The sequence below is a fragment of the Onychomys torridus genome, chromosome 3 (genome assembly GCF_903995425.1).
Source record: "Onychomys torridus chromosome 3, mOncTor1.1, whole genome shotgun sequence".
Taxonomy (NCBI): Eukaryota; Metazoa; Chordata; class Mammalia; order Rodentia; family Cricetidae; genus Onychomys; species Onychomys torridus.
Window position 1 is genome coordinate 122,218,947 of NC_050445.1, and position 72,089 is coordinate 122,291,035.

The 72,089-nt window shown below is 37.1% G+C and overlaps 1 non-coding gene across 1 annotated transcript; it reads left to right on the forward strand.

Moving 5' to 3' along the window:
- The first annotated feature begins 50,702 nt into the window (after window positions 1–50,702).
- On the forward strand, window positions 50,703–50,774 carry Trnaa-ugc. The gene has a single exon. It is a non-coding gene; the product is annotated as a tRNA-Ala (tRNA).
- Window positions 50,775–72,089: the final 21,315 nt, after the last annotated feature.

The window sequence follows — 72,089 nt, forward strand, 5'->3', positions numbered from 1 at the left end:
TCTGGTTATCAAGCAAATGAGGTGTAAGGCATAACAAAGGATAGAGCAAACCAACAATCATATGGCAATGAAATCACAAACTCACACACACACTCACACACACACCAATTTGAAACATGGCAAGCATCATAGTCAAACTCAAGAAAGACTCAAGGAATGTGAGGATTTTGAAATTACTAGACCAGGAATTTAGAGCAACTGATTAATATAATAAGGGCTCTGGTGGATAAGAAATACAAAGAAAGGCATTACATATTAGATCAATGAAAATAATGTGTCATTATGAAATATAAATGTTAAACATGGAACAAATAAATAGCAGTGACTGAACACCTACAAGTCAAGTCAAACACTGACATTAGAGTGATTATTAAAACTTATTAAATAAGATTTAAGACAGTCTAGGTTTGATAACTGAAATAAAACTCACACCCTGCTTTTGAAGAAAAAAATAAGACTTGAACAGTTCCAAAACAAACCAACCCAAGAGACACATAGGACACTTTATCCAAGGAAAGGGGATACACATTATTTGCAAGTGCACATGGGATTTCCTCTGAGATGGATCAAGGTCCCAAGCAAGGCTTCCTATCTGAATTCCTAGGCAGCTTCCAGAACAGTTTTATACTTTATATTTATGTCATTTATATCAAACTTTGCCCTTTCTCAGTATGATTTTCTCTTTACACTTGAGATAATGTTGAAATTGAAAATTACCAAGGAGGCAGACAAAGAGAACAACGTTCTATGTGTACAACCAAACCTTTATCTATGCGGAAAATACTTTGGATTTAAATACTGCATAACTACTAGGCACATTCTATATATTTTGAGATAAATGTAAGGACTTTTGCCTAGATGTATTAAAATTTTCCTATAGTGCTTGGCAATTTCAGCCACATCACTGTAGTATCAAGAAAGTATTTGATTGCAAGGGGCTATGTTTTGAAAAACTGGTGTGAGAGTGCACTAGAGAATGTCAGTGGTTAGAAATATTCTACTTGTTGTTTTCTAAGGAAATTTTTGATGCTTTATTTTTTATTTTAAAGACTAGTTTTGTTTTTAATCATGGTATGTGTTTGTTATGTGTCTGTGCAAGACCCTGAGGAAGCCAGAAGAGGGTGTTGGATGCTCTGAAGCTGAAATAACAGGCAGTTGTGAGACACCAGGTATGGAACCTGGGAACTTAACTGGAAAAGTAGAAGGAGCTTTGGGAAAGAGGAAGGAGCTCTTACAGAACCATCTCTCCAGTCGCAGCCCCTCTTGTTACTACAGCTCCAGATGACCTGGCACCCTCTTTTGGCCTTCATGGACACCAACTTGTCAAACACAAGGTTCCATAAGCCCCGCACTGATTCGTGATTGACAAGTTCTGATTTTTCAAAGGCTTTTTATAATTATTACCTAATTTGAGAGAAAAAAAAAAAGAGCTCTTAAAGACGTTTAGTGTGTAATTTTTGGATTAATTGGGGTAGAAGTTTAGAACACTAAAACCATCTACACCACAGCTCTTTGCATCTATGGCTCTGGGAACAATGTGTAAAATAGGGCATGACCTCTGTATGTGCCAGAATACCAGGAAGTCTGTGGCCCCACACTTACATAATGAACCACAGGCAAGTAAAGATTGCTGGGATAAGGATTGGCTTGACCCAGGGATTAGTCCCCTTATTAACTGTTCAATGCAGAATGGTCAGCCTTGAAATCATATACACAAATGTATTTATGCATACACATATTATGTAACAAATATAATTAAAGATAAGAGCTATTAATTTAAGGTGGAGCATTGGTGAGTTTGAGGGCAGATAACTGGGAGAATATAGAAGGAAGGACAAGAGCAAAGTGATATCATTCTATTTATATTAAAAACATTTTTCAAAGAGAACAAAATAGGTAAGTAAATGAAAAAATAAAACGTGAAAATTATTGACACCTTATTTTGAAAATTATATTCTAGGGGTCTTTGGAAATAAGAACAAAACCAAAATGTCAAGACAACAAATATAAGCTGGGCAACTACAATTTTAACTTTAATGTTAGAATGATGTCTTAAACTAAAATTGTTGAGAACTTGTCCCTGAAAGATATGTCTGTATCTCCCTCTCAAGGCCCAGGGACTACTGTGGAAAAGGGGACAGGAAGTTCCTAAGAGCTTGAGGATTCCGAGAAATAATATGGAATCCAGTGTTCTGGATACAACATGGCTGCTGCAACTCTCAACACATATCACACACTTGAACACACACACACTCACACACATACACACACACTATAAGGAAGCAGGGGCAGAGCCATATGAAAAGAAGGGGATCAGCAGGAGTGTGAGAGAGATAAGAGAAAGTAATGGGGTGAATATGATCACAGCACAAAGAAAACATTATTTTAATGTAGATGAATAAGATTATGATATTTAAAGACTTTTATAATTCAGTGAAACACAAAGCATTATACAATTTCAGAGACACATTAGCAAACTTGCAAAAAAAAGAAATGAATAGAAATATGTCTTCAGTAAAAATATAAAATGAGAGAACTGTATCAAAACAATCATTCTTGGAGACTAGTACAAATACATAACTGTCTTCTGTATTGCTCAGGGTGCTAAAAGACAGATGCCTTCTCACATACTCTGTAAAAATGTAAAATTTAACAGAGACTGAGGACAGACATAGGAGAAAACATTTGACAGTAACTATGCAAGCTTTAATTTACACATCATTTGATCCATCAATTGATGGTTATGATTTATTGTATGCAAGCACTGAGTAAGCTGTCATGAATATATTTGTGTGTATTAATGTGCACAGTCTGAGTTTGTGTACATATAGAAGCCACAGGTAGATATCAGGTATCTTGCTCAACCACTTCACCTTACTTTTGAGAAAAGGTGTCTCACTGTTTCTTGAGTTTGCCAATTCAGCTTGACTAGCCAGCCAGCAAGTTCCAGAGCCTCTCAGCTTCTGCATCTAAGCACTGGGAATGTATGAAGAGCCAGCTACATGTAACTTTTGAGGCTGCTGGGGATCAAAACTCAGATCCTCATGCTTATACAGTAAGTACTTTACCCACCCACCCATTTGCTATCTCTACGAAGATATTTTTGAGGAAGTTATTTGTTTGTTGCTATGAGTTAATTGCTGATTTTAATCCACATTTAAAAAAATTGTTGGGTGTGCTGTCGTATGTCTGAAATTCTAGTGCTGTGGATATAGACAAGGGAGGATCCCTGGGCTCATTGGTGAACCAGTCTATCTAATCATTGAGACTCAGGTTCACTGAGAGCCCAGTCTGAGAAAATAAAGAGAAAACTTAAGGTAGAGTGATGAAAGTATACCAGATATCAACAGGCATGCACACAAATGTGTATGTGCACCAGCACAAACACATGCACCCTACACACAAAAAGTACACAAAAATATTACATGACATTTTGAATATTATGAAATGATTACAACAAGCTGATATGGATTTGATGTGAAGTATATCCATAACATGATTAAAGCACAAAGTTTAAATCAAGCTGTCAAACATTGGCAAATAATTTGAGTATATTGAGCAAATTGATGATATTTTTATAAGTATTGTACATGCATAAAGTTGTATGCATTCAAAAAGAAGTAAAAAATCATGATACATAAATACATATACATTCACATAAGTTTTGGAATACAAAATATTATTATTGCCTGTTCTTTTTCCATGGAAAATAGGAGTTTCTACCCAGGTGTTTGATGGTATTTTAGAAAATATGTCATGGTAAATGAGCTATGCATAATTGAAGCTCCCGGTGGTGAAGGGTTAGTTTGGGTGGCCCTCTGTTTGGTAGAACACTTAAGGAATGATACACTTTAGTCTCTTACTTTGTATAAAAATGGCTGTGGGAAAAGCTGATGATAATTTGAAATGAATAAATAGCAGGTGTATCTTTAGAGTAACTTTATAAATTAATCAACTGTAAATGATTGTTTCCACTGTTTTTATCCTCTTTAAAGATGAACTTTCCATGAAAATGATCCATGCAATGTGGAGGTCCACATGCAGTGTGGGGCCCACAAAGATTCCAACTTGTGGTTTGTTTCTATTTTGACTCAAGGTCAAAGAGTCAGAGTTTATGTTGCTCTCCAAAGTTGCATAATAGGATGTTTGGACCAAATGCAAGGTTACCAGGTGTCTAATGCTTCAAGGCCTAATTTCAGGAAGGTGTGGTTACCAGCTATTTAGAGAATTAAGAAATGGTCTACACTTGTTTGTACCTTAATCTTGAAAGGGGGAGGTCTTTTGCCTTGCCCCTTGCTGGTATATAAAAAGCCCATTAGCATTAAACCCATATGAAAAAATGAAATGAAAAAAAATGAAATCATGTCTTTTGCAGGAAAATGGATGAATAGGAAACAATCATGTTAAGCAAGATAAGCCATACTCATTCCAGCTCATATATTTCTTAGCTCTACCATCCTACTTGAATTAGTTCCAAGAATTTGTTTCCTGACCCCTGTGGCCATTGTTTGAGTCTGCTCTGGTGTTCAGTGCACAGTGGTTCTGGCTTTGTGGTGCTTAATACTCTGGAGTTCAGTTCAGTTACAGCTTTGTTTCTGGGCTCCAAGGCATCTTTGTGATCTGGCTTGCCAGCTCAGCTCTGCCAGGGAAAAAGGGCTACATTTACATTTCTGCTTTGTAGCAAGAGCTAATTTGTCAGATTGCAAAGCTCAGAAGTATCATTTACTGTGACTTCTCTTATAACAATTCCTTTTAATAATTTCAAGCATGTTTCAAAGCACTAACTCTCTGCTAGCATCCTATTCATATTTATTTGACAACTTTCTAAAACGTATGAAATACATGATGAAGAGTATATGAAATATATAAAAACAATTTAGAAAAATAAAAAAAAAAAAACACCAGGGCTGGGGATTTGACTAATATGTCAGGCCTTGGGCTTGATCCTCAGCATCTCTAAAAATATAAAAGAAAGATATTTCTGTAAATCTGTGCACCCATTATGGTATTTAATAAAAATGCTGCTTAGTCTCTCAGCAATCACTGCCTTGTCCAAACCCTCTCCATCTTCATGTTGCCACTCCATTGATTCTTCATATTTCTCTAATACTTTACCTCCAGTATTTTCATCTTAGCAATATACTGTTTCATGTTGCATGGGTTTTATCAATGTGGGTATTGTTTAGGTGTGGTCACTCTTGTTTAATACCAATGTATGTGCATTCAGGTTGATACATTGAAGCCTGACTGACAGATGATGGATATTAGCAACTATTCATCACTATGCCAGAATCCCTGTGATAAAGAACTTAGAGAAGAAAAGGTTTATTTTAGCTCATGAATTTAGAGATTTCAGGCCACAGTATGCTGACTCTGTTGCTTTCAGGTCTGTGGTAAGTTAGAACTATCATGGCAGAAGGGCATGGCAGACAGAAACTGATCAGTTCATGGTGGCAGGGAGTCATTAGTAGAGCTGAAAAGACATAATCGTCCTAAATGTGCCATTCCACCAATTCATTGATAAAGTTAACCTCCATAAGTTAGCTACCCTTCAATAGCACCATAACCTGGGGCCAAAGCCCTCAATACATGAGTCTTGATATATCTTATTATGTTGTATCGTTTTTTGATTAAAGTATATTCAGCCTGATTAAGTGTTAATTCTTTCGTGTGTGTGTGTGTGTGTGTGTGTGTGTGTGTGTGTGTGTGTGTATTACATACACATATGTAATTATAGATATCATAATATAAAATTTCCAAATTGATCTTTTGGTATTGTTTTTTGTAGATAATGAGATCTTTGAATGGAATAGCTGGGTCATGGGTCATATATCCTATTCGTGTTGTATGTTTTGTTTTGTTTCTGTTTTGTTCTCTATCTGCATGCTGTTGTGAATTGAATATATCTGCATCACTAAGCATGTGCTGGGCATTCATTCTCTAATAATGCTTTAAAGTTGGACTATCCTACCTCAACTTGATATGCCATACTTTGTTGACTTCAATGAGAGGCCTTACTCCTTTCCAAGGAATGGATGGGAGGGGAGAAAGGAGGTGCAAGAAGGGAATGGAAGGAGAGGAAGGAGGGGAAACAGTGGTTGGTATGTTAAATAAATTAATAAAAATAAAATAAAACAAAGTTGGACCATAAGGGGTTTTGTTTAGTTTATGAGAGCTCTCCACTCCTGAAACATCACTACTCTGATATTGCATTTCCCAGCTTCTAAAGCTGTGAAAAATGCATTTTGCATCTTTATAAATTACCCATGTTGTGATATTTAGGAATGGCAACAAGAAGGAGACAAATGTCCACATTTTTATTCTGTTTGGTTAAGTATATATTGTCCTTGATGGCAGATGTCTCATATATATTTTACGACATGCCCTTAAGCTACAGGGCTGCAAGTATCTTTTTTCAGAGTGTGATGTTTCTTCTCACTTTCCTTATAGCTTCTACAGAATAAACAAAAATCTCCTAAATTTAATCTAGTTGAGTTTATTTTCTATTGTAATCTGTGTTTGGGGAGATTTCCCTTTTAAATCATGAATTAAAGCTATAATGCCACTAATAAGTTATTAAATATTGCATTTACTTACTTGCTTAAATTCTCTTATTTAACATTTGTGTTGAAAATTTGACATCACCTCTCTGATTCAGAGCCACCTCCCTACTCTTGTTCTGTAAGACTTCACCCTCTAACGGAGATGACATTTTTATATGTGTTAATTAAAAGATGTCTTTGTCCCATTTTGTAATACTCTGCTGTTCTTCTCACTCCTTAGAATATTTCAGAACCATTTTCTTTTTACTCTTTGGAACTCATTTACTCCTCAAATAAGCCATTTTTGGGATTTCTTGGACTTACATCTCTGACTTTATGGACTTCCTGGCTGAGTCCTTTTACTACATATTCAATCTCCTTCTTTACGCCTTTCCTCATACACTGCCATTCTTCTTGAGTCTCTTCACCTCAAATGGAAGTCATTAATTGTTCTTGACAGACTTTCACTCAGAAAGGTCCCTTCGCAGCTATCAAAAATAGATCTAAAAGGAAGCTTACTGGTGTTTTTATGACATCAATGAGTACTATTATTTTCTACCCTATCTTGTCTGAACAAATTAACTAGGAAATAAAACCTTAACTTAGTCATAGAAAAATCACATGACAAAATTTGGTTTCAAAGAGAGAGTAAAATGAAGAAGTTGATGCTCCTTCCTGCATAAATTAAGGAGACAACCATTTCCAGTCATTGGTGCAGCTGAATAATCTGGTCTCCGCAATGGTCATTAAGGCTATTCCTATAAGCTAACTACTTGACAAATGAGTGAACTATAAGGCCATTTGGTGGAAGGCTGCTAGACTCTAGAATTAACTTTTTAAAAGTAGGTCATTTTCCTTTCTGATTCTTCAATTAGAAAACTCTGTAATAGAAATCAGTATAGAACTTCCCCAAATAACTAAAATTAAAACTGCCACTGGACCCAGTAGCTACATTACTCCTGGGATCTGTTAACTGACCACAAATATACCTGCACATATACTTTTATTGTGACACTATTCATAATGAAAATAATGAAGTCAAGATGTGGAAGCAGCCCACATACCCATCAACAGACAAGTTGATAAAGGAAATGTGATCCATGGGCACAGTGGAGTTTATTCAGCCACAAAGAAAAATGAAATCATGTCTTTTGCAGGAAAATGGATGAATAGGAAACAATCATGTTAAGCAAGATAAGCCATACTCAGAAAGATAAATATTGATAAATAATTAACACTTTCCCTTCAACTTTGACCTCCTTGTTTAATATGAAGAATCTAGGTTTACATATAGACATTTATAACTGAAAGAAGGGGGCTGGCTAACTATGTGGATGAAGTGAGGGATCTAAAGTGAGGGGTGAAACAAGGGAGAGAATATAAACATAGGGATAAGAATTATAATACAGTTTTCTGTCATATGAAAAATCTATATTTTTTTATTTTTTCTCTTTTTTATTTATTATATTTGTGTTTTAATTTTACACATCAGCCATGGGTTCCCCTGTCCCCCTCCTGACCCTGTCTTCACCTTCCCCCCCGCCCCTCCCCTCCATTCCCATCTCCTCCAGGGCCAAGACTCCCCTGGGGATTCATTTAACCTGGTGGATTCAGTACAGGCAGGTCCAGTCCCCTCCTTCTAGGCTGAGCATGTGTCCCTGTGTAAGCCCAAGGTTCCAAACAGCCAGCTCATGCACTAAGGACAGGTCCCAGTCCCACAGCCTGGATGCCTCCCAAACAGTGCAAGCTATTCAATTATCTCACTTATCCAGAGGGCCTGTTCCAGTTGGGGGCTCCACAGCTTTTGGTTCATAATTCATGTGTTTCCATTAGTTTGGCTATTTGTACCTGTGCTTTTCCAATCTTGGTCTCAACAATTCACACTCTTAGAATCCCTCCTCTTTCTCTACAATTGGACTCCTGGAGCTCCACCTGGGGCCTGGCCAAGGATCTTTGCATCCACTTCCGTCAGTTATTGGAGGAGAGTTCCAGCACGACTGTTAGGGTGTTTGGCCATCTGATCACCAGACTAGGTCAGATCAGGCTTTCTCTCGACCATTGCCAGCAGACTACAGAGGATATATCATTGTGGATTTCTGGGGACCTCTCCAGCACTTTGCTTCTTCCTGTTCTCATGTGGTCTTCATTTATCATGATCTGTTATTCCTTATTCTCCCTTTCTGTTCTTGATCCAGCTGGGATCTCCTGTTCCAACAAGCTTTCTTTCCCTCAAACCTTGCCTTTCATTGCTCCCATTGTCGTCCAGGTTGTTCATGTAGATCTCATCCATTTCTCTGTCATTGGGCAATCCCTGTGTCTTTCCTAGGGTCCCATTTTCTAGGTAGCCTCCCTGGAGTTGTGTAGCAGTCTAGTCATCTTTGTTTTACATCTAGTATCCTACTATGGGTGAGTACATACCATGTTTGTCTTTCTGAGTCTGGGTTACCTCACTCAGGATGAGAAAAATCTATATTTAAATATGCACTACAGAAAAGAAGAAAGTCTATTCAGGAGTAGAAAAAGCATGAGGGGAGAATGAGCAGAACAGAGAGAGAAGGTAAGCAAGGAGCAATGTGCATGTGCGTGTGTGTGTGTGTGTGTGTGTGTGTGTGTGTGTGTGTGTGTGTTACAAATTCTTTTAGCCTTTTTAAATTTTATGTGAATAATGTTCTATCTGCATGCATGTCTGTGTACCATGTGTATTACTGGTGCCCACAAAGACCAGAATAGGGTAATAGATCCTCTGGAACTGGAATCACAAAGGATTCTGAGCTGCCATGTGGATGCTGAGAATCAAACCTGTATTTACTGGAAGAACAGCAAGTGCTTTGAACAAATTCTCTGGGTCTCCAAACCAATGCCCTTCATGGTAACAAAATCTGTTTTAAAATCTGAAAACTATAAACACAAGAAAACAAAAGTACAAATCAAAAGAATATTAACTGGTAAGTAACAAGGTATGAATGGGGATGTAGGGAATCCTATTTCAAGGGAAACGATTTACTGAAAGTCTATACACACTTTTTGTTCTTATAATTCCAGAAAGTTATTACCTATTGTCTTCAACTTAGGAAGTACCTTCTTCCCTTGCCATATTATCTGTGTCCTCTGTACTTCAGTCTAATGGTATCACTTGCCGGTTACTCTAAGCATCATCTTGCTGTGTCTTAATTCTTTTGGATATTTTATCTTTTCTTCCAAGAGTATTCTCAAATCTATTAATTTTCTAAAAGATATGCATTATTACAGCCTCAGCTTGAGTTTTATTATTTCAGAAAACATTATTTCCTCTACTCGAACTTCCTACTTTGTCTTTATAATGCTATTTCCCATTTTCTACAATGATTTTTGTTATAATGATCCATATATGTGCACATTTCTCCCATTAAATTACAAAGCATTCAATTTAGATTCCTGCAGACACTAAGCACATCACAGATATTCACAATGTTTTATTTGTAAATCTCACTTTCCCTTCAACTTCGAACTACTTGTCTAATCCCAGTAATGTTTTCTCCTTGGATTTGGGCAGCAGGTTTATCTTCTTAGCTTTGATGTCTTGCAGTTTATAAAGACATCCTTAACCTATCTTGGCCTCAACCAATTCCAACCAATCATCAATGTCCTCCAGGGCTCTCTCCCAGGTCTCTGTGTACTTACCCTGAACTTAACATATGAGATATGAAACTCCCTTTTGCCTCCTCTGCATCTCCTCATGTAGAAATTTTATTTTTCAAATCTATATAGGATATAAAAATTGAAAACGCTCTCTGATTTCTGGGTTAAGGAAGGAAAGAGTATATTTCTTTCAGCAAATATTTATCAAATGTTACAGTCAATATCTTTTATTGAGTGGTTATATGATCACAGAAGCCTATCAGTGAAAAGCCAAATGCTGGAAGCAGAGTTTAGTATAGTGATCAAAGAAAAAAGTCTAAAATGTATTTGAACAAACCCACTTGCCATGTCAGAGTTGCTATATATAAGACATTACAGATCTGATGGTATAGAGTTCTTGTACATAACTGTCAGGAATGTTACTGCTTATGATGGAGGCCAATATTAGCATTTCTTCTTGTTTGTTCTCTAGTATCTAGAGGCATCTGTAAGAGGTGGTAGTTGTCCCAGAACATGTCCAATGCAAATTAATTCTTATTTCTTAAATACATTTATGCTGATTTGTAACAAAATCCTCAGTCTGACTTTTTTTTCTCTAAAACAATAGGCTTTTATGCTTCTACAGACTTCCCATTTTCTACAATGAATATGTTCTTTGTTATAGTGAAGAGTGCCTCACCTGACAACCCTTTAGTGGAGTAGGCAGAGACTCATATCTTATTCAGAAGCTCTAGAACAGGAGTCTTGGGATGGCAAGACTATCACATGGTCAAGTGGAAGTAAGAAAATTAATACCGTTTCAGCCATTGCTGATTTACATGGTAACCTTGATTAAAGATAATTGATTGAGAACAATAAAAAATCATTTCAGCTGTGGATTTATTTGGGTTGCAGAATCAGATGATTGATATAGCCTGAGCAGCTTTAGATAAATAAGTTAAGTAAAGCTTTCACATGCTGTATTTACTTTTATTTTTTTTTAAATGTACTCTGATGTCTTAACTACATGCACAAGTTTCTGCCAATCAACTTATTTCTTATTTTGTTTTTATGGGTAACTGTAAATTTGATATTTGACAAAGATGTCAAAAACAAATGTTGAAAAATGGTATTATTTTCAGCAGATAGTACAGGAAAAACAGGATGTCCATATGCATAAAAATAGAATAAGACCTGTATCTACCACCTTGAATAAAAATATCTTCCACTGAAAGGAACTTTTTCAAAATATGAATTTGTACTAATCTATATACTTTAGTATATGCACTATCCAATGCTCGGTTTTCTATCCTCCTCATTTTTTCTTTTATTGAAAATAGATTTTTTTCCATTCATTATATACTGATTGTATATTCCCCTCCCTTGACTCCTTCCAGCTCTTCCCTATCTCCCATCTGGATCCACAATCTTTTCTCTCTTTCCTTAGAAAACAAATGGTATCTAAGGGATAATAATAAAATAACCTATAATTTAATAAGCTAAAACAAAAACTAGTATAGCAGAATAGAGCAAAACAAACAATAAAAGGAAAAAAAAGCCCAATAAAAGGCACAAGAATCAGATACTGATGCAGATACCCACTCCTTCACACCCCCAGGAATCCCATTTAAACACAAACCCAGAGCTGGATGTGGTGGCTTACACCTTTATTGCCAGAATTTGGGAATAACTAGGCCAGCCTGATCTACAGAGAGAGTTCTAGGACAGCCAAGGCTACACAATGAAACCATATCTCAACAACAACAACAAAACAAAATAAAAAATAAAAAACAAAACAAAAAGCACCTCCCCCACACAAATTCAATGGGGATAATAAATAAATAAAGAGAGAAAGAAAGAAAGAAAGAAAGAAAGAAAGAAAGAAAGAAATAGAAGGAAAGAAAGAGAAGCCATGACATCATGTTATGATACAAAGGATGTCCAATGATGCCATTGAGTTCACTTTCTGTTGGCCATTTAGTGTTGGGCATGCAGCCTACCATTAAAAGTAGTTTAAGAGACTACCTTGGAGAAAACCAACATTTGCACTTGCAAGTGAATATCAGTTGGAGATTGCTTCTGGGTTAGGGATGATTGTGTATTTGTCTACTTCTCTGAGCTCTAGGATCCCATCTGATGCACACCTGTGCATGCCCTGTGCATGCTGCCTCAGTATCTTATTAGTTCATATATTCATTGGTCATGTTGTGTTTAGAAGCCCTAAATTTCTTAGTGCTCTCCATCCTTTCTGGATCTTACATTCTTTCTGCCTCCACTTCTTTGGAATTCCCTGAGCCCAGAAGTTAGGACTGTGATGGAGACACCCCATTTAAGGATGAGTATTCCAAGGTCTCTCACTCTCTGAACATTGTCTGGCTGTGGACCTCTATTTTTGTTTCAGTCTGCTGCAAGAAGTTTTTCTGATGATGGCTGAGCGAGGAATTCTGCCCTGGTTATTGTTATTGACTGTGTTTTTCTGCTGGTGCCTTGGCATCTGGGTTTGGAATAATTGTAATTTTAGTTGTTGATAACTGCTTTTATCCCTGTTGGGTAGGTGTTCCATTCCATGTTTTGTGGTGGCTGAGTGTTGCAAGGTAGGAAATGCTCTGCAATTCTGCTAGTTTTGACCATAAGAAGTTCTGGGTTAAATGTTTTGAGGTCCTGGGAACTTACACTTAGGAATGGGGATGGGCTGGAAGGAAGAGGTGCTTAGGGAGTCCACAGAAGGGAGAAAATGTTCCACTAAAATCTGCTTAGGTACTCTGCATGCTATCACATCATCAATATCACCCAGCAACAAACCCTTTGACCTACAACAGTGATCTGCCTGCAAGAGAAATTGGTGTAATAATGGCATGAATATAATGGGAATAACTAACCACTTTTTAAAATTGAATTTAAGTTTCACTCCATGAGATCAAACTGGTACTTGATACTGCTAAGTGGCCAAGAACTTGAGACTTCTAGTACTATGAATGCTAATCAGTAGGGGTGAAACTTCACCATGTCCAATGACAGAAGTAAGTATTGTCATCAGCAATAGATCCTAACCATCAAATTGTAGAGAACAACCAATAGCTTTAGCAATAGCCTATAATGTTTGGGGGGGTTTCCATGGTAGAATTCTTAAAGATGTCTCTGATCTATCTTTTATGATGACTTTTTAACAGCCTTTCAGGAAACCCACAGTGAATTTCTGCAATCATTTTTTTTTCTATTTGCATTCACATTTATGTAAAGATTGTATGTGTTGTTACCAAACTGGGAGAACATTCTGTACAGATAGGTAAAGCTTTCTTGTGGCAGCTTGCTTTAGAAGTTGGGTGGCTATGACAGAACATATCCTCTCTGCCTGACTGGAGAATCTTCTCATGTCTCTATGCTGGTCATCAATTGTAGTGCTGCTAAATAAAAAGTAAATTTAAAAGAAAAAAAAAAAGATCTGCTTAGTTCTCAGGGAATAGAAACAGAGAGTGAAAGGCCACAGCAGGTAGTCTGCTACAAAGCTGGGGATGAGAAGGAGACTGGATTTAGAGAGGAAGGAGAGTTAAGATCTGGAATTCATTTACCTGAGTCACTGGTCTATTTGCTTCACTTACAGGCTTGGCTAGAACTGGGTGTGTGTGGGGGGAGAGTGCATGCTGGGATTGGTGGCTGGGATAATGACATGAGTCTGGGAGAAGAGTATTAGAGAAGATCTGTTGATCCATAGGGGCAGACAGGCTGGGAGGCCACAGCAGGTAGTCTGGTACAGAGCTGGGCTGAGACATGAGGGTTGAATGGGAGAGAAAGGAGAGCTGACAATCTGCAGCTTAGTCTACCCGGTTCTCTGGTCCATGTGGCTGGTGGGGTCCTGGGGAATCATCAATGCTTTTCTTAAAAATGTATGTATAAGTCAAGGTTCTACAGTGGCTCAGAACTTATGGAATGAATCTGTCACTCTCTCTCTCTCTCTCTCTCTCTCTCTCTCTCTCTCTCTCTCTCCTATGTGTGTGTGCTTTTGTGTGTTTGTGTCCTTATGTGTGTGTCTGTGCGTGTGTGCGTGTGTGTGTGTGTGTGTGTGTATGTGTGTGTGTGTGTGTGTGTGTGTGTGCATGAGTGACTTACAGGCTGGAGTCCAACTATGGCTAATTGTGAATGGAAAGTCCAAGGATCTAGTAGCTGCTCAGTCCCACTAGACAAGGTATCTCATCTGGTCTTCTGTAGATACTGGGATCACAAAGAAGCCAGTAAAAGAATGAATGTGCTGAGGAGCTGAGAACAAACAGGCTTCTGACAAACCCTTCCTTCTTCCCTTGTTCTTACATAAACTTCCAGCAGAAGGTGTGGCCCAGAGTAAAGGTGTGCCTACCAGCCTCAAGGTCTGGATTAAAGGCATGTGTTTTCCAGCATCAGGATTCAGATAAAAAACATGTTGTCTTCTTGCCTCAAGATCCAGATCATCAGTGTGCCCTCCATTTCTGGATTATAGTTCATTCCAAATATAGTGAGGTTGACAACCAAGAATAGCCATCACTGTGATTATATCAGTTCTCAAGCACTATAATCACCCTTCAAAATGTCCCTATAATGATAATTAGGGATCTCTCTCCTTTTTAACACTTAATTCCTGTTACCCCACTTCATATCCTTACTGCTGTCACCTTCAGAAAGAAAATGCCTTATTTTACCTACACACACATTCCTACCAATAATCCTGGTCAACAGAAAAAAAAATGTTAATGACTTTTTTGAGACATGGTCTCACTGTGTAACTCCTGGATGGCCTGGCCATTTTCTACATAGACCAGCATAATCTTAAAATCACAGAGATCTGCCTGCCTCAGCCTACTGAATGCTAGGATTAAAGGCAAGAGCTACCATGCCCTGATATTTTAAATTATTTTTACATAATACTATTCTTGTGTCAATTTTTTCTAAAGGCAAAGTAAAGATGAACCCTCTGGAAACTGCAATATAGCATGGCAAAGGAGTCACGGGAAAGTACAAGCATAATACTCTCATTTTCCAAGCAGTTATGTATTTTTCTCTGTATTATTATTCCACAAAATTTTACCGGGGATCACAGATTATTTACTTAGGTCAACCATAAGTTGACCAATCTAGTCATTTGTTGAAAGGAAATTAAATATGTAAATAGCCATATTTAATGGTGAACACCTTATAAATTTATATACTATAGTTAATTGAACCTACCTCAAATCATATTCTTCTTTCATCAGTAAACAACTATAGCATCCATCTTCCATTATTTTTAATAATAAAATTAGTAAAATACTTCATTTTATTCTGGACATCTTTTTGACTCTGGTTTTTACTCTGTAGCCAATTTTGAATGAAACTCTTTGTTACCAAGTACATGGTAATGAAAGGAGGGTCATGACTTTCTCAAGCAAGGCAGCCCTGTGGTGAAAGCATTTCCAAGGTCCTCGGGGTCTCCTGAGGAATTCTGATTACAATTATGAGGTTATAACTTTCAAAACAAAAGCAGATCTCATCTTTCACCAAAAAGGTCTGACAATGTTCTACATTCAGTGAGAGTTGTAACTCATTAACCCTTGGAATGACTCAGTGACCTTGGCTTTCAGAAGAATCAGGCCTGCAGTTATGAGGAACAAAAAATTATTTCATCAATGTCATAGACTTTTCAAAATCTTGGTTCCTAATATGAGGGAAAGATTTTGATTTTAAAAGTTTGGTTATTGATACTCTGTTGTCTAATATCATTTAGAAACCATCATCATTTCTTGTTTATTAGGATTACAATTTTTTTATTAAATTTGTGCCATAGGAGTCTCTACCTTATCTCCTAGACTGGTGATCACAACATATGCAGTAAGCAAGTAGATTTGACATGTCTACAGCTGACAGTCTTAGGTAAATGCTCACACAGTACCTCAGATGTATTAATCTGTTGTCCTATGGTTCAAAACAATAGAAGACCAAAATCGTTAGACTTAAAAGATCACACAGGATTTACTGACCTTATTATTTAATTATTATTATTCCCTCTTGATTTCACAATGACTTCCTAGGTCAACTTTTTTTTTGACAACCTTCTCCATTTTACTCTTCTCACACTTCAAGGGGAAAAAAAAAAAACAAACACTGGGAGATATCTCCTCAATTTTCAATATTTTAGAGAATCATTTGATAATGTTTTCTACAATGTCATGCTTGGAAGATACAGATTTGATAGATAAAGTTCCAAAATAAAATTCCTAAAATTGGAACTACAATATCACCTAGATAAGCCTGTATGATCAGTATAAATAAGTCAGATCAACTGCAAAGAGACCTTTGCACAGCAATCACAGGGAATGTCAGGTAAAAATATGCTAGGGCAAGGGAGAATGGAAGTTTCCATCTAGTACTCAAACTGAAGATAATAATATTTGCATAAGTCTATACTCTAAATAATTAGTATAAATATCCATCCTCTTTACCATGGTTTTTATTCATGGTCCCATCTTTCTGACCTACTATTTTGTCGTATTCCTTTCTTCATCTTCACTATGTTATAGTTGCACTGGTCAAAGGGTGAGTTTTTGTTATTGTAGCGGTGGTTGAAATTTCAATATACCAATCCTTTATTGTTACCCTTTGTAGAGCTGTTTCATCTTCATGATGAAAGGTATGCACATACTGCATCACTTTGGTATCAGAATAGGGATCTTTTCAAAGATGCCCATCATGCACTCTGATTGCTTCCGTCTTATCCCCTTATCCAGTCTTCTTTTCTTTGTACTTTTATCTCTGTGAAGGATGATAGCTATTGTTCATTAATTGTATGTTTATATTCACATAGTATAATTTCCATATGAACCAGAATTGTGTCTTTTCAGTCAATATCACCAATACTGCAAAAGTTCTCTGTCCAAAAACTAGTAACTGTAGCTGGCAAGATGATTCAGAGGCTAAAAGCACTTGTTGCCTAACCCAGTGACCTTAGTTTAAGCCAAAAACCTACATGGTGTGCAGAGAGAAGCAAGTCCTACAAGTTTTGACCTTCACATGTGCACTGTGGTATGTATGTACATGTAAACACACACACACACACACACACACACACACACACACACACACACACACACACAAGATCTTTTTTAAAGTAACCATTCCAGGCTCCCAGATGCAGTAAGAATGAATAAGAAATTTGTACACTTATGATCAGACTCTAGAGATTTTTTTTAATGTGGGCAGAAATTTAACATTACTACAAGAATGATAAAAATTAGTCAATGATGAGTGAAGGAAAGTTGTTTTACAGCAGATTCACCTTTAACCAGCTTGCACAGCTGGCATTTCTCAAACTTCCTTCCCTGTTGTTTGACAGGAATGGAAGCTGTTCTTTTGACTGTCATTACTTGCTATGGTAGGAGTCCAGGCAGTAAAGAAAACAAGTGGCTAAAACACAGATTATGCTCAGAGTCTCCCAATGTGTATGGACTTTGGAATAAGAGTAGTTACTTGGGCTAAAGGACATGAAGAATAAATATTTTGTCTGGGCAAGTATTTAGAAATTATCCTTGCTGTGTGATTGTGGAACTCCAGGAAACATGGTTTCTGATGATTCCAATGTCTTAGGGCTGTGTGATAAGTAAATGAATTAACTGGAGGTGCGATAAATGAGAAGGTGTGAATAACATCTGTGTATGGATGTGTTAATCGAAACAGGGAGCCACAGAAATGGAGCCAGCAGCTTTTGCTGCTCGCAGGTGATTCTCTCAAAGAGGGTTGTGAGTCAGCGGGGTGTACTCTACACCTCCTTGACATTTGTGCTGGCAAAACCATGAATGCAAGATGCTCAAAGGTAAATGGGAAGCTGCTTTTATAAAGAAAAAAAAAAAACCCACAGCGTTTATAAAGAAAAAATGCTGCTGGCCAATTTTATCTCTCAGAAGTAAGGGCCTAAGGATCAAACTATCTCCTTAATTTCTTCAGAATCAGGAAAGAAAGTTGATTCACATCAAATGCTTTGGAAGAGTGAGAGTGTAATGCATTTTTAAAATTATTTATTTTTTAATTATATGTATGTGTGTATGTCCATATGTGAGAATATGTGCACATGCATTAATGTATCTATGCAAGTAAGAAGATGTCAGAATCCTCGAAATTGGACTACATATAGTTCTGAACCACCTATTATAGGTTATTGAACTGTACTTGAGTCCTCTGCAAGAGGAGTGAGTTTTCTGAACCATTGAACCATCTCTGCAGTGCCCAAAGTGTGTTTGAAGGTGAGTTGCTTCCAACTTAAGTTGCAAGAACACAGAAATAATATCCGCCAGTTATTATGGACTCTAATAACTATACTCATGGGAGTATAGATGTATACAAACATTTGTAGTGCTTTTTGGCAATATTATCACATTGAAATGTATCACCATTTTGACCAAGGATGTGACTGTTAGAAATTTGATCTGTGAATTATAGTAACACAAAATGGCCATTGTAGTATTATTTGTATTCAAAAGAACTGGAAAACAACCTAAATGCCAATTAATTAAAAATCTTGGCCAGATTGATCAACCATTGTAAGAGAAGCTTCCTTTTGCAGTAGATGAGTGCAAATACAGAGACTCATAGCCAGATGTTAGGTAGAGAATGAGAGATCTTAGAACATTCAGCTCTATGTGGGATATATCTATCAAATCTCTCTCTTCAGGGCTGAAGGAACACCATTGAATTGGAGGCAGAAAAAGTGTAAGAGCCAGAAGGAATGGAAGACACCAAGAAAATGAGGCCCTCTAAATCCACACACAAATGAACTCAGAGACTGAGGCAGCATCCACAGGGCCTGCATGTGTTTATACCATACAGAGTCCTAGAGCTGAGAGAAGTGGGTACATGTCATGCCCCCATCCCTATCCCAGAAGCTATCTACAATTCATATCCTCTTGCAAATGAAAATCTAGTTTTCTCCAAGGGAGTCTCACTTAGGAAATAAACTATTAGGGGTAGGATGCATGCCCAAGAGCAAATGGTCAATGGAAAATGCACTTAATGGAATCATAGGAGGTTGTTTATCTCATAATGTTGTATCACTATGTTTTAATTTTTTTTAAATTTCATATTTTTTTAAATTTCATATTTTTTTTAATTTTAATTTTATTTTACACACACACACACACACACACACACACACACACACACACAATGTATATATATTATGGGTTCCAGTTTAAGGTTTTTATAGTATTCCTGGGTGTGTGAATGAGTGGATCTCTGCATGTATAAATGTTTCTTGTGCCTTTTCTTGGGCTATTTTCTTCCTGATTGTTTTATTCTATTCCAATATATTAAATTTTGTTTTATCTTATTATATTCTATTTCATTGTTATCCTTTAGAAGTCTGAATGTTTTCTAATGAGAGATAGAAACAGGGTGGACTGGAGGGGAGGTAGAGAAGAACTGGAAGGAGTAGAGAGAGAGGGAAACAATAATTAGAATATAGTATGTGGGAGGAAAAAAAGCTACCTTCAATACAAAGAAAAAAGATCTTGGACAGGTCTGATGATGAATTCTTTAGTTCCCAGCACTCTTAAGGTAAAGGCAGGTAGATCTCTATGAGTTTAAGGCAAGTCTGGTTTACATAGTTTGTTCTAGGCAAGTCAAAGCTACACAGTAAATCCTTGTCTCAAAAGCAACAACAAAATCTTCATAACTTGTATGCAACCATTTGGTTTAGGCACATACAAATATGTGTATGCTGATAGAAGAAAATGTTAGAGGAGAAATATATTCTGCAACTTTCTAAGCATATGAAAATAAACTTGCTACTCAAACATGGACAGAACTTTTAATTTTGAAATCAACCAAAGTCTATAAAATCCTCAACGGTAATTAACAACAGATCAAAATAAATAAGTACTTTTTCTAAGAGTAGAGCAAAACAGAGTTGCCCTGGAAGAAGGTGCTGGCTTTCTCCAGAGAAGTCACACTTGACAGACTGTTTGAGGCTCATGTTTAAAATGCTGTCATCAACTTTCTCCCCAGCACACTACTTTTAATGACATGGGTCTCTATTGACATTTTCACCAGTCTCTTAGCAAGTAAGAATTATCTGAAACATATTTTTTCTCATTTTGATGAAAATTCATCAAGTTCCCTTTATGAGTTACCCTAAGAGAAAGGTATGGATGGAATTTTCCTTTTACCAATTAACAGTACAATCTTGGACATAACCTGTGAATGTGAAGCCCAAGATTTCCTTCTGCAGTGCTTTTGTGCCTCTACATTCATCACAAACTTGAAGTCCTAGTTGAGCCCAACTTGAGTCGTTGGGCTCACTGGGTCCAAAAACTAACTTAAATTGCTAATCCTCCAAGTAAATGACAAGGAGTTGATTTATTCACCACTATTCTACTGTCAGGCTAGACAACCAGGGAGTGACAGGGAAAGCTTGTCCATAGAAAACATGCATATATACTTGTCAAGGTGCTTCCCACAGCCCCAAGAATGGTCCATGCACACCAGTCACTCTTCTTGAGCTGTGAGAAGCAGCCCTTCCCCATGTTAATGTTAGTATTGCCTCATTTATTTGTTTTACATTTACAGGTCCTTTGTTATAAGCTGGACCCTATAAACATGTGCTGATTTAGGTTCCAAAGTGCTCAACCTCACAGACAGTGTTCTTCCATGATGCTAATATGGTGTGGTGGGACAGCTCCAATGTCAAGATGTCGCATTTTGTCCCATTTCCTTACACAATCTGCCTACTCCATGGGATTTCATGGTGATTATCTATTCATGCCTCTAAGGTGACATTCTGATATTCCTATGCCAAGTAAGAATAAAAAACAACAACAAATTTCCACTTTGGCATTCATTTCTCTTGGTAACAAACAGTGCTATATAAGTAAAGGAAAGAAGTATAAATTATGTATATATAACTATATATATAGTTATATATAATTATATATGTATATATATAATGTGTGTAGAAATGTAAATATTTGCATGTATTTTCGCACAGAAAGTTATAAGATGGATAAACCAGAAGTGGTTTACAGTGGGATTGCAAGAAGGTGGGAATACAGTTAGGAGCATGGTTCCTTTCCATTCTTAGTTCCTGCTATTTTAGTTGTAAATGCCATTATGTTATATAATTTTATTATCATAATTGAAGATATTTTTTTCTTTTAAATTGAAAATAGAGGGGAGAGAGAGAGAGAGAGAGAGAGAGAGAGAGAGAGAGAGAGAGAGAATGCTCCTTGTACAAGTTCCTACATACAGGGCTAGCAAATCAGCTTTCCTAGAATCAACAAGAGATCCCATGAATAGGATTTTGTGCCAAAATCAATCACAGTATGCTTTGTATTTTATAAGGAACTTTTAGGTTTCTAAAAGACATTTAAAGGTGTAACAGACAACAAAATACCACCATAGTGCTCACTATTGCCTCATCTTCTTTAGGTATGGCAGCAAATCTAGGGAATGTGATTTTTGTACACTGGGTAATCTTTAAGCTTCGATTTGTTATGAAGATGAAGTGAGATATCACTCTATCAGACAATGAGAAAATTCATTTAATAAACACAACACTGGTATCTCCTGAAGCCAAACATAATCTATCAGGATTTTCTGGGACTTAAAATATTGGGAGAGTTGCCTTTAAAGAAATCAATCAGAGATACTTTGAAGAAAGAAAAAAAAAAAAAAAACACTAACGTAAGTTAATGTTCTGTCTTTGGATTTGATGTTTGGTAATAGGTTCATCAGGTCAACCAAGCCTGTGTCTAGAAACTGGTCAATCATGGTAAGACAAAAGGAAAATTCAACCATAATATGTGTAAGCATGAATCACCTCTGTTCTTTCATGTTGGGCTGCATGATCATCACATTTGTAAAGTCCATGTGTGGAATTAAACATGCCAGCTTTAGTTTTCAGGTGTGGTGCTATGATATCCCTGCAGGAACACTGCAGGATGGGATGCTACTGAGGATAAGCAGCTGAGTGTCTCTTTCTGTACTCAGGCACCTGTGAGCGGCTAGTAGAGGAGAGCCCACTGCTTTTGATGCATAAATCAGGAAACTGCAAGAAATTTACATCACCAGAAACTTCCCAACCTGCAGTCAGAACTTCTCCTATCATTAAATTGATCCACTGATACATGTTTTGATTAAAGCACCAGCTAACTCATATGAGCATCTGCACTCAGCAATCTAACTCAAACAAGCATAATGAATGCTATCTTTTAATTTTTTATGAAAAGGCTTCATAATATATAATTAAGATGTTTTTTACATGTTCTACTGATGAACCATCTGCAGGTATGACATTTAGCATCTGTACTTAAAAGTAGCCACCTGTTACAGTCTGGCAATCCTAACTGAATCACTTTGGATAAATGGAACTAAAGATCATTTGGGTTCAGGGCTTTTCACAACTCCATCATCTTCTTGACTATTTTTTAAACTATAGACAATCTTTTAAGGTTTTTAAAGTCATCTTTAAAGGGTATCTATGGTCAAAGGAGCTTTTTTTTTTGCAGTAAATACCACAGATACCCATCAAGGTGGAGAGAATGAGAGACTATAGTAGTAGTGCTTGACCACAAATTGGACATCTATATTACACCCCTTCCTCCAAAAGTTCAGGGATCCTTGAGGAAGAGAGTAGAAAGTGTAAGAGCCAGAGGTGAACAATTTAAGGAGAAAGAAGGAATAGAAAATGGAAGGAAACAATGTTTTCTGGAAACAACAGGGAAACTACACATATGAACTTAGAGAGGTCATGACATCATGCATAAGGTCAGAGAAAGCTTAAGCCAGACAATACCTCAGTATAGAAAGCAGTAGTTGGCACAAAGTCCCATCCTCAGATGAGAAGTTATTAGTAACTGATAACTGTTGAGCAAGGAGGTGTCAATTTTCTATGAAGGTGAGGCCCATAGTAGGTTTGCCATGTTCCAATTGATGGCTATACACATTAGAGTATATTAGTATAACAAACTGAACTTGATGGGTATAAAATATAAAGAGAACACAAATTGAGTAGTTTTTGAGGGAGATGAATATGATAAAAATATACTTTATGAAGTTCTCAGAGGCCTAATAAAAAATGAAAAATGGGCTGGAGAGATGGCTCAGCTGTTAAAGGCTAGGCTCACAACCAAAAATATAAAAAATGAAAAAAATATTTTGTCATCTGCATTTGTTTTCAAACCAGGAAATTATGAATAAATGCATAGAAAGAGCAAAGATTTTAGAGGCTAGACATTCCCTCCTACGTTCTTCTTTGTTTACTAGAGTCAAATAATAAATCCATCCAAATACTCATAAGTTTCTAATTCTGTTCATGCCAGCAACTTCAAAATTATCCCTTCAAAGAGTGAACTAAACACAGCATGGTGATGGTGCCTGATCAGGAAAGGGATGGGGAATTTACATGAAAGGGAAATTTGTTAATTTTAGAGAATCTTTGATAATGAACTGAGGGATGATAGTTGAGTTGTTGAGATAGCATGACTCAGTGGGGGATTGCTGGCTGTGGGCAGGAAAGCTGTGTATGCTATTCTGCCCTAACCTTAGCTTAACCTCACTGTTCAGCCAAGAGGGACAAAGTGCATTTTACACAATCTAACCACTTCTTCACTTTCTGTGCCAAAGTACTAGAGAGAATAACAACAGTAATGTGTTCCTAGTGATAGATTTTTTTTTGTTGTCTACAAAGACACTAGACCAGCACATAATTCTTTAAAATATTTTAAGTAAATTGTGATCTAATAACCAAAATAAATACATTTCATTTCTGTGGGATGTTCTGTATGTTAAATGTGTTGCTCTGATTGGTTAATAAATAAAACACTGATTGGTCAGTAGCCAGGCAGGAAGTATAGGCAAGACAAGGAGAGAAGAGAATTCTGGGAAGTAGAAGGCTAAGGCAGAGAGATGCTGTCAGCCACCATGATGAGAAGCAGATGTTAAGATACTGGTAAGCCACAAGCTACATGGCAACTTATACACTAATAGAAATGGGTTAATTTAGGATATAAGAACAGTTAGCAAGAAGCCTGCCATAGCCATACAGTTTGTAAGTAATATAAGTCTCTGTGTATTTATTTGGTTGGGTCTGAGTGGCTTCAGGACTGGCAGGTGAGAGAGGTTTGTTCTGACCATGGGCTAGACAGGTCCAGAAAAACTCTAGCTACAAATGGCGCCCAATGTGGGGCAAGAGTTTCTACCTAAAACCTGAGGAAAAAATATTCTAAACCAGACCTAAAACCAGCTTCCTAGTTGTCTCTCTCAAGTTAGCAGCAGCCTTTGGGTTTGAGCTTCTATGGCGGGTTCCCGGCATGTGTGTTTGACTGGCAGTATGGCAGGAATGAGGCATCTACAAGCAGCACATTATGCTGCATGGTGGATATAGTTTTTGCGAGTTAAAAAAAAAATGAGGTTTCTGGGATACACGCTGCTTTCATAGAAGCATAGAACCACTGTTTCTAAGAGTTGATGGCTCTCAGAGCCGGCAGTAAACATACCACCACCATGTTGGGAAGCTGAGGTGGGTCTAGTCAGCAGCCACAATGCCATTTCAGTCTTAGAATGCTGCAGTTTAAAGCAATAGATTCACAATAAGGCAGATTCAGATGGAACAAGACTTTAAATGCTTTACAATGTGTGTAAAAATGTATGTAGGTTTGAAAGAGAGAGAAAAAGGAATACATGAAGTGATATAAATAAATAGTTTTTAAAAATAAATTCTTAAAGTATAAAAAATAAGCCACGTGAAGATGGATATCGCACAGAGAATCTGGATTGTGTTGTCTTTGATATTCTTAAACTGCAGAAAGACATTTGATTCTTAAAGCTGTTGAGTTAACCGAAAAAATATATTTTAAAGATACCTTGACTTCAAAATTTGGATGTAATGATATGTTGCTTTGGAAAGGAGGCTCTGCTTTTGTTTCTACAGAAAGCCAGAGGCTACGGATTTGTTCCAGATTAAGATACATCAGGTTTGACCAGCCAAGACCCCCTGAAAGGTTTCCAATGACAACATGGCCCAGATGATCCAACATCCAGAACAGTTTCAAGGCAACTGGCTCAGACAATACACACTCACTGACTACTCCATAATCCTAAATTTTTCTTTGTGTCCCCATAAGATACAGTGCCCCCCTCCAGCGGGAAGTAGTATGAGTAGCTATGCCCAAATTCCCAAATATACCAAGCTGGCTTTGGAGATGGAATTGGCTCACTCCTTCTCTAAACACAAGCATATTACTAAAAGAAAAGGTTAAGAGTTTTTTGTGTCCCATATCCGAAGAGCCCTCTGGTGTGGGACAAAGAAAAACCAATATTTCTATAAAGGCAATCTCTTTCTAAAAAAAAAGAAGGGGGGTAGTATAGCTAATGATAGGATAAAAGGATAGATTGTTGAACCTACTTTTAAAGAGCAACTTGTTTAACATGTTTTACAATGCTATGGATTTTAGTTTATTGATACAAGATTAAACTTTATTTTGTGTATATATATTTATATTCTTTTTAAGGCATTGTGTTTGTACAGCTCATTTAAAATTGTAATGGATAATTAAGAAATAGATTAATAATTAGTCATCTATGATAATCATACTTGTAGCCATGTTAGTTAAGTTTTCTAGGTATACATAGATATAATTCAATTAGATCGGTAATCTTCAAACACTTCAAAGACCTACAGAATATGGCATTTAAAATATTTTTAAAAATTCAGTTGAGGCAGGTCCAGTACCCTCCTCTTTTCACCCACGCTGAACAAAGTGTCCCTGCATAGGCCCCAGGTTCCAAACAGCCAGCTCATGCACTAAGGATAGGTCCTAGTCCCACTGCCAGGGGGCCTCCCAAACAGTTCAAGCTAGTCAACTGTCTTACTTATCCAGAGGGCCTGTCCCAGTTGGGGGCTCGTCAGCTACTGGTTCATAGTTCATGTGTTTCCCCTAGTTTGACTATTTGTCCCTGTGCTTTTTCTAGTCATGGTCTCAATATTCTCTCATTCATATAATCCCTCCTCTTTCTCGCTGATTGGACTCCCAGAGCTCCACCTGGGGCCTGGCCGTGGATCTCTGCATCTGCTTCCATCAGTCATTGGGGAGTCCTGTGCTCTGAAGGAGATGTGAATGGGGATGGGCTGGGGGGGAGGAGAGAAAGGGGGCAGGAGGAAGGAGGACAGGTGAATCTGTGGCCGATATGTAAAAATAAATTAAATTATAAAATAAAAAAAATAGAGAAAAAACATTTTTAAAAATTTAGACTTTCTGGACAGTGAGACATGTCTGCTCATGGCAGCAATGATTTTCTTCAGAGAAGAGGATGGGCATCAAAGACACTCTACATAGAGTTAACTTCTTCTTGGCAAAAATAGCCATTTGGGCAAGAAACTGCCTGGACTGCTTGAAAATATGAATTGACTGCATATGCAGGACTCATAGGAAGGTGACCACGGAACTTTGCTTGGCAAAATGGTCCTTCAGGTTCCTGCTTTGCAGAGGAAAATGCCAGACATTCTGCAGGATACAGAGAAAAGTAACTGAGAGACTCTAGTCCTATGGGCTGAAAAAAGGTGCCCCAACTTTACAGAAAAACATTAAGTGACTATCCAGGCTGCCAGCTGTCCCTGTCTACTGTCGCAAGACTCCCAAAAGTTGCTTGTGTCCCTCTTCCTTTTCTCACATAATATTATATCCTTCTGGGGACTTTGATGGAGTTGAAGACATGATTGTTATAATTTCCTCAGTTATGATAAAAGACAAATTAGATATGAAACTTTAGACTCACAAATATAAGATAGATAGGATATCTTCTTTAATTTTGCCAAATAAAAATAGACTAGAGATTATAAATAGATTAGATATTGTAACTGTAATTCTTGCTTGATAATTGTTTTGTTATATGTAATTTTATTTTGTGATAGTTAAACCTTCCTTTTTGAAAAAAGAAAAGGGGAAGTGCTGTGGGATATTCTGTATGTTAAATATGTTGGTTAATAAATAAATTGTCAGGTGGTGGTGGCGGTGCACGCCTGTAATCCCATACTTGGGAGGCAGAGGCAGGTGGATCTCTGTGAGTTTGAGGCCAGCCTGGTCTACAAAGCGAGTTCTAGGAAAGGTGCCAAGCTACACAGAGAAACCCTGTCTCAAAAAAAAACAAAACAAAACAAAACCAAAAAACAAAAACAACAACAACAACAAAAAAAAACAACAACAACAGAAAAAAACAAATAAAACACTGATTGGCCAGTAGCCAGGAAGGAAGTATTTGTGGGACAAGGAGAGAAGAGAATTCTGGGAAGTGGAAGGCTGGGGCAGAGAGATGCTGCCAGTCACCATGATGAGAAGCAGATGTTAAGATACTGGTAAGCCAAAAGCCACAAGCCACGTGGCAGTTTATAGATTAATAGAAATGGGTTTATTTAAGATATAAGAACAGTTAGCAAGAAGCCTGCCACAGCCATACAGTTTATAAATAATATACGTCTCTGTGTGTTTACTTGGTTGGGTCTGAGCAGCTTTGGGACTGGCAGGTGAGAGAGATTTGTCCTGACCATGGGCCAGGCAGGGCCAGAAAATCTCTAGCTATATTTCACATGTAACTGATACATGAGATTTAAATTCCTAAGCTAATGTGCTAATTTTTTGAATAAGGTCTTTTATGTGTCTGCATGACTTTGTCATCTCTAGTATCTGAACTTCACTGTTGTACACTGATTATTTCCCCCCATGTGTAACAGTGACCATTTTTTTTAATGTTTCATATGAATACACAGAACGTTGCAGCAGTTCAAGGACCTGGTGAGACATACACATTTAGATACACACATTGATTCATGCTACTTCTTAGGAAGGTTGTAAAGTCAATGTGCAGAGATAATGGCAGGGGAGAAAGATACCTTGAGAGAATACTCACTGAAGAAGTTAGCTAATGATGAGAGGTGATGCTCTAAGAAATCTGTAAATGATACTTGTTAGGGTAAGATAAAAACCTTGTTGCAGGCCCCTGAGAATACAGAGCAATTGAGAAGGATGACATGGTAACCATCTCCAATATACTCTGAGGCAAAGGCTTGTTGAATACAAATTGGTGGCTTTACCTGAGCTGTTTAACTATTTTTACTTTCTGGGATTCTTATGTGCATTTAGAGACATATAATCTATATCCACTGTGTTTACACATGTTTCTATGTAGTTATTTATTGCATGTATTCAATGATACATTATTGTTTAAGTAATGTTTTTCTGCTAGTGTAGACAATGCAACATAGTGTGGAACCTCTATAGGTATACAAATTAAGTTTATTAGTTTTAAAAATAATTTGTCAAATTATCAGTTTTGCTAAAAAATAAAATGTTGAATAATTTAACTTTTCATTCTGTAAGAGGCTAGTAAATAATCTAAGTCAAAAATAAATGTTAGATGTTGAACTGCTCTAAGTACAAAATGTACATGATCAAAGCCATATAGAGACATGTCTGTCTCTATATGTATAGCTAACAGACTAAAGTAGCAATCTACCTTGTAATTATTTATGTGTATAAGTGAATTTTATATATGTTTTCCTTTTTCTGATATTTGTTAGTCTTTTGAGAATTTTGTTCAGTGTTTTAGATCATTTTCACTCCTCCCCCAACTCCTTCCAGATCCACTCCTCTTTTCCTGTTTATACAACTTTGATTCCTAAGGTCTGGTTTGTGCAACCTACATACCCTTGACTGTTATATGCCTTATATAGGTACATTCATGTTAATATATATTCATATATACCAATTTACATAGCAATATATGTTTGCTATGGTTAACATACATGTTTGACTCTACTCTAATATACAGCTTATATGTTCTATTTGATATTATTGCCATTATGAGTATATAAATTGATATATGCTGGCTAAAGTGGAGACCTTAACATACCTTGCTCAGGGTTGGTGAGGTGGCTCAGTGTTAAGAGCACTTGCTGCTCTCCCAGAGAACAGGAGTTTGGTGCTCAGAAACCATGTAAGATATCATAAGTACCTGTAACCCCAGAAGCAGGAATCAGACATCTTTTTCTGGCCACCAAGGGTATCTCTCATTCACTAATTTTATGTGTCTCTGCTTGCAGCTACATCTATGGTGTAGTGGTTTGAACAGGAATGATCCCCATAGATTTATGTGTTTGAGTACTTGTTCCATAGTGAGTGGTACTATTAAGAGGTGTGGCTTTGTTGGAGGGAATGTATCACTGTGAGGCAGGCCTTGATGTCTCAGAAGCTCAGGTCAGTTCTCTCACTGCTACCTACAAATCAAGATGTAGAATTCCTAGCTTCTTTTCTTGTACCATGTCTGCCTACATGCCAGCATGCTTCTCACTGTGCCTATAATGAACTAAACCTCTGAAACTAAGCCAGAACAAACTGTTTCCATTTAGAAGAGGTGGCATGATCATATATATGATCATGGTGTCCATTCACAACAATAGAAACACTAAGGTAGAGGTTGATATGAGGGACAGGGGTATTGCTTTGATAGGCCTGACCATAATTTTTCTTTTTGGGGGAATGTGGACTCTGGGACTCTGGGGAGGGGGTGGTAATAAAGAGCAAGGGTTAGGGGAAAGAGCTTATGGTAGCGGGAGATCCCAGCTGGATCAAGAAAAGAGAGGGAGAACAAGGAAAGACAGACCATGATAAATGAAGACCCCCATGGGAATAGGAAGAAGCAAAGTGCTAGAGAGGTCCCCAGAAATCCACAAAGATACCTCCATTGTAGACTACTGGCAATGGTGGAGAGAAAGCCTAAACTGACCTATTCTGGTGATGGGATGGCCAAACACCCTAACTGTCCTGCTAGAAATCTCATCCAATGACTGATGGAAGTGGAAGCAGAGATCCGCAGCCAGGCCCCCGCTGGAGCTCCAGGAGTCCAATCAGCAAGAAAGAGGAAGGATTGTATGAGTGAGAATTGTTGAGAACATGATTGAAAAAAAGCACAGGGACAAATAGCCAAACTAGTGGAAACACACGAACTATGAACCAAAAGCTGAGGAGCCCCCAGCTGGATCAGGGCCTTTGGATAAGTGAGACAGTTGATTAGCTTGAACTGTTTGGGAGGCCCCAGGCAATGGGACCTGGACCTGTCCTTAGTGCTGTTTGGAACCTGGGGCCTATGCAGGGACACTTTGCTCAGCCTGGGTGAAGGGAGGAGGGGACTGAACCTGCCTTGACTGAATCTACCAGGCTGAGCTGAATCTCCCAGGGGAGGCCTTGCCCTGGAGGAGATGGGAATGCAGGGTGGGTTGAGGGAAGTGTAGGGGAGGGGGGAGAGGAGGGAGGACAGGGGAATCCATGGCTGATATGTAAAATTAAATTAAGTTATATATAAAAAAGGAAAAATAGTTGAATGCTTTAAGTGGGGATTAAAGGGTCATCCTAGTAGGAACATGGAAGACAATGGTGATCAAGCTGATTTTAACTGTAGGGGCCTGGCTCAAGAGGTTTCAGAGATGAATGTTAATATGTGGCCTAGAGACTGTTATTATGATATTTTGGTGAAGAATATGTCTCCTTTTTGCCCTTATCCAAAATGTCTGCCTGAGGCTAAAGTGAAGATTTTGGATTAATTGCATTTACAAAGCAAATCCTAAATTAGCCTAGTATAGACTCTTTCGTGTGGTTACTAGTGTACACTCTTAGGAAGATTTATAAGGTGGTAAATAAAAGAACAAAATGTACATATTGAGGAGAAAGGGGGCACCAGGAAGTATAATGGAGCCAAATCCTTGGTTCAAAGAGATAAACAGATAAAAGGAAATCCTGATGTTAAATGGAAATAAAGGGAATGTTGACCTCTAGACAAAACCCCAACTAACTAAACTTCTAACTTGTGAAAAGGAGTTAAAGAAGAGCTTGGGTCCAGGCTAAGTGGTACATGCCTTTAATCCCAGCACTCAGGAGACAAAGGCAAGCAGATTGCTGAGTTCAAGGCCAGCCTGGTCTATAGTGCAAGTTTCAGGACAGCCAAGCTTAGGCAGCAAAGGAAACCATCAAAAATAGAAAGCTGATGACGATGTAATTGAACAAGATGTAATTTAACAAGCAGCAGAACTTGGCAGCTTTGGCCATGTGGTTCTGGCTTTAGAGTCAAGGATAGAAATGTATGTGTATCTTTCATGGTTCCATACTAACTATTGTATCTGACTTTCAGTATTAATTCAGGGAGAGTTCAACTATGTTCAGTAAGTTGAAGCTGACCTAAGACATTCCAAGCTGAGAAAGGGCCATAATTTGTTCATGAAATATCATTCTACAGGGTGTGCATGATAAGATCATAAAAAAGAATGTTCATACAAAGAGTTCATACATTAGTCATGCAACAGAGATTGGTAGAGTCCCCATGTACCTCTCTACCCACAGAGCTTCCTAGTCTCATGGACCTTTGTCAGTAGGGTGAATTCAGTTGCAAACATTGCTCACTGTATAGGATACCCCATCAACTCTACTGTAAGTTAGAATGAGAGCTAGCATGTTCAACTTTGTGCTCTTCACAATTGAAAGACTTGGACAGACCCTATTATTTTGTGGCCATAGTTCTCAGGCACAGAAACTTGACTGCCAGACTAATTTCAAACCACTTTTGGATAAAAGTACTCAGTTAATCTGTTTCATTCCTGAGAAGCACTACTTTTTGCATACAGTGTCATAGTTATACCCATTCTTCTTCATTAAGTACTTTGTGTTGTGTTATTTTTTTTAAATTATTATTGCTTCTGTTAGACTTCCTCAAAGGAAATGACTTGAATGATATAATTTACTGTTTGATAGCACTAGACGTCAGAAGTCTGAAATGGAGTACAGTGGAGTAAAATGGAGGTGTTTCTCAATTGTATTGCAATCTGAAGGCTCTAGATTCAAACTCATTTCCTTGACATTTATAGCTTCCATACACTACACATATTATTTCTTAGATTTTTCAACCCAACATCATGATTGACCCTTGCAAGTAGAATTCTGCTTTTAAGGGCTTGTGTGATTGAACTGTACATATCTGAATAACCCTGGATTATATCTGGATTTCCATTTTCTAAGCAATGTGATATAATTTATCTTAGATTGGTTCTGGGGATGGTGGGGCATTTTCCTACTATTTAAATATATGTATATTTTTACATTGCCCTTCCCAATAAGTGTTACCAAATGTCTATTCACTCCATACATGGTGCAAAGGGCAGAAAAATTAACAATTCCATTCAAGCCCCACTTGATAAATTGATGATTTTACTGGGCATACTTATTGGGACATGGATGAAGGCTTACTTTCAAGCATATGGAACACCAAAACCAAGTGTGTCAATGAGAAGTCCTACCCCATCTTGGGTGATCACCTCAAAGACAGTTTATTCTGGAGTTATGTTTTGAATTAACCTACCTTCTCTTTTATCCTCTAGTAGGTCCAAATATTATATTCAGCTATGTATGGGACAGGGGGTAGTGTAGGGTGGGTGGAATCCCAGGTGGTGTTCTTATGATCTTCCCCATTTTTACCTTTAGTTGCTGCATTTTAATAAGCTCATTAGCATTAGAGTGACCTAGCTATCAATGCATTATTCTTCCATTGCCATGACTACCAAGTCACACATTCAGTGGGGTACCTCAAAAAGCTATGCTCCATGGTGTTGGTGAAATAGTTATAAATATCTTTGAAAAACATGGTCTCAGTGGCCAATTTTTACACCTTTTGTACCTTAGAGCCTCCTGTCTTTAGAGACTCTTCCCCATTCTGCTGCAAGTCTCTAGAAGACATTTCTATGTGAACATTTTCATTATTTCCCTCATTCTATTAATTATTCTGGCTCTGCCAACAGGAAGATTGATCCTTCCAGTTGCCATGTGTCACCAGGATTTCTAAAATGACAAGATAATTCTGATTCACAATAGATAGACATCTCTGTCCACATTGAATCTTTCTGAGACAGGTGAAAGGTCATGATCATGATAGAAAAATGCCTGTAACAGGAGCATATGGAGAAAAAATGGAACTTACATTTAGGATAGAGAAAAATTTCAAGGATTTGGGTTCAATCTTTGTGGATCCAACACTTTTATATTCAGAATACACATCTCATGAATTTCTTACTTTTGTCAGTCATGGCTGTGGTAAAGGCAGTGTCCTGTTTTGTAGTGTTTTGAAAGTTACTTGAAAGATTTATCATATACACACCAAACTAGGTGTGAGTACTAAAGAGGCATATTACCAAAAGTCCCTTAGATTTATGAGCTATACTCTACTGAATGAGAACAAATAGGTTAGATCCTAAGACCAATGAAAACTGCAAGGACCTGAAGGAATAGAGCTCACTGCTTGTGGAAGATTAAAAATATATCATTGGTTTAGTGTTAGGATTCTGTCAGAGGCATGAAGTTTGGTGCACATTGAAGAAGTGGGATGTGGGTAGCACATTGAGACCAAAGTATGCTTAACACTGTAGACAACATTTCCTGGATTCTTTAAAGGTTATAGAACTCAGGACTCATCTTCACATGCCTATGAGTATAAGATGGTCTATTACTGTGGATTAATAATAACACTAACATGCATTTAGTATTTATTGTGTTTGAAGTTCTATGATAAGCATTTTCATATGTGCACTACATGTGTTCTGAGTGCCCTTGGAGGTGAGAAGAGGGAAACACATTCACTTAAACTGGAGTTATGGATGGTTGTGAGTCACCATGTCAATGATGGCAATCAAGCTTTGGTCCCTACAAGATCAGCAAGTGATTTTAAATTATCTTTTTTATGTAGTTAGATTTTTCCTGCCTGGCCCCAGAGTCACCCGCCAGGCCCATAGATGCTCAGACCCAAGCAAGTAAACACACAGAAACTTATATTGCTTACAAACTGTATGGCTGTGGCAGGCTTTTTGTTATCTAGTTCTTCTATCTTAAATTAACCGATTTCTATTAATCTATACTTTGCCACGTGGCTTGTGGCTTACCATTGCCTTACATCTTGTCATGGCAGTGGCTGGCAGCTTCTTTCTCCAGCCTTGCACCTCCCAGAATTCTCTCCTCTCTTGTCCCGCCTATACTTCCTGCCTGGCCACTGGCCAATCAGAATTTTATTTACACAGAGTGATATCCACAACATATTTACTTTTTTATTTCTTTTGATTTTTCAAGACAAGGTTTCTGTATAGTTTTGGTCCCTGTCCTGGATTTTGCTCTATAGACCAGGCTGGCCTTGAACTCATAGAGATCCTCCTGGCACTGCCTCCTGAGTGCTGGGATTAAAGGTGTGCACTACCATTGCCAAGCTATATTTACTTAATTTTTGGTCTATGTTTTCTTCCTTCCTTCCTTCCTTCCTTCCTTCCTTCCTTCCTTCCTTCCTTCCTTCCTTTCTTTCCTTTCCTTCCTCCCTCCCTCCCTCCCTCTCTCCATTCCTTCCTTCCAATCCTTCCTCCCTTCCTTCCTTCCTTCCTCCTTCCTCCCTCCCTTTCTCCCTCTCTTTCTTTCTTTCTTTCTTTCTTTCTTTCTTTCTTTCTTTCTTTCTCTCTCTCTTTTTCCCTTCCTCACATTCCTTTCCCTTCCATTCACTTCCCTTCTTCCTTTCTCCTTTAACGAAAGTCTCTGTATGTATCCCTGGCTGGGCTTGAACTCACAAAGATCCACCTTCCTCTGTCACCACTATGCCTGGCTTTTATATGAGTTCTAGAGATAACCTTTTGCAGAAAGCCCTTTACTAACCAAGCCATCTCCCCAGACCTCATTTAGTCTTTATAGCATTGAATACATTAATTACTGTGATTGTTCCCATCTCATATTGATGAAGCCATTTAAGTTGTATGATGTCAAGCAATCCAAAGCAGGAATATCTGGAAAGAAGTCTTGGAGTCAAAGGCTATAATCCCAGGTAGCACTTTCTCCAGTGATGGGTCGGGACATGGGACTATTTTACTGAATTATTTTCAACAGTTACTTTAAGAATATTATTCTTTCCAGATCTGTGAAGAATTGTGTTGGTAATTTGATGGGGATTTCATTGAATCTATAGATTGCTTTTGGCTAAGATAAAAAACACAGAAGACAGCTTATGCTGGAGAGGATGTGGAGCAAGGGGAACTCTCCTCCACTGCTGGTGGGAATGCAAGCTTGTACAGCCACTTTGGAAATCAATATGACACTTCCTTAGAAAATTGGGAATCAATCTCCCCAAAGACCCAGCTATAGCACTCTTGGGCATATACCCAAGGAATGCTCAATCATACCACAAGGGCATTTGCTCAGCTATGTTCATATCAGCTTTGTTTGTAATAGCCAGAACCTGGAAACAACTTAGATGCCCTTAAACTGAAGAATGGATAAAGAAAATATGGTACATATACACAAATGGATTACTACTCAGCAGAGAAAAACAATGACATCATGAGGTTTGCAGGCAAATGGATGGATCTAGAAAAAAATCATCCTGAGTGAGGTAACCCAGACTCAGAAGAAAAAACATGGTATGCACTCACTCATAGGAGGATACTAGAGGTAAAACAAAGACTGCTACACAACTCCAGGGAGGGTACCTAGAAAACGGAACCCTAGGAAAGACACAGGGATCACCCAATGACAGAGAAATGGATGAGATCTACAGGAACAACCTGGATGACAGTGGAAGTAATGAAGGGCAAGGTTTGAGGGAAAGAGTGCTTAGGGGAGCAGGAGATCCCAGCTGGATCAATAACAGAAAGGGAGAACAAGGAATAACAGACCATGATAAATGAAGACCACATGAGAAACAGGAATAGGCAGAGTGCTGGTGAGGTTCCCAGAAATCCATAATGATGCATCCTCTGTAGACTGCTGGCAATGGTCAAGAGAAAGCCAGATCTGACTTAGTCTGGTGATCAGATGGCCAAACACACTACCAGTCGAGCTGGAACGCTCATCCAATAACTGATGGAAGTGGATGCAGAGATCCTCAGCCAGGCCCCAGGTGGAGCTCCAGGTGTCCAGTTGTCGAGAGAGAGGAGGGACTGTAAGAGAGTGAATTGTTGAGACCAAGATTGGAAAAAGCACAGGGACAAATGGCCAAACAAATGGAAACACATGAATTATGAACCAAAGGCTGTGGAGCCCCCAGCTAGATCAGGCCCTCTGGATAAGTGAGACAATTGAATGGCTTGAACTGTTTGGGAGGCATCCAGGCTGTGGGACTGGGACCTGTCCTTAGTGCATGAGCTGGCTGTTTGGAACCTTGGGCTTACACAGGGACACTTTGCTCAGCCTGGAAGGAGGGGACTGGACCTGCCTGTACTGAATCCACCAGGTTTAAATGAATCCCCAGGGGAGTCTTGGCCCTGGAGGAGATGGGAATGGAGGGGAGGGGATGGGAAGAGTGTGAGGGTGGGGTCAGGAGGGAGGAGGACAGGGCAACCCATGGCTGATGTATAAAATTGAAACACAAATATAATAATAAAAAATTAAAAAAAAAAGAATATAGCTGAGAACCCACCAAACAGAATTAAACAGTTTGCATGTATTTTATGCTGAGCAATCAGGGATCCTTAACAGGACTACATGTCCAATCCATCATCACTGCCTATTGATTGACAGCAGCCATTGTTAGGATTATTGTCATAAGAACTCTTGATTTTTCCTTCATTCCATGTCCATTTTACATTATTTTATGCCAATACTGTGGTAAGTGCTAAATATGTAATAGAAATCACTGTAATTTTTTCTAAATTCCTGATTTTAAATTCATTCTTTAAGGTTTATTTTTATTTTAAATTATATCTCTGTGTGTGTCCATGTTTATGTGATACGTGTCTGCAGGTTCATATGGAGGCAAGAAGAAGGCTTCATATCTGCTGGATCTTGAGCTACAGGCACGTATGAGCTACCTGAAGTAGGTGTTGGGAACAAAACATGGGTCTTCTGCAAACACAGCAAGTGCTTTTAACCCATGAGCCATCTCTCCAGCCTCCAGGTACTTATTACTTAATATAGTTAATCCCTGGTCCAGGTTAATAGAATTAAAACACATTATCTTAAACTCTTGGCAAATTAGGAATCATCAGCCACAGAACAAAGCATGCCAGAATTTCATGTCACCAGTTCATATTTTCAAACTGTCTGTGCCATGAAAATGTTTGATTTCCATAACACACTGTGGACATTGTGGCTCCACAGAAATAGTTGGCCAGTACCAGGGAAGTCATTTGTCAAGGTGATGTGACATGTTACATACACTGTATCTTAGAGGTTGTTCCTTTATTAATGTATCTCTTTAAATGAAAGCATATGTTAGTCCTGTATAGTATATTTTTCAAGTGTTCTACAAAATTCAATTATTTTATTTAATAGAAGCAAATAAATGAAAATATTTCCACTAGCTACAATTATTAAATCTTTCTCTAATTGAGCTTAAGAGTATAAAATGGTAGGTTCTGAAATAATAGAACAAAATAAATACTATAAATTAAAAAGGATATCACAAAAATTCATATTTATAAATAAGAGAACATGAAAGTCATATGAGTGCATCCACATCTGCCCATGGATATTTAATTTCTAAGGGAAATTCTGTCTCCACTGCAAGCAACTAAATTAGTGGTTATGGCTGGGGGCTAGTGGATAGAACACATTACTGTGATGTCTATCATATGTAAAATATTAGAGTATCATTAAGTATTAGTAGACAATGGCATGCTAAATCTCAAGAATATAAGAAACTGGGTAGCTACTATATAGAAAGAAATACATAAATAATAAATCAACAGTAGCTAATCACATCAGAAAACATTACTTGTCAAGCATTGTGGCAAAACTATAATCTCATTACAAACAAGGCTGGAGTAGAAGGATTAAAACAGCACAAGAGTGTCTCAGAAAATGAAGCCAAATACTCTCCCCTCTAGTAAGGCATCACTCTGATGGTTAGCATTAATTGTCAACTAGATATGTAGGAGGCTGGTCTCTGGGCACACCTATGAGGGATCATAGAGATCATCTGGGAATATTAGTTTTTCATTGTCTTAATTACATTGATAGCTATGGGAAGGTCTTAACTTTGGATAGGACCATTTCCTCAATTGGGACAATGCTTGGCTGTATAAAATGAAGAAAGCAAGCTGACCAGGTTCGTATGCATTCACTATTCTCTTCTAGCTATGCACACATCCTGAGTAGCTACTTCAAGGTCCTGCAGCTGTGATTTCTGAACCATTATGTACTACAACTTCTGATTTGTCACAGTATTTTATCATAGTAACAGGAAAAAAAAAAACTAAGATAAACATCAAAAATAAGTAAATAAAAAAGAAATTACTTGGGTCAAGATAGATGAGATTTTTAAAAAGGATCAAGAAAGGTATATAAGAAATGATATTTAAAAATATAAACACAAAGAACCTCAAACAAAACAATCTTTACACACATGACTGACAATTGTATCAACTATGCTCAAAATAGGCCATGCATAAGGAATAGACTCTCACATCACATAACATTTGAAACCCAACTTTATTCTACACTTAATACATTCATTCCAAGCTCGAGGCAAAAGTAGATTAAATGTGAAAGAATGAAAAAGGATATCCAATGCAAAATTTAAAAAAAAATGTGGAGAACAGGTGATGCTCAGTGGTTGAGCATTTGCCTGAAAAGGCATAACTCTTGAGCTCAGGCTTGGCAATAGGGGGGCAAGAGTATGACAGTAGTTTTAATGTTAGACACATCTCAGAACTAAGAACATAAAGTAAAAGGATCAAACCATCAAGAAGATACAAGATGTCTGACAACTCCATTACACATTTACAAAGCTTAGAGACACGTGCAGCAAAACAAGTAGAACTAAAAATAGAAAAAAAGAAATGCATAAGAGTCTGCTTTCAGCTGCTGTTTAAAATAAACCACTCCTAGAGTTACCTAACAGATGAGAGGAAGATGAGAAGAGGTGAGAAGAATCCAGACAGATTTACAAAAACAGAGAAATGTTATTAAGTCACTGGTTTGATCCACAGCAGTAAAGCATCTCACTTAACTGATAGCAGAATATGATTTCTTTTAATACACTGATAAGTGCTCAGCTCATAGGTGGAGTTGTTATTAATGTAGACAGAAAAATAGCACACAGTGTGTCATTTTACAGCTTCTTGAAACATGGGTCACAGCACACGTTCTCGTCCTGCAACTGAATCTGGAAATAAAACAGAATTTGTCATGTTTTCTAAATGTGTAACAAACAAAATTAATTTAAATTAAATGGATAATGAATCTGGGGTATTTCTGTCAGCACTCTCCCATGTTGTATCTCACGATTTCACCACAGCCTTGACTGTGAAGCATGCACAATCTGCACAGTGTGACATCACATCACACAAGCCCACAGCTACTAACTGAAGCAACATGGCTTAGATTCAGGATGACTGTAGATTATGGATTTCAGTATTTTTATCTTACACAGAAAATATTCTATTATTATATTTTAATTATGCAAAAGTAATTTGAAATATCTTCCTATCATTCCTCATCATATAGGTATAAATTCATACATCTACGATTATATTGTTATAATATTTAATTTTGAACATTTTCTATGTAAGTTGTTCATATACATTTTAGAAGTGAACATTAAGTGGATTTTGGCTTGGGGTTTGTACAGAATGTTCCAACCATTTCTCAAGTGGCCATTTTGTACTATGTATTTATGTGAAGTATTCTTAGCAATGACAATTACAAAAGCAAAACATCAATCAATACTAAAAAAAGTTGATGAAACATTATATACTTTGGTGTTAAATATTCTGCTAAGATTTAATTTAATATATTACCTGAAAATAAATAAGCATTCTCATGTTATTAGTATGGAAATTTCCTTTCATCTTCAATAAATGGTAAAGATTGTGTGTATTAAAATATTGTTCTAAAATATATTACATAAATATTTCATATATTTCTAGGACTGTGGTCATATACATTTTTCCTGGTGAGAGGGGGTCACAAATTGAAAATGCTGAAATGTTATGTCACATCTAATCAAAGAAAGTTATATTAGTATTTAGCTATTATAAGATTTCTAAAAAATCATAAACTACCTGAAAATGTAAAAGCATGCTTTCATAATCCATGGGCAGAAAAACAATCACAAGGAATTTTGTACCTTTTTGAATTCCATGAAAAATAATGTATGCAGCAGCTATAGAATTCTTAAAGAAACATTTTTGACTCAGCTAGTGGTAGAAAAGAAGCCTCAAAAATAATTCCTTAAGCTTGTGCTATAGAAAGTTATAGAAGAACACATTTCATCCAAGGAAACTGAGATAAAACAAGCAAGCAAACAAACGAAAACAATGAATAAAATTAAATAGAAAAGAACAAATAGCTGTTTCTTTCAAAGGTGCAATATAATTTATGAATCTTTAGATGGATTGATTAATAAGAAATAAGAGAAACAAATTAGTGTCCAGATTCAGTGAAGAATGTTACATCAGCTCATGACTCCTGTATGTCAGGCATCTAAAAAGGCTTAACAGCATCCATGATTTCTACCCACTAGATGCCAGTAGCAACCCATAGTCTTGACATTCAAAAATTGTCTGTAGACATTGCCAATATCTCTTGGGGCAAACCACCCCACGTTGAAAATTATCCCTACAATGCAGAATAGATAAGAGTATATTTTAAGCAAGATTTTAAGAATAAATTTAGATAAAAGTTCATCAAAAAACAAACTATCAAAACATATTTCAAGAAGAAAAGAAATCAATATAGCCTTTCAACTAAATAAGATGCGACTTATTTGAAACTTCTGTAGTAGTATAGAGGTACAAAGAGTTAATGAGTCAGTGCTCTGCAGAATAATAAACTCTGATAGTGCCTGTCAAAAGAAAAAGGAGAGTATGGAGAATGGACAGAAGCTAACAGCACCAAAGCTAGGCTCTTAGAACAGTCATAGAATGCCAGTCAACCATTGTTCTGATGGCAAGAATCTGACTGAAGCAGGATGTGTAAGAAAACACCAGCAAGGAGAGAGTAAGAGGAAGTTGACTCCTATACCTGAGTTACTGCAACTTCTGAGTTTCTCTATGAATCATGGTTGCCTACTGCAAAATCAAGCCCTCTGGAAAGCAGTGTCAAGAACTTGGATTCCAGCTGCTCAACACCAGCAGCATGAGAATCACAACTTTTGTCCAATCAAATGAATTGCTTGTAAAAACAATGATTGACACTTCTCAAAGAAATATAACAGAACCCAGAGTACACACAACATAACTACATGTTAGATCCAGTGTAAATATGCCAAAATAAATGTGACATAGAGAGCTAGGAATATGTGTCCATTTTCAGAGAAAGAAAGGGATACTAATGAATCCATCAGAATTCCCAGAAAAGGAATTCTAAGGAAGAGTAGAAAAACATCCTCATAATGGTATAAAATAATGTTATGATGGGCGGGCAGTAGTGGCGCACGCCTGTAATGCCAGCACTCAGGAGGCAGAGGAAGGTGGATCTCTATGAGTTTGAGGCCAGCCTGGTCTACAGAGCTAGTCCAGGACAGACTCTAAAGCTACAGAGAAATCCTGTCTTGAAAAACAAAACAAAACAAAAATAATGTTATGATGAATGTACCTTTGTTTAATTTTAAAATACAAACAGTACATAATAGAAAACAAAATATTGTAATTGAAAATGAATGTTATATTTAAGATAAAATTTACTGAATGGCTTTAGGAGGAGAAAGGACATTTAGGAAGAGGAATTAATGAACCTGAAAATGGGGGGAAAACTCACAAAAAATGAAGAACAGAAAGAAAAGACAAGGGAAAACCAAACCAAAACAAAACCCCAAATTCAAGCCAACAAATGAGAGAGAAAAATTTTCTAATACATATTATTGGGCAAAGAATTTCAATTCTGGATACATAAAAATATAATTCAATGAAAAATTAGACCAGTGTTTGAATGGGAAGTAGATCGAAACAAGCACTTCATGAAGAGGACAATAAGCACATGGAAAAAAATGCACATCATTTGTCCTATTCAAGTTCAAATTATAAGATACTTTTCACATCCATAACAGGTGCCACAATTAAAATAATGCAACCAAGACTAACAATGGGCTCCTAGCATTTGAAGTAAATGCAACTTTTACACCCTTAAGTATTTCATAGACCTCTGCAAATTTAAACAGCTATATAGACACATACCAGTTCAACACCTAATCACTTATTCAATGAGGATGTTTCCCCTGAAAAATTATTCACATTCAACACAAAATGAGAACAACTAGAATTCTCATCAGTAACTGAATAAATATTCCTTTATTATTATTATTTTAGTCAAGGGAAACATTAATATTACATGCAAACAAGTATTTGCAAGGAAAAGCAAATACAGTCATTAGTCACATGTGGACTGCTGTCTGATACTAATCTGATACTGCTGTTTGGTTTGGTTTTTATTTTATTTTAACATAAAAAGTATGGTTTTAGGATAAAAACTAAATTTATTCTGGCAAGATTCAGTGAGGATCTATAGCTTGCTTCATAGCTCAAATAAATATCTGTGTTCCTATGTGTGGAAGGGTAGTGCTTCTCAAGTTGTCAGTGTGTAATAAAAGTTAGTTGAATGCATCAATAATAAACCGTAATTGAATTATAACTTCAATAGCACAAATTTTCAAAATTTAACAAGACAACTTTTCTGTACCAATTATTCTACAGACAGTTTTTTGTTTTTTCTTTTTGAGCTGAGGATCAGGCCCAGGGCCTTGCACTTGCTAGGCAAGCATTCTACCACTGAGCTAAATCCCCAACCTCTACAGATAGTTTTCAAAAAGAAATATATTGAGTGTCAATATTTCACCAATGTTAGTTCTTCTAGAAATATGGCTATTGATTTAGCAAAACTCTGATCATTTATAGTTATATTTTAAGGTTTATTTTAGTTTTAATTACGTGAATGTGTCTGAATGTGTGTATATGCACATGAGTATGAGTACTTGCAGAAGCCACAGAAGGCATTAGATTTCCTGAAGCTGGAGTTACAGGTGGTTGTGAACCTCCTGATGTGAGTTCTAGGAATCAAACTCAGGTCTTCTGTAACCGCAGCAAATATTTTTAACAGCTAAGCAATCTCTTGAGGTCCTAATTATTTATATATACTTAAAATCTCCTTTTTCTCCATCTGTGTAGCTAGCATTAGAGAAAGGAACACACATATTTAATAACATTAAATTTGTTGTTTGATTTCATACATATGTGGAGGGGCCCCTAAAACAGCTTGACCTCACAGCTGCCATGACAGGCTTAGAGGCCCAGACACAACTTCTGACAGGCAACACTTGTACCCAAGAAAAGCCATAGCTGACCCCACCCAGTAGGGCCTGAATCTAAGAGGAAATACCTGACATTCCAAACATTCCCTGTACTGTTAGACAAAAGTCAGCCAATCATGGTCCTGAACCCTGGAAATCCCCTCACCCCAACCTCTGCTATGATAAAAATCTCACCCTGACTGGGCTCTGGGCTCTCAGCTCTTACTGCTGCATTGGACAGATAGAGAGACCAAGCCCAGAGCTTGAAAATAAAGGCTCTTTGCTTTTACATATGGAATTTGGTCTCCATGGTGGTCTTTTGAGAATCCTTGTGATCTGGGCATAACACATACACACACACACACACACACACACACACACACACACACACACACAGAGGTATATATACACCCTCCTTAAAGTTCCTTTACCACATTCATGTCTTTCGTTTTGTTTTGTGATCCACTGAGTTTCACTAAGCTGTTTGTGTGACTGACCATAACAATTTCCCATAATCCATTATTTATCTTTGCTATACAGAATCTCATGCATTTAAGACCAATGCTCTACCACCAAGTTACAACCCAGTGCCTAATAAAATATTTTAGATGGTTCAATGTCTTAGGCACTAGAAAATACTTTTGGCACTAAAAGTTCTAAACTATTTTGATTGTCTCATTTAGTCAGTAGCTCAGCCTACAGTCATAGAACTATAGCGGATGTTTGAATGTCCTTTAGTTTCCCAAGTTTCTCTTACCTATTAGAATTTCTCATAAGTGGAGCGTCACCAGCCCCTAGCCCCACTGATCTGGGACCCTGGTGCCCAACAAGCATGCTTTCATGAGAAAGGTCTGGTAATCCATAAACCCCACGGTGCTGGGCAAATGGAAACGTACTAAGGCCCTGACCTTTGCTTAACTCTGGAACTAGGTTTCACAGAGTATAATGTCCCCCATCCCCTCATAACCCATGACATGGGCACAACTGCTATGCTTTTTCACCTCTGTGTGAACTTGATGTGTGGTGTGACTCTTTGTAGTAACTTGTACTCCTGAAAAGCCTGGGTACCCTTTTATGTGGCCCCTAAAATAACATTATTTGTAATAGTTTTCAGAAATATAAATAAATAAATTATTAAGATACATACAACAACTTAAGTGAATGTCTAAATCATTACACTAAAAAAAAAATAAAATAAAATAAACTAAGCAAATATGTTGAATGGTTTTAAATTGTGACGAAAAATAAGCTGACACACAGTAACAAAAATTAGGTTAGTGGTGGCCATAGAAAGGGTAAGTGTCACCAGGGTCTGGGATACCAGTGTAAAGAATCTGCTGGAAGTAATGGTGACACACTTGTATTTCATTGCAATTAAGAGTTTTAGGATTGTGTAAAGTTGTTAAATTTCATCCAGTTTCATGATTACTGGAATTAACTATTCTGGTCAGGGGAAAAAAAATGCCCCCCCCCAAAAAAAAGGAACAACAACAACAAAATAAACAAATAAATAAATAAACAAATAAACAATACAGTTTTTCCTATGAAGTTCTCATCAGCTGACTTCACTGATCAACCGTCTGAAACAACCAGGGCAGGAATAGTATCAAGACTAGGCAACTGTATTTAAAATAGACTCTTTTTCACTCTGTATTTATGAAAGAGGTCAATATTACCTTAAAACTAACACTGAACAAAGATATTTCAAGGGAATACTGAAAGTAATATCTTTTCTAAACACAAATGTAACAATCCTTTAAGAACATTAGCAAACTAAATCCAGCAATATATTAAAAGGGCAATACTGCTTGATCAAATAGAGATTATCCTTAGATTCAAAGTTGACCTAACATTTAGAAAACAATATTATTCATGATATTAACACAAAAAGTATAAACACGATATCTCATTAGATCACAAAAGAGGATTTCATAAAGCTAACCATTATCATGTTTTTACAAAACTCCACCAAATGTCTTCTCAGTAAATTAGCTATTGAAAGGAAATCTCTCAACCTCCAGCTTAGTGTATGTGGGAAACTAGCAGCTAATATTACAAATAATGACAAATTACTGAATGCTTTCCAAGGTGAAATCAAAGCCAGAGTGTTTCTGGTTTCCATTTTGGTTTAGCATTGCAATGGAGGGGTGAGCTGTCTCAGAAAACTTGGGAATCAAAACAGCAGCAAACAAACACACAAACAAACAAACAAAAAAGAAAGAGAGAAATGACTCACATTTGTTTTGATTATCACATTGCCTACTTTTTCTGTTGCTGTGACCAAAAGCAACTTAGAGAAGGAGGACTTATTGTGGTTACTGGGAGTCCATAATGGCAGGGGAGGCCTGGTAGCAAACAGCCAAAGCAGGAAGCTAAAAGATCATATCTTCAAACACAAACACAAAGCAGAGAAAACAAACAGGAAGTGAGAGAGATTAGGAACTCAAAGCCCATCCCCAGCTATATACTTGCTCTAGCAAGGCCTCATTTCCTAAAGGTTCAATAACTCCCCAAAGGACAACACTGGGAACTCATTGTTAAAATGCTCACCTATGAGGAGCACTTTCCATTCAAACTACCACAATTACATACCTGGAAAATGTAAGAAAGGTATATGAAAACAGTAGATTAGTACACCAATTTAGGATATTGCAAAATCAATACAAAAAGATCAATTGCATTTGTATGTAACAGCAACACTTAAAAATCCCCAAATTTAAAGTGTTTTTTTCAGGACTTATGCATTAGAATTTAGAAACAAAATAGAGCCAAGTTAAAAGAGTATGGTGCCTTTCCAGAGGAGCCAGTTCAGATCCCAGAACCCACACTGGTGTTGGAGAGTTCACAACTGTCTGTAGCCTCAGGTCTAGGGGGTCTGACACCCTCTTCTGACCTCCACAGGCAACTTTACCCACCCTTCCTCTCACATACACTAATACAATTTAAAATTAGAAAATGAGAAAAAATAAAGATACATATCATTAAGAAGAGTTAACAGAATACACTAAAGACAATTCAGATTCAGTTCTAAAACATCCAACCTGATTTCAAACTTATAGAATACTGAGTAAAACATTCAACAAATCTTTGCAAAAATATGCATAAATGTTCACAAAACTATGTAGTGATAGTTCTATTGTTCATTATGCAGTCACAAGCTAAATATGTCAGTTAGGGGGTCATCACACATAGAGACACTAGAAACACAATAATAATGATGAGTTGGGGAGGGAAGGAAGAAGTTGAGAAAGAGACAGAGGGAGGGAAACTGAGAGTATGGAACTTAAACTTCCTGGTAGACACATAAAAATGACAACTACTTCGGAAATTCTTGAAAATTTTATTATAAATATCAACACAAATTTGCCATGTGGCCCCAAGTAACACGTTCTTAAGGAAAAAAAAAAAAAATATATATATATATTCATATAAATGGTTCCAAAATAAGCCCAGCAGCTGCATGACTGAAAGAAAACCAAACACCCATTAGCAGGTAGTGAGAGAAACATGTTATGATACAGCTATTTAAGAGGTTACCGGTAATGAAAGGAAAGTAACCACTAAGGAAGGTAAATTTGGATGGAACAGAAAAACAGCCATGAGAGTAAATAACGCCTGATTAAAAAAAAAAAGTACATACTGTATACTAACTGTTTGGAATTTATTCTAGAAAACTTAAAACTCCTTTATGTGACAAAAAATATTTCATCAACATGTATGTGGACATGTGGTTGTATTTGATCTCCAATGTCATAAAAATCTTAGAAAGGAACATTTGGAACTTAATGTTCATTTTGCTAGCTCATGTACACATGGTTACATTTGTGAAAACTTAAATGTAGGGGCTGGGGAGGTCACTGAGTGAGTGAAGAGTGGGCTTGCAGTACAAGAATGAAGAACGGAATGGAGATATCTATCACCTAGCTAAAATGAAGCACTGGGAGCTCCTGCCTGTAGCCCAAGTGAGTCAGAGGCACAGAGAGGTGGTTCCTAATAGTTTGTTGGCCAACCAGTCTAGCCAAGTTCAGTATTCAGTCAGAGAGCACACATGTGTGCACACACTCAAACACCTGCATACACACACACACACACACACACACACACACACACACACACACACACACAGTCTTCAATAAGATCTGATAAAACAGCCTTGATGATAAAGGTTCTAGTTACCAAATCTGATGACCTGAGTCTGGTCCTAGAAAGCCATATGGTAGAGAGAAAAGAAAACTTCTTCAAGTTGCCTTTGGCCTCCATACATGCACCATGGTTTGCAGGCATGCATGCACATACACATGCACAAAAATAAATAAATAGGTAGATAGATAGAGATAGATAGATAGAAAAATGCAATATTCTTAAAACTTCAAATGAAATTACAATATTATTTAAAAAATTAAAACAGAAGTATACATTTATTAATCTATATTCAAGTGGTCAATCATATACAACATTTGCTTGTTATAACTTCCTTGCAAAACTTCAAGATGTATGGTAATTAAAATTCTGAGGATGTGTATACTCAAAACAATTTAAATCTTTCCTAATCCAATGTTTTCCAACTGATTTAGTCTTTTTTCTTTCAGTGACAATTCATAGACATCACTAGCGAGTCATACATGGGATTTACTATGTAACTTACCAAAATTCTATGGTTTTAGAAAAAACGTTTAAAAATCCTAATAATTATTTATGAAGCATCATTACAAGATAAATAAAACTTGACATATACAAGGGAAGAAATTAGTGAATTAAAGAGAGGCTCTAGTGCTGATTCATAAATGCCACAGTATCTACAGTATAACTAGCAACACTTAAACTTTTTGTACCATAGTAGTTTCTGCTTGATGAATGGGAAGAAAGAAGGAATGAAAACAACTTCTCTTTTTATTTCTTATATCAAATGCATCTTATTTAATCCTTTTACATAGAGTTTAAATGTAATGCAGAAATAGTTGAATAAAAATGACAACAGAATCTCACGTTTAATGAATGTCTTTGACTCATCTTCTTTATAGGATGTTACTTTCTAAATTTCTCTAATTATCATATATTTGGTCAGCTAATTTTGACTTTCTATCACACACACCTGGAAATTATACAGAAGGCAACATTCCCTTGCTTCTAGTACTAGAGTGGCAAACAAAAAGCTTCTTGCCGCTATCCATCCTGGGAATACTGACAATGAACATGTGGTCCTCAATGAGAACATATGTCAGCAAGAATTCCAATTAGTGAGTTGAAAGGGTAGATCAAAGAAAGAAGTTTACACACCTGCTATTTGTGCCATTTTAAGTAGGTACAAGGTTCTCTGTAGACTTCACAGGTATGCTGTGTTCTTTGCTTAAGTAAATGTATTCTGTTATTATTCCCAGCACAATAGCACCTATGTACGTAACTTAAATATACTCTAGCACTAATTGGCTACCTGAAAATGAAAATGAAAGTGATGTGTAAGTTTGACAGACTAGGCTGAGAATATGGAGGACTGAGAACATAATTCAAAGTTACAATGAAAAATAATAATACTTTATTTTAGGTAGAAGTTTAGGTGGAAATTTAACATGGAATCAATTTGTCAATAGAAAAAAATATTCAAATAATAACCCTGCACACAAAATTATTGCTTGGATGGTGTCTGAACACGTTTTTAAATTCTAGGCTTAAAAACCATTAAAATAACATGTAAAAGAATTTTGTACTCTAGTTTATTCTCCTGACTCAATAATTTGAGCTCTTGACTGTGTGGTTATATAGCCTATTAATATGTGATTTTTAATGACTGCATAATTATATATTAATAATAATATAATTTAATTATAATTATAATCATTATATGGCTACATTAAGTGATTAAAATATACTTAGTATAACAATTTCTCTATAGTTGAGCAGCTACATTCTTTTTTATTAGTTTTTCTATCTTTGCATATAATACAAAATAAAATATGATATTACTTATGCTATGGGTACTTAAGGACCTATGAAATATGGCATTAAAGTTCATTCAATTCTCCTGAACTCATAGAAAAGATACACCAGTCATTTATTTAACCCTCAAACACAACATTAGATAAGTAAAGCTGTTAATACTATTGTCAGCATCTAGGAGAAAGATGGTAACTCCCCACACTCATTTTTATAGTTGATAAACAAGTTACTAAAGCTTGTAAGAATGGAGTGACTTCTGATATAATTTATGTAGGAATGTTAGACTCATGATTTTAACATAGATTGCCCCAATTCCAAGTCTTGGCCCTTTAATGACAGAAACTTAATGTCTTTGAACGATAAAGTACTGTGTTTGTCTGTTCTAAAATTTGCAAGATTAGTGGGGAAATGGGATATATATGCTTATGGAGAAGTAAAGGAACATTTGCTTAATATGACAGCATAAAGGTCCACAGGCAGCCACAGGCCCTAGAATTCTATACCATGGAAACACAAGGAATAAAAATACAGAAGAGACCTGTATTTTGCTGCAATCCCACAGTTCACAACCTCTATTCCTCTAAGCAATTCTTCCATAGCAACTTTGCTCATTATTGGTCACTTCTTTTTCATCTGCCCAAGGGCCTCTCCTAAGTTAAGCACCCTTTAAAGAAATAGTGCACTATCTTCTTATTGATGATATCTCTGCTAGCCATTTCAGCTCATCATATTAATGCTCCTTTCAAGTATCCAAACAGTGTTTATTTCCACTTCTCAATTGGATTTAGATAGCAATGCCTTAAAATTCTCTGGTTTTTGTATTTATGGGTTTCTTTCCTGTCGTAAATTTAAGCTCTCTAATTTCTAAGCATTAGTTATTCCTAAACTGAACTGATGAGGACACATTTATGTCAAAGATCAGACCCTGATAACGCTAAATATGCAGCTGTCATTCAGTTGACAATATTTGATGAATTAATCTCAGGTATATTTTTACCTATGCCTCTGCTTTAATTAAATATCTATGCCAAACTCATGAATGTTTTAGATTTGCAGTTCTAGATTATTACTTATCAATTCTAGCTTTCATTTCCTGAATTCCTTGTTCCATCATGTCTGTCAAAACACATTCTACCAGTGAGACAAAGCACATGTTTATAATGCCAGAAGGTGGGAAGCTGATACTGGAGGGTTCGCTGACATGACTTTAAAGCTAGCCTGGGCTAAATAGTAAGACTATCTTGAAAAGCAAAAAGCAATAAAACATTTCTCTTATTTATATAATTCTATATCATATTAATTCACCATTTAAAATCCAGTTCCACAAAGCCTGTAAAATTTCAACCACCATATTGGGTGGGGGATGTAGCTCAGTGGTAGAGCACATGCTTTGCGTGTGTGAGGTCCCAGGTTCGATCCCCGGCATCTTCCCTTTCCATTATTTGTTAATTTTTACTTAAGTTTATGTTTTCTAATTCAAAATTGTTTCATACCATTCATACTTATCTCTGATCAGAAATAAGCTCAATTCTTCCCTTGATACAGTTAGATTAGTGGGTTCTTATTTACTCACCTCAAATTTACTGTATCTTTCTCCTAGTATTTCAACTAATATTGTTTTTCATGAAAGCTAACATTCGGTTTTTCCTTAATCTTATGTTATTTTATGTAGATACTAATATTTGCTTAAGTTTGATTACTAGATAACCATGTATTTTATTTCAAAAGTACTTGAAGAACTATTAACAGTTCATATATTCTGGGGAGATAGTTTCCTTCAAGGATGTGGTCCCTGTTGGTGGAGCATACTGTATAACATTACATCATACCCATGTGTATATATGTGCAGCACAAATAATACTCATTTTAAAAAAAGTACATGAGACTAAGAAGGGGTTTGGGCATGGGGTATAAACATGGGAGGAATTATGGAGAGGAACGAAAGGTGAACGTGATCAAAATATATTATACACATGTATGAAATTCTCAAAGAAATAATAAAAATATTCTGATTTAAAATGATAACATGAAATTGGAAGAAAATGTGTTGGAGTGGGGCTTAGGGAGAGCTGGAGTGGGGAAATGGCAAAAGTATGATCAAATACATTGTATACATATATGAAATTCTCACATGAATAAAGAAAAATACTTTAAAATATATCTTTATTCTCATTTGTCCAATTAAACCTAAAAATCCAAGAAGGAGCTCTACTCTTTAAGAACTGCTTAATGGGACATACTAGTAGGAGCATGGAAGATATTGGTGCTGAATGTGATTTGATGAACTGGGGTGGGGGATCTTTCTCAAGAGATTACATAGAAAATTATTAGTATGTTGCCTAGAGATCATTCTTGTAATATTTTTTTGAAGAAAGTGGCTATCTTTAGCCTTGTCTAAAGAGTCTGCCTGAGGCTAAAGTGAAGAATTTTGAATTAATTCCTTTGGCAGAAGAAATCTCAAAACAGCCTAGTATAGTGTCCATTGTGTGGTTTTTAATGCTAACTCTAAGGATGATTCATAATGAAAAGGAGCAAGTAGAGCAGGATAAATTACAAAATGAAAAACTTGAGGATAAAAAGTGCACCAGGAAGTGCAATGGAGTGAAATTCTGTGTTCAAGGAGATAAATGGGTTAAGAAATGGAAAGAAGGGAGTGGTAACCTCCGGGCAAGATCTCACCCAGCTCAACTTCCAGTTTTTGAAAAGAAACTAAAGAAGAGCTTAGAGCTGGATATGGTGGAGCACACCTTTAATCCCAGCACTGAGAAGGCAGATGCTGGTTGGATATATGAGTTTGAATCCAGCCTGGTCTACAGAACAAGTTTCAGGACAGCCAAGCTTAGGCAGCAAAGGACAGAAAGCTGGTGAAGATGTAATTGATGGGGGGAGGGGGAGGGCATATTCCAGCCCCAGAAAGCAGTATACCTTGGCAGATTCAGGTACATGGTTCTGGTTTTAGAGCTAAGAATAGAAGAAATGGTTTATGAAATTTGCCTCCATGCCTAAAGAAACCTACTGAGGCCAGGCATATTGCATGGGTTTCCATGAATGGAGGCCTAGCAGAAAGGCCATTGTGTGAAGATGTGAGGTTAAATCCTGGATTGCCATGAACAACCCAAGATGTTAGAGATGCCAGAATTGTAGGATACCTGCCTCAGAGAGCTGCTAAAAGGGAGTGGAAACAGCCCAAGCAAAGAAAAGTGAGTTGCAGTCAACAAACCCGAACAGATTTGGACATCAAAAGAGAGTTTTGACATCAGGCATGGAGCTACAGAGTTTGGAGTTTGCCCAGCTGGTTTTTGGTCCTGTTTGGTCCAGTATTTCCTCACTATGCTCCCTTCCCTGCATTTTGGAATGGTAATTTATATAATATGTGCCATTATATGTTGGAAATATGTGATCTGCTTTTTGATTTTGATATTTACAGGAGATTTCAATTAAGAGATCACTATAAATCTCAGAAGAGATTTTGGACATTGAAGGAAGTTTGAGATTGCTATAAACAATTGGATTTTTGAAGTTGGATTGAATGTGTTATTTTCTTTTTGTCTATTTTTTCTTTATTAAGAAATTTTTTATTCATTTTATATACCAACCACAGTTCCCTATCTCAATCCTCCTTCTGCTCTTCCCAGCCTTCCTTAAATAAATGTCTTCCAGTCATTTGAGATTCTTCTGTTGGGAATTCTCTGTTAGTTCTGTAGCCCATTTTTAAAATTGGATTGTTTGGTATTTTCATATCTAGTTTCTTGAGTTCTTTATGTATTTTGGAGATCAGCCCACTATCAGATATGGGGTTGGTGAAGATCTTTTCCCATTCTGTAGGTTGTCATTTTGTCTTATTTACCATGTCCTTTGCCTTATGGAAGCTTCTCAGTTTCAGGAGGTCCCATTTATTAATTGTTGCTCTCACTGTCTGTGCTATTGGTATTATATTTAGGGAGTGGTCTCCTGTATCAATGCATTCAAGGCTATTTCCTACTTCCTATTCTATCAAGTTCAGCATAGCTGGATTTATATTGAGGTTTTTCATCCACTTTGACTTGAGTTTTGTGCATGGTGATAGATATGGACTATTTTCAATTTTTTATGTGTTGTCATCCAGTTATTCCAGCACCATTTGTTGAAGATTTTCATTATGATATGGTTATAAGACTTTGGGGGCCAGGGAGTGGAATGTAGTGATTTGAGAGAAAGTGTCCCCCAAAGGGAATGGAACTATTAGGAGGTATGACCTTTTCAGAGGAAGTATGTCACTGTGGGGTAGGCTTTGAAGTTTTTTGTTGTTGTTGTTTTGTTTTGTTATTCTCAAGCTTCTGTCAGTGTGACAGTTAGACTACTTCCTGTTGCCTGTAAAATATAGGTCTCTTGGCTACTACAGCACCACGTCTGCATCTGCCTGCACACTACCATATTCCCTGTCATGATGATAATGGACTGAACCTCTGAAACTGTAAGTGAGTCACCTCAATTAAATGTTTTCTTCGTAAGAGTTGCTGTGGTCATGGTGTTTCTGAGCAGAAATAAAAACTGAAATTGAAACAAAAGGTTTTCTGCCCTCTGATACCTGACCTGGGCATGAATTATCCACGTGACTCTCAGCATTCTTTACTTCTAAGCTTCTACTAGAATAGCCTATTAAGCTCTTTCAATTGCATTCAATGTCTCTTCTAGCCAAAAGGTCCATATTCCTCCCCTCTAAAGAATTTGACATGGTCTATTTCATCATAGCAACAAGCCTGCTTCCTTGGTACCAATTTCTGTTATGTTTTCATTTCTGTTATTGTGAAAAATACAGTGTCAAATAAATAAATAAACCCTTAGGAGAGGGGGAATTTTTTTCATCATACCGTTCCACATTTGTGGAAGTCATGCAGGAGCATAGACATTCCTAGTCAAGAGAGAAATAAACACAGGAGTCCTGCTGGCTTGTACTTAAACTCAACAGTCCTTCTCTTCTTTTACAAAATTTAGGACATAGGCAACGAAACAGTGAAACCCACATTTAGGGTGAATCTTCCCATTTCAATTAAGGATCGAGACAATCTCTCACAGACAAGCCCACAACCCAACTAGATATAGAAAATTACTCATTAGGACTCCATCCCCAGGTGATTCTAGGCTGTTGAAAATGTGAACTAACAGCATCTGTCATAATTTGTACAACACCAAGCCAGAAAAAAAAAAAAAAAAAAGCATGAAGTGAGGAATTGCTCCCAAGATACTACCTCCTTCCTAGCCAAGAAACCATTGGCAATTGATGACTGCTTGGGGAGGAAGGCAGAGTCACTTTTCTTTTTTTGTGGAGGTGGCTCTTCATGGGTTGTCCATGTCCTAGTGGATGTCCCCAGATCTATGTGCTTATGGGCAACACTAATTGGGTTTAGTAGGTTACCAAAAGGGAGGGTTCTTATGATTAAGATACATTATACACAAGGATGAAGTTTCAAAGCATAGTTAGAATTAAAAGAAAGTTACATGAAAAATATTCTAATCTCAAAGTAGTTGAAGTGTCACTATTTTATTTTATTGTTCAACATTTATATATAACATTGAAAACAGTTACCTTGCTGGAAGTTTAAAAATATTTTTCTCTGCTATTATAACTTGTAATCTTCATTGTTTCTTCTTTGATATTTTAGACCCACAATCAATCTAGATTTAAATTGTTTATATGGTTTGAAGCATGAGATAACTCAGTATGATTTATTGAAAATATTGTCATTTCCCTACACCTCTACAACTCTATGTTGATATTAGTAAATGAACATTTATATTCTTCTGTGACATAAGAGGAAAAATAAGATTTAATCTTTTAATGACACAGTCGTACAGATTCTATGTTAGGGAAAAAAGAGTTTCAAAATACTCAGCATTAGGTAATGAGAAATAATAAGAGAATCAAATGAGGTAAGGTCCTCATTTGGCACAGGTCACTGTCTTGAAACTTTGCAATTTATGTGAGAGAGAAGGATTCTCCAAGCACAGCTCAATGGATGTTCTGAGCTCTAGCATTAAATGAAACTCCAGGGAATGCTGATGAGATCCATGCAAAGGAACACTCCAAGGCTTGGGAACAAAGAACCCAAATCAACAGCAGAAACTAAAATACACAATGTGCAAAGATATTGTGTATTTCAAATAGCAAACCTTAGGAAAATCAATGCCAATGCTTTATCAGGTACTCACCTACTCAATTAAAAGCAGGTTAATGTGGATAGACTCTGTGGTAGGTATTGTGTTCCCTGAAATATTGTGTGTTCCCCGAAATAAACAAATATGGGGTCAGAGAACAGACAGCCACTAGAACAAAGCCAAATTGCTGGCTAGAAAATGGGAAGAGCGAGCTATAGCAGAAGTTGGGTGGTGGTGCTACACACCTTTAATCCCAGCACTTGGGAGGCAGAGCTAGTCGGATCTCTGAGTTCAAGGCCACTTTAGAAACAGCTAAGCATGGTGACCCACACCTTTAATCCCAGGGAGTGGGGGCAGAAAGAGAAAGGTATATAAGGCATGAGGACCAGGATCTAAAAGGTAAAGCATGTAGTTAGTTAAGCATTTGGTTGGTTAAGCGTTCAGGCTTTGGAGCAATACAGTTCAGCTGAGAGCCAATGGGATAAGGACTCAGAAGCTTCCAGTCTGAGGAAAAAGGATCACCTGAGGAACTAGCAAGGTGAGATAGCTGTGGCTTGTTCTGTGTCTCTGATCTTCCAGTGTTCACCACAATAACTGGCCTCGGGTTTGAGTTTCATTAATAAGAACACTTAAGATTCATGCTACAAGACTCTCTCCCAATGGTTCTCAAAATAGCAAAGCAAAATGCTCAATACATTTCAGAACCAAAATTAAGAATATTTATGTAAATATAAAAATATCCAGGATTCTATGAGATAACATCCTCTAATAATTATAGGGTGTATAATGAAGTTAGAAATATGCCTGAGGTACTAGACAAAACAATCAGTTGAAACTATATCAGTACTGACACAGATGTTAGAATTAGCAGAGATATTAAAATATAAACACTTTATTTGACTCTGAAATAAAAATCAAGTCAATAATTGGAAAGAACTCAAAATAATTTTGAATATGAGATGAAACTACAATATCTAAGTTAATAAATCCATAGGTTGGAATTCAAACACATCAGTACATGCTAGCCAATGAAATCCAAGAAGCAAAATATCTTTGGAAATGAGAATAATATCAATGAGATGGAAATCAAGTAGAACATCATATAACTCAAGCCCCTGGTAGAGGGGGAAGCAGCAGAGACCATTCAAGAAACAAACTAAAACACATATTGAGTTAGATTGAGAATAATGATCACCCATATGCAAGAACCTTAATGGTGCTGGAACACAAAAAAAGTAACAATGACAAAACCTAGCAGGTACATAACGATTCATTGACATCAAGTACTTACAATGTATAAAAAAGAAAAAAAAATCAAGAATATCAAGAAAAAAAGATAATTAAGGGAAAAACAAGGAATAGATTTCTCCTCTGAATCAACACATATTGAAAAAACAAGCAAACATTTTTAAAATTTGTAATTTTTATATATAAATTAGCTTGCTTTACAAATAGAAATGTAAAGCAGATTAAAATATAGAATTTTTTTTTTTTTTTCGAGACAGGGTTTCTCTGTGTAGCTTTGTGCCTTTCCTGGGACTCACTCTGTAGCCCAGGCTGGTCTTGAACTCACAAATATCTGCCTGCCTCGGCCTCCCAAGTGCTGGGATTAAAGACATGCACCACCACTGCCCAGCTTTAGAAAATATTTTTAAACAAGGAAAGTAAAATGTGGGGGATAGCGTTACCTGATTTTTATTAATAATATACATAATATGTACATACATATGTATATATATACATATACATACACACACACACACACATATATTCAGGTTTGTGAATATGATAGTGATAGACACATAGAAAACAATGGGATAGAGTTGATAATGCATTAGTTCCATGCAAGTACTGCCTTGAAAAAGGGTTGCAAAGACTGGAGAGATGCCTCAGTGGCTGAGAGTGTTTACTACTGAGCAAACACGGGGACTGGAGTTCAGATCCCAAATATTTATGCAGAAAGCTAGATGTCGCCAAACAGTATAATAAATAATTAAACCTCCATAACTGTAATTAAATACTTTATTTTATGATTAAATAATTAAGTACTTTATTTTATAATAGTTTGTCATGTTCATAGAATCTCACCATAGCAATAGAACAGTGCACAGGACAGAAATTGATACCAGTAAGTGGGGCATTCCTGTGACAGGCCTGTTCATACAACTTGTTGTTGGAATGTAGACTTAGAAAATTTGGATTAGGAAAGCAGTTGAACACTTTAAGAGGAGCCTAATGGATGATACTAGTAGGAGCATGGAAGACAGTGGTATTGAGAGAGATTATGGTGGTCTGGATCAAGAGGTTTCAGTGGGGCAGAATATTATTAAGTGACTTTAAGACCATTTTTTGTGATATTTTTGCAAAGAATGTGGCTGCTTTCTGTCTTTGTCCAAAATCAAAAACCAAAAAACAAACAAAACGAAACAAAACAAACAAACAAACAAACAAACAAACAAATTACCTGAGGCTAAACTAAAGAGTTGGTAGAGGAGATTTCAAGCCAGCCTAGTATTGACTGTGGCCCATGCTTATTAGTGGTTACTCTTATGTAGATCTTATGTAATCTATGTTTTTTTTGTTGTTTGTTTGTTTTTGTTTGTTTGTTTGTTTGTTTTTTAAGGATTAAGTTGACAAAGCAAAAATACAAAATGCACAGTTTGAGGCAAAAAGGAACACCAGGAAACATAATGTAGAAGACAGAAGTTTCAATGCTCAGGAGAAAAGAGAAGCTTAAGCAGTGACAGAAACCATCAATAAGAGAAAGCTGATGCAGATATGAATGAACTGGAGTGCCATATTACAGCACCAGTAAGCAGCAGAATTTCGCAGCATGTCATGCCTCTGGTTTTATAGTGAAGGACACAGGAGGCAGTTTTAGAAACTCCTTCTGTAACTGAGGAAAGTCACCAAGACCAGGCGTGTGTCAGGTGTGTCCCTGCATGGAGACATAGAGAGGTCATTGAATGAACCTGTGAAGATGAAGCCTAGATTTCATTGGAGACCCCAAGACCTGCCAAAAGGAGCTGCTTACCAAGTGTGGCATCATCCCAGGACAGAGAAGTATGTTGCAGTTAACAAAGCTGAAATGAGTTGGAGATCTGAAGAGTGCTTTGACATCAGAAATGGAGATGCAGAATTTGGAGATTACCCTGCTGGTTTTCATCTTGTTTTGGTTCATTATTTTCTCACTACGCTTTTTTCCCCTAACTTGTGGAATGATAATGTATATTCTGTGCCATTTTATGTTGAATTTTGTGATCCTTTTTTCTGATTTTGATTTTATGGCATGTACAGTTATGGCATTGCCATGAGTCTTAGAAGGAACTTTGAATATTATACTTTTTTTTTTAAGGGAAGTGGGGGTTAATTTCAGATCATAGTTTGAGGGTACAGCCAATCACAGTAAGAAGTCCAGACAGAAGAAATGTGATATAGAATCCATAGTCAGGAAGCAAAGAGAAGTGAACACGCATGCTCAGCTCACGGTCTCCTTTGTATTCAGTCTAGGACCTTGGCCCATAAGATGATGCCACTCACAATGAGGATGACTGTCCCAAACTAGGAACTCCCCTCATGGACACATCCACCAGTTTGTTTCCATAGTGATTCTAAATCCAATCAAGTTGACAGTCAAGATCATTCTGGGGAGAAGAGGAAGAAAGTTTCAAGGTTCTGTAATCAGACACACACACACACACACACACACACACACACACATAAATATGTGTGTGTATGTGTATGTATATGTATGTATATAGAACATTAGACAGTGTTGAGACTGTGATAGATTACGGGGACTTAAAGTTGAAGGCTCTTTTTTTTGGAATAAAATATGGCTACAATTTTGCAGGGTTCAAGAAGTGGAATATGGTGGTTTTACTAAGAATGGACTCTATAAGCACATATATTTGTATACTTAGGCATCAGGGAAGTACTTCTTAAGAAAGATTAGAAGGTGTGGCCTTGTTGAAAGAAGTGTGTCACTGGAGATGGGCTTTGAAATTTCAAAAGCTCATACCAGGCCCAGTGTCTAGCTCTTCTTGATGTCTGTAGATCCCAATGTTGAAGTCTTAGCTACTTCTCTAGCACCATGTCTGACTGTATGCCCTGATACTCCCTGCTATGATGAAAATGGACTAAACCTCTGAAACCAGAAGGAAGCTCTAATTAAATACTTTCTTTTATAAGAGTTGCTGTGGTCATGGTTTCTCTTCACAGCAATAGAACTGTGACCAAGACAGGCATTCTGCAAAGATTTAATGAGAAGTGATATCCTACTGTGTTTATTATAGACATCCAGTCCCTTAGATGACATTTTGTCCCTCTTCCCATATTTCTGGGACATGCCATGCATAAGTGGATAAATGGTTGTCTTACTCCAAAATGGTTTAAGATATTCCTATAAATTCTAAATTCCCATAGTATAATTGAAAGAATATAGTAGGGACTCTTCATCTTTAACTCATAGAAGATGAGTTACACAAGAGTGTGTTCACTCTAACTGAAATTGTTCTCTTTTGTAATCAATCCCACTGCAAACTTAGTGTATTAATTTGTCCCTCTTTAACTGTAGTTTTTTTAACCCCTGTAATTATCCACGCTAATTTAACAGCTTCATTTCTCAGTCACCAATGTTCCTTCAACATTTGCCAATTACCTGGACTGAAACAATTATTCCCTTGCCTTCTCTGATCTAGATTTTGATATGGTCCATTCCCCTTGCTCGTGTCATCCTTAGTGTGTGTGTGTGTGTGTGTGTGTGTGTGTGTGTGTGTGTGTGTGTTTGTATTTGTTTATTTTCTGGCCATTCTTGGTAGAAGGCTGTTTCTCGACATGTCATTGTCAGAAGTAGAAATGGATTGATGGATAATAGAGATGTTTGATATTTTGAAAAATAATATTCAAATTGTCATCAGAAAATAAATTACTGTGATCAGTACTTTTGTTCATTTTCTTTTCTTTACATTTACATCCAGAACTTTCCTTCCCTTTCCTTTCTTTATTTCACATTCCCTCTCTCTTTTCCTCCTTTCTCCATTCCCTCTTCTTCCTCTATCCAACTCTCTGGCTTTTCTCTTTGCTTTAAACATTTCCTAAAATCTGTATTTAGAATAGGATACAACAATCTCACTGTCACTGAGTTTCAAATATTGATCACACAAATTTCCCTCCTAGAAAGGAATATTCAATAAATGGAGTTAGTTTTAAGCACTCTTGCCATGAATTGATTATAGGAGGTCATGGTGAAGGGATCTGGGCGTGTCTAAGCTGCTTCTTTATAGAACTTCTTTTGTAGCATTGAAAAATCGTAAAGTGATATTTTGGCCTTTTTATAAGTAAATATCAATTTCTTGCAGGTAAAAAAATCAAAGAAAATGAGGCACAATGCAGTAACATATATGCATTTATGTATGGTAATGTCTCTAGTATAATAAAATTATTTTTCCATGAGGTGCTTGTGTTAAGAAGAATCATCTCCTAGCTGAAACTACTGGGAAAATAGTAGCGAGAAAAACTAATAGAAAAACAGAAAGTATTTTATTTGTTTTGTGATGCTAAGAAGCTAATAGGCTTCAATATCTTCTTCATGAACTTCTGCCTCTGGGGCATGTGAAAATAATAAACATTGGGACAAATACAATATAACCCATCTGTGGAGCTGAATTTGGGAGAGAGGTGCCTTCTTCTTTTTTTAATAAACAAAGACAGAATTAACCTGGAAAAAATATCAGACTGATGTATACATTTTGAGTAAATCATAGCAGGAAGGAAGATTACATAAGATATTGCAAAGTAATGGGTATTTGGTAGAAATTTTGGAGGGGCAGTTTGAGCTACATTGCACAAAGAAAGACCCATATAAGTTGAAAATTAGGAAATTGGGGAACTCAGAATATGAGGAGACTGGGAAGGAATCCCAAGAGATCTGGAGAACAATGCAGAGGGTCTGAGGGACAGGGCAGATTGGCTGCCAGTGTGTATAAGGTCACTTGAAGCTGACAAAAACAAAGGTCTGTCTCCATGTGTATAACTAGGAGTCATTGAAATATTTTGAGCAACAAATTCCACATTGAACAGAACTATAAGACAGTTTAGACACTGAAGACAGTATCAGAGGAATGTTCAGATCACACGATTCAAACCAGCACAGGGTGAGACTTTATTGCAGAGAATGGTTTTATAACTTTCTAACATGAAGCTCCTGTGTCCTTAACAATGTGCATTATTTTTTGTTCTTATTTGTAGGTTCTTAATGCTGTACATTATATCTGTACCTATTTATATGGCCCATAGCTTTCATAAACTTCTCTGCAGAAACACCACCTCTTATCTTGCCCAAACAGGGCTTAGGAAATACTATGTAATACACTGTCAGAGACTATGTTTGGTGAGGAAGATGTGACATGTTCACATAACTATCAGGTAAGAGCTAATGGTCCCAGGCATAAGACATTGAGATTTTGTCAGAGAATTACTATATTTTATGTGGATATATGTTGAGATGAATTTAGAGTACAAGAGATTCATTGGGGATTAATGCCTGTAGAAAATAATATAAGAGAGGAAATAAGATTGGGCACCACAAAGCAGTTTGTGATATTGTTCTGACAAAGCTCTGTCATTTTAATTGGGGGCCTCCAGAAAGAAACTGACCAGTACAGAACTCCTAGTGTAAGTAGGTGGGCCCAAAATATAATCCTCCACAGTCTGTCCTGATTCATTGTTAGCGAGAAGTCTCATCAATATGCATTCTTCAACAAAACCTGAAGTTGGTTGTGTAAGGAGTCACAGATAGAAAATGTCTGCTGCTTATCTATTTCATGTGTTTGGATAGTCAAGGCTTTCTTGATAGAAGAATCAACATGAAATTATCCAGAGAAACACAGACATAGTTTGTCTGCACATGCCCATCTCTCTCTTTCTCTCTCTCTCTCTCTCTCTCTCTCTGTGTGTGTGTATTTACTAAGGACCATTGCTGTGGGATGTTCTGTATTTTAAATGTGTTGCTCTGATTAGGTAAAATCAATAAAGTACTGATTGGCCAGTAGCCAGGCAGGAAGGATAGGGTAGGCAGGACAAGGAGGAGAATTGTGGGAAGTAAAGGCTGGGAGAGAGACACTGCCAGTGGCCGCCATGAGAAGAAAGATGTAAGGTACTGGCAAGCCACGAGCCATGTGGCAAAGTATAGATTAATAAAAATGGGTTAATTTAAGACAGAAGAAGTAGATAACAAGAAGCCTGCCATAGCTATACAGTTTATAAGTAATATAAGAGAATGAGTGATTATTTTATACATGGGTTGTGGGACCTGGGGTGGGGAGGGGGGGGGGGGGGGAGAGGGTGATGGAGGGGAGGGCTTGGTAGCACCTGGAGAGAAGATCTCCAACTACAGACCATACATAGGACCATATTATCTTATACACTGAATAGAAATTAAATCATAGACTCATGGGAGTAAAGCAATTTTCAAACATGTGAAACAAACCTTGTTTCTCATTTGAATGTAAAAGTTTGTGGAAACTTGATTTTGAGACGTACACAACTCTCTCTCTCTCCCTCTCTCTCTCTCTCTCACACACACACACTTGTAAAAAGTATTCCTTTTCTTCACAAACTAGTCAATTAAGTAATGTTGACTCCTAGTTTATGAAAGGATTATATCCCTACAGGTTGAATAAACAATTTACTTATAGATTTGTGTGAGCCTTAAATCATATGATGTGTCCTCAGCATGCTGTGACAGAAACAGGGATGATCATGGGTTGTGTCTTTTCACAGTCAGAATTTATTGAATGACAATAAGTTCACAAGGTTCAATGCTTTCAATGAGGATAATTTGATTGATAAATCCACCTACCTGGTAATGTGTCCCAAGAGAGGAGAAAGCAGGTCCTTGTATATTCCAATCTTAATTTCTAATGTTAACTCTCAAATCACACAGTACACAGTAAATCTCTCTCTATTTACATATATATGGTTCACAGAATGAATACAAGTTAAAAAATTCAAAAGGATTCAGAAATGGGCTGTGAAGAGTCTGAATTGATAAGATAAAAAACCCATCACCAGCCATAGGGAAGACACAGTTGCTATCAGGCTAAGTGAAAATCAGGGTAAAGGGGAAAGGTGGTCTCATGTCAACATTAAGTACTCTGATACTTGAATTAGGGAGAAATATGAAGAACTTTTGAACATGGTAGAAGGATGAAATAATAGAATAAGATATCTGTAGTTCCAGTTGGAGGGATTTGGTAAGAGCTAAAATAGTCACAGAGGATACTGTTTTGCATAAGCTAGTTACTTCTCCTCTAAAGAAAAGATGATCATACTGGCTAGCTAACCTTAAGCAACTTTAGACTTGCCTAGAGATGTTTTAATACCCCTGTGCCTAGAGGAGAAAAATCATCAATGACTGAATTTTAATCATATTGAATTTGCTGATAGGCTTTTGTTGTTGCTGTTCACTACTGTCTACATATCTCTTTGTCTCACATGGTATAATTTATATAATGGATTTTCTGACAGTGATGTGAATAATGTATAGCAATGGGACTTTTATGTCTTTCTAGAGGGACTCTAGTTGTGCACTCATACTTGCTCATCTCAAATTTTAGGGGAGACTTCTAGTCATAAAATCTGCAAGTACTCAACAGAAAACACCTTGCATTTTACAAAAAGAAAGAAAGAAAGAAAGAAAGAAAGAAAGAAAGAAAGAAAGAAAGAAAGAAAGAGAAGAAAAAGAAAAAGAAAACATTGCAAAGAGTCTGAGAGTCTGGTTATATATGCCTGGGCCACCATCTTGCTTAGTACTAGTTCATTTTTTTAAACATTCAGAACAGTAATTAATGGCTCACTGATGACTACTTTTGAATGCCAATTTGAGTATACTTAGAATGGAGTGGAGAATACACCTCTGAGAGGCATTTTTGTCTTAGTTTGAAGCAAATTGATACACTTCTAGTCTGGACCTTTGAGACAGAGAGACACACCTTTAATCTGTGCCACACTTTCTGCTGGAAGCCTATATAAGGACATGAAAGAAGGAAGCTTTTGATCTTTCTTGCTTGCATTTTTCTTCCTAGCAAGTCTATTCTTTCACTGACATTAGAACCCACTTCTTTTGGATTCCCAGGTCTACTAAAGACCAGCTGAGACATTCAGACTTGTGGAATGAGAAACATCGAAATTATTGGACTTTCTGGTCATAGCCAGCAATTGTTGGTTTAGTGGGATTATAGTCAGTATGTCATTCTAATAAATTCTCTTTCTATATATATTTAGAAAGAGAACTTGATTCTTTAAGTTCTGCTATCCTAAAGAACCCTGACTTATACACTCATCTTTTTCTTCCCAGAAATGCCATGCTCTATATAATATAGTATAATCTCATTTGGAGTATGCAATCACAAATTTGCTTTATGTATTATATGTGTGTATTTTGTATGTACACATTATCACAGGCCAGAGGAGGAAGTTTGATATCTTCTTTTAATATTCTCTGCATTATTCCCATAAAATAGGGGCTCCATGAAACCTAGAGTTCACTGTTTCAACTAGATGGGCAGCCAATATAATCCGTCATCATCCTCTCGCTATCCTCCACAATGGTGGGGTTAAAGGAACTCAAAGCTCCACTAAGGTTTTTTAAGTGGTTACTGAGAAGCAAATTCTGGTCTGCACATTTATCCAAAAATGACTCTTATTAGATGGGACATCTCCCCAGACTTCTTTGTTTTCAGTTGTAAGATTAAAATTAATGTATCAGTTACAATTACTGTCCCCAGGGGCAGTATACTTCATGATGTGTTTTAGAAATTTAAAATTTCAAGGTCAGGAATTCTCTCTTGTTTGCTTTGTTGGTGGTGATGATGTTACTCTTGGGATTTAGGAAGGGAGAATTCGTGCTCATAGTTTCAGACTTCCTTAGTACTATATAAAGATGGCTGGATTGACAAATAGGGTAATAAAATTTAGAACAAGCACAGAGGTGTTCTTGACAAAGTCCTGGAAATAGCCCTTATAATTCAATGTCAAATGGTAGCTTAAACCTACCATACTGCACAAGATCACCTGCTGTGGTTCTGTATCTGAGTATGTTTCCAGGGTATTGCTCTGTCTTTCCTTTGCTACTGAGATTCAATTTCAAGTCTGAATAAAGATTCCATTAAAAGTTTTTATCTTCTCCAAATGATGTGATAAGTATCCAATATCTTAGTTTACTATCAATTATCAACACCCATGCTGCTAATATAGTTGTTCAGTAACTCTGTCAACTCTATTTATTGTATCTGATATGTTATCTACAGGACCTTCAGAAAATGTTGTAATGATCATTTTTGGATTTTATCATTTGTAGTTCCAAATATCCTTTTATATGGCAAATAGAGTCTCTTTCCCCTGTATATTTTCCAGTATGATATTAAGAAAGCATTAACCACTGAGCAAATAGAAGAAATTGGGGGGGGGATTCATAGAAAGGTATTAACAGATATCTGTAACTAGAACTGTTTTACTTGTGGTGGATTGAATAAAAATGGCTCCAGGGGCTCATATGTTTGAATGCTTATTCACCAGGTAGTAGAACTTTTTGAAAGGATTAGAATGATTAGGTGGTATGGCCTTGTTGAAGGAAGTATGTCACTTGTGGTGGGCTTTGAGGTTTCAAAAGCCCATGCCAGGTTCAGGTGCTGCCCCCTTTTCTTTCCCTCTGTTTGCTTATAGATCAGGATAAAGCTTTCAGTTACTTTTCCAGTACCATTCCCACCATGCCTTCTGCCATGCCTCTCACCATGATGATAATGGACCAAGTTTCTGAAACTGTAAACAAAACCCCAATTAAATTTTTCTTTTATCAGTGTTTCTGTGGTCATTCTGTCTCTTCCCAGCAATAGAGTAGTAACTAAGACTACTGTACATGCTCAAACAAAAATAATATTCTTCTACCTACATTTAAGTGGTAGACAGAAAGAAAACAAAAGAGCAATTTTGAAATTCAATTTTCATAGACTTGTAGTCAGCTGATCTGCCTTGTATGTATGTATGGCATGCTCTAAACTGAGTCGACAGAGATCACCTATTTATAGATCACAGTGTTTCCTTTCTTCTAAATGAAGGGAAATGAATTCTCTCAGAATTTCTCTGTGGATCAATATAGTTAGTTTCTATACATTGCTCTGGATGCATCAATCCCATAGCCTCAAGGCCTCTGAGAGATTTGGGGTATACAGATTTGACTCTAAGTTAAACCTGTTTACTCAGTCTGCATTCAGTAGTTTTGTAAATGAGTTTTAATGCATCACTTTTTTCTTTGAAGAAGTGAGTGAAAACAGAATTCTGTGCTTAGTGTTACAGGAAACCTGTTTGCTTATAATGGGATAAGGATTAGGTATAATCCTGAAAGAGAAGTAAGGTGTGAAGGAAGGAAGGAAGGAAGGAAGGAAGGAAGAGGTGTTTGGAGATACCATCTGGCCAGGCTGAGACAAAGCCTCCAGGATGGGAAGTCCTATAATGGCAGACCTGACTTGAACACAGCTTGCTCATCTTTGATTTCATATTCATTTTCATATACTTCCTTTGCAAAAAGAAAGAATAATTGAAGAGAAGACCACCTCCAATTTCAGGAATATTCTAAAGCTACTAAAAATTGGTAAATAACATCTAAGAATTGTAATTGTTCCTTGAAGATTACAATTCTCCCCAGTGACCTTGCAAAATCTTGGCTGGAATTCTTTGATGTCACCTGCACTGAATTTCTACAATAATCTTCTTGCGTCTATATCTATCCCCAATGTTTGAAGGCATCTGAGAATTTGATGATAAACAATAATTGGAATAAAACTAAGCCTTTATTGACCTTTCTCCAATGATTCCACAAAAATCTGGAAGCTGTTCCCTAATGGCTACATTTGAGTGGAGGCTTTAGTCATGGGCTTTATTTGGGTTTCTTACTTGTGCTAACTCTTTCAATTTCTACACTATTCCCTGCTCCTCTTTGTACCTACTTCTGAAATAACCTTGACTTTTTCTCTGTATTGTTCATGGATAAAATGTACCCTTTTGAATCTCTACTGGATTTTGATGTTTTAAATGGCTTAGTAGCTATAGTAGGACATTATATCCTGACTTCAGGAAATTCTCCTAATTATTAGTGATCACTCTTTGAAAACTACATACCATATGTTGAGGAGCTTCTTGAGATAAATATCTTTCTTTCTTTCTTTCTTTCTTTCTTTCTTTCTTTCTTTCTTTCTTTCTTTCTTTCTTTCTTTCATTTATGTTTCCAGTTTCTTGTGTGTGTGTGTGTGTGTGTGTGTGTGTGTGTGTGTGTGTGTGTGTGTGTGTTTTGTAGGTACTTTTAGAAATTTGTGGAGTGCAGTGACAGTTGATCCATGGTTGATGTTAGGAATCATTCTTAATCAGTCTTCTTCACTTTTCACCGAGGCAGGGATTCTCAATCAAGCTTGGAGCTCCCAAATGTGGCTGGCCTCATATACCTTCATGTATGCTAGGTTACCACTCTCCCAACTGAGGTACTTTCCCAGCAAAAATCCATTTAAAACTGTTTTAACCCTGAGAGAACTGAAGAAATGCCAATTGGTTTTAAAGGTGAGTAGAGGAGAAAACATTTGGCTGGTTTCTTGCGAAGTTTTTTTTTTTACCCTTGAAAATCATGTTTATCTAATTTTGCATGTGGAAAATAAACTAAAAATCATACATAATGGCACAGTTGAAAGATGATTGAAAAATTCAAAACTCTTTCTTCATACTATATAGCTGTTTGTTTTGTGCCTATCATTCTCCTGAAGGAGATCTAAAACCATATTATTCTATCATTCTTATTTGTTATAAATAAATATTTGGGTTGAAAAATTAGGGTTGGCATATTACCTGGATTAAACTCTGAACCAAATAACAGCTTGGAGCTAGAACCCCTGGGTTTTTGCATTAAGTTCATTAATGGCTTCCTGAGTTTGCATATTTTATAAAGAACAAGGTTTGGAACATTTAATGGCTTCCATTTACCAAGTAACACACACAGTACCAGAGACAGGACAATCGAAAATCATGGTACTGAAAGACTAGGGAAGGCACCCCAAGCCCTTGCCCCAAGGGGACATCTGCAAGCCTTTACCCTGAGACCCAAGGGCCTGGCAGGCAGAAGCATGGGCAGGTTTTTTATTTTTGTGTTCTTTCTCAGCCCCTTTTCTCACATTACTGTCTCATCCTGACACAGTCTTACCTTTTAGATGGGAGGCTACATTTACCAGAACAAGAACTCAGCACAGCATAAGGCCTGGATAAGGTAATTCATTAAACCCATCTAGGAGGCAGCACAATTCTGTCTGCTGTTCATCTGTATTGAGACTCATTGGGTCAAAGATTCCAAGAGCTTCCTACTGGCTAAGATTGGCTGAGAATTACTGGAATTTTCCACAGGCCCACAGTCAAAAACCCTTGAGAACTTTCCACAGGCCTATATTCTTATAAGCTGTAATTTGTAGCTTTTAGTAGAATTTCTACTCTTTAGGCCCATTTGGTCCAATCCAAGACTTATACAGTACTCTAAGTGGCTGAATTTGACCTATTTTTGCATTTGTCCATCATCCATTCCAAATTTTCTGTAAAATTGAAGCCAGCAACTCTGTCTAGCCACTTCTAATTACTTTATGATAAGATGCTGAAATCATTTGATTTTGTAATTTCTGGTGTAAATATTTCCTGATTGTTGTTATGAAAACTTAAGGAAGCTAGTGGCTATTCATGAAAAAGAGAGACCCACATAACTGGAGCAGTTATGATTACTAACATACTCCCCCCCACACACACACTGGGGAATAGGGGTCTTCTCTTGGAGACCCTTCTTAGTTTTATTACTAAAGAATTTGAGAGTAAATGAAAATGAGGATGTGATGGTTCCAAGGTATGGTTAAGAAAAGGTTGTTTTCTTTTAGATATAAAGTAGAGAACAGCCAGAGGCACCTGGAAGAGTCCAGATTGAACCAAGCCATGAGATACAGAGAGAAAGAGAGTGAGAGCAAGAACGAGTGAGTGAGAGAGAAATAGAGGGGGGCGATGAGAGCAAGAGACAAAGGAAAGAGAGAGGTCAAGCAGACCAAGAGAGGGGCCAAAGAACAAGAAGCCAAGAGAGCACATGGCCTTAATGGCTGGATTATATAGGAATCAGAAAGCTGGCAGAAGAGAACAGAAGAGAAGTGAAGCACACCCAGTCCTTGGGCTGGAGTCATTAGAGAAGGGGACGGGTAGAAGTTCTGGGAGGAGTCACAGGTAATGAGTGAGCCTTATCCTGGTTTCTTTGGGGCCTGGCAAAAACAAAACTTAAAACAGAAGCTAAAGGATAATTTTACTAGGGTTTAAAAGGAAGACTCCAAAGCTGACAAGCTGTAGATCTTGACAGCCACCCTGGAGGAGGAGAGAAGAGATGAGGAAGAGACAAAGCCATGTTGTTTGAGGTAGCAGGGGGTAGGGGGGGTGGGGGAGTGGGGGGGTGAGGGGTGGTGGTGGTGAACCATATGATTGACCAGTGGTCACATGGTACAGAGAGGAATTTTAGGGAAAGAATGAAGCCCAAAGTGTTATGGGGAGCATGCTTAGCAAAGAGAAAGTAGAAAAGAAAAAGTTACTCATTTCTGAGGAATTTGGGAAAGTGGGCTGTAGCTTTGAAAGCAACTGTACTAGGGGCTGGGGTTTCTGGGAAGAAAAGATTACATTATCTCATCAAAAAAATAATTATTCCTCTTAGCTCTTAAGCAAGGCTTAAGGTAAATCAGCCTTATTCAGGGGATGGTCCTTTAGATAGGTGATTGATCTGTGCAACTGGAATGTTAGGTCTCTACCTCCACACCTAAACTGACCTTGCCAGACCCTTTCCCTCCCTTCAAAGAATTATTATATAATTATCTAGGAAATTTTCTTTCTCAATTCTAGTAAGCTTAACCCTTGGGTAAGAAAAGGAGCTTAAGGAATAAAGAAATGACATGTAGAAAGTCTAAAATTATGAAAATTGTTGCCAAAAATAATAAAATAACCTAGAACTGATCTTACAGCTGATTATGCAGAGATCAGAAGAAAGGCACTGGAAGAGGCTCTATTCCTCCCCCACCTGACGAAGATGAACTTGATAGTCTGTGGGGTGGTTCTCACTCTTACAACTTTAAGGGTGCAATTGGTTTCTAATGAGTATAAACTAGGACTGTTGTCAATATCCAATAACTCACAGGGGGGTTATCTCACGATGAATAATTTTATAGCTCACCTGACAGAGTACATAGAGAAGATATTTGGTATCTAGACAGATACTAGTAGGCTTGGAGACAAATAAGCTAGACCTCTGTTTCCTCAATGGGAGGGGCAAGTGCTTTTTCAGGGTTGGAATGACCATATAAAAGGTGCAGGTATCTGGGCTTTGTTGAGGTTTATTAAGTCAAAACTACTTCCTGCTCAAAAAAAAAAAAAATTACCAGAAATATTACCAAACTCCTGTCTCCTCCTTGTAAGAATTAATCTATCTGGCCTGTCAGTCATCTGGTTAAGAGTACAGAGCAGTACAACCTGCAGCCACTTTCCTGAATCATAAGAACATACTCCCTTCTCAGGAGGGAAAGGAGATGTTGTCCTTTTTCTTTCAGAAACCTCTCTCAGTAAAGACATTGCAGCCACTTTCAGAGAAAACAGTGATGCAGGCTTGCCCACATTTCTAAGTCAGAAAAGTATGTTTTACATTATTCCTTCTTTGCATATTTTACTTTTGCATCTGGCAGGCTTTACTAGACACTGCTTTCTCATTCAGCTTCTCTGAAGCCCAAGGTCTCCTTTTGCCTCACACCTAGCTATTCTCTAAACTCCAGGCTGAACTTGCCTGTTCTCTTCTGCCTTTGCCTTCTCTCCCTCCCCCATTCAGGCACTTACAAATGTTGACAGCATGGCTGCTCGATTGTTATTCTCTCAACATTTATTTAATAAAACTGTTTTCAATCTTCCTAGGACCCCATTTTTAAATTCTTTTATTAAAAAAACTAAGACTCCCCAGAGGAAACTCCAGTTTCCTAAGTAACATAGGGCATCCAACATAAGGTCCCCCAAATTTCTCTGGTAACAAAGAAACCTTGGTTTAGAAAAAGAATGCATACAATAGGATAGAATTGTAACTGGTTAGATAGGGATGAAAATATTCTCAAGAGACACTTGTGCTGTGGAATACTCTTTTTGCACACTGTAAATATATATTACTCTCATTAGTTACTAAAGAGCTGACTGACCAATGGCTAGGCAGGAATTTCAGGGCAGAAAGAATGCTGGAAAGAAGGGCAGAGTTTAAGGAGTCTCAAGCCAGACACAGAGGAAGCAGGAGATGTACATGGTGGACTGAGGTAAAGTATCAAGCCATGTGGTAGAACACAGATAAAATATGGGTTAATTTAAGTTATAAGAGCTAGTTAGTAGCAAGCCTAAGCTATTGGTTGAGGATTTATAATTTATATTAAGTCTCTGTGTGGTTATTCAGGAATTGGCTGGTGGGATAGAGCTGATCTACCGTCCTAACAAAAAACTCTGCCTACATATTTGTGTCTTTCAATCTTAAGATACTTA